Source organism: Juglans microcarpa x Juglans regia, chromosome 3D (genome assembly GCF_004785595.1).
Source record: "Juglans microcarpa x Juglans regia isolate MS1-56 chromosome 3D, Jm3101_v1.0, whole genome shotgun sequence".
Taxonomy (NCBI): domain Eukaryota; kingdom Viridiplantae; phylum Streptophyta; class Magnoliopsida; order Fagales; family Juglandaceae; genus Juglans; species Juglans microcarpa x Juglans regia.
This window is the reverse complement of record NC_054598.1, coordinates 19,898,573-19,970,661: the sequence shown is the minus strand read 5'-3', so window position 1 is coordinate 19,970,661 and position 72,089 is coordinate 19,898,573. Positions and strand designations below refer to the sequence as shown.

General features: G+C 37.0%; 2 protein-coding genes, 1 non-coding gene and 1 pseudogene across 5 annotated transcripts in view; 3 read left to right on the top strand and 1 right to left on the bottom strand.

The window, feature by feature from the left end:
- LOC121254783 (AP-5 complex subunit beta-1) overlaps window positions 1-2,198 on the bottom strand; it is a 15,671-nt gene extending 13,473 nt beyond the window's left edge. The window contains exon 1 of the mRNA XM_041154932.1: window positions 677-2,198. Within this exon, the coding sequence (XP_041010866.1) occupies window positions 677-2,101 (1,425 nt within the window). The 5' untranslated portion in view covers window positions 2,102-2,198. The remainder of the gene's footprint in view (window positions 1-676) is intronic.
- Window positions 2,199-31,837: 29,639 nt separating this feature from the next.
- Window positions 31,838-32,736, top strand: LOC121255114 (annotated as a pseudogene).
- Window positions 32,737-41,490: 8,754 nt separating this feature from the next.
- On the top strand, window positions 41,491-65,811 carry LOC121255816 (tRNA nucleotidyltransferase cca2). 3 transcript variants are annotated; one of them, XR_005938856.1, is made up of 17 exons: window positions 41,491-41,839; window positions 41,915-42,045; window positions 45,039-45,156; window positions 45,275-45,324; window positions 47,102-47,162; window positions 47,644-47,699; window positions 47,878-47,927; window positions 48,032-48,130; window positions 48,896-49,005; window positions 49,141-49,268; window positions 62,514-62,580; window positions 62,743-62,826; window positions 63,453-63,515; window positions 63,644-63,788; window positions 64,255-64,422; window positions 64,852-64,954; window positions 65,340-65,811. XR_005938856.1 is itself a non-coding variant. In XM_041156346.1 (17 exons), exons 1-17 carry the CDS (start codon window positions 41,540-41,542, stop codon window positions 65,442-65,444), a joined length of 1,833 nt encoding a protein of 610 aa, XP_041012280.1. In that variant the 5' UTR covers window positions 41,493-41,539; the 3' UTR covers window positions 65,445-65,811. The 3 variants fall into 3 exon arrangements, 2 of the variants coding, with proteins under 2 accessions (XP_041012280.1, XP_041012281.1); XM_041156346.1 differs by having other exon boundaries at window positions 41,493-41,839; window positions 64,857-64,954; XM_041156347.1 differs by lacking the exons at window positions 45,275-45,324; window positions 47,102-47,162 and having other exon boundaries at window positions 41,494-41,839; window positions 64,857-64,954.
- LOC121256777 lies at window positions 46,929-47,058 on the top strand. The gene has a single exon (XR_005939070.1). It is a non-coding gene; the product is annotated as a small nucleolar RNA snoR111 (small nucleolar RNA).
- Window positions 65,812-72,089: the final 6,278 nt, after the last annotated feature.

Genomic DNA, 72,089 nt, shown 5'->3' with positions numbered 1-72,089 from the left:
ATAAAAATATTTTATTTAACTTTCAACAAAACATTTCATCTCATCTCATCTGAACTGCGTAACCAAACAAGGCCTTAAACACTAACCCAACCGTTTCAAGGGCAACAATCATTTGAAGTTCCAACCCAGCCGTTGTAAATGCACTGCTCCTCTGACTGACGGCAACTCACCATTTCTCGGTGATCAAGTTGATGGGCATCAAGGTCAGTCAGTAAGCCTCAGGACAGTGGCTGAGGCTCAGCCATAGTTGGCTATATTCCTTCTTCACTTCATAATGACATTGTCCAAGGGTACTGTGCACAACTCCTAACCAGTCTCAAAAGTTTTTCTTCTCTGCTCTTTTACAAACCCAAGATTTAAGCCCTTCTCCTAATTCATCAAACCCTAAAATCCCACACATGCAAAAGGATGAGCCTCACATATCTTCATTAGTTTTGACAAAACAGTTCTGGAAGAGCAATGGAATGGAATGCCTATTTATTGTATATGATATATCTTCAATTAGCTTTACCAATATATTTTTCTTCAGTAGTTCAATTTGTCTCGAGACAGACACAGTCTAAATCCTTTTCAGATCTGTGCTACTGTCTTTTAACTCCGATAGAATAATTATTAATTTTGATATATCATGAGAAGAATAGGTGAACAAAGAAAGAGAAAGAAAACCCCAAAATACCTGTAAAGTATTGAAGATGGTGGATTCCAAGAGAGTTCTAATGGTGGAAGGATCAGTGGAAGAATGTGACGACCCACCTATCAAGAACTCACGGAAAGCGCGGAATGCCACTGCAGTTTCCGTGCTCCCTGGAGGCAACCACTTGAAAGCTGATACAGACACAAGACCATCTCCAAATAGCTTATCCACAGACTTCCCCGCGTCCAAGGCACTCTCCGATTTCAGGCTCTCTATACATATCGAGCAGAAAGCAAGCAAGTCAAGTTTCAAAGCCTTCAATGCAAGCGGATCAAACACTCTGGGATAGAAGCTCAACCTCATCTCAACGGCCATTGCCTTTTTTTTCTTCACTTCTCCACTCGAGATCAGTTCGTTGAAACCCATCAGCCAATGAAGAGCGAGCAACCGAAAGACCAAATAATGCTGCGCTTCTCTCGACATCAATATAAGCCGGCGGGCAATCTCGCTCTCTTGCCCATCGAACGCATCCACGAACCGCAAATACAACATCAAAACTACATGGCACAATATTGGATTATAGGAAGATACCATCCCGAAGAACTGCACCTTCAACATCGACGGCTGCAATTCCAAAGATATAGCTACCGGTGTTATCATCGCCATAAACTCCACCATCCCGCACGGCGTCAACACCTGCGGCGACTCCAGCAAGAACGCCATCGCCCTCCTCAGCTCCTTGTAGTTCAAGCCTATATTCGTCGAGTTGGAAGAACCACCGGCTAGCAGAGACTGCGGCACATTGAAGGGAACCAAAGGAACAGAAGTATTTAGCACGGAAACGTTGGACTTGAGAGCCACGATGTTGTGTATCACCAAAGTGAACAGAAGAATATAGCTCTGCGAGGCGTGGGTCCGCTCGTTTTGGCACAAGCTCCAGAGGTGGCCGGCGATGTCGGAGAGCAAACAAGGGTAAAAGCGTTCCAATTCTCTCAAGCACTCGCACGCCACGGCACGAGTCTGCCGATCGGGCCCGTGGTTGGGGCGGTTGACAATGATTAACAAAAGTTCGACCAAGCTCTCGGCGTAGCGGATGTGAAACTTGTTGAAGACGTCGAGGGAGATGAAAATGGAGGTGGTGGAGACGAGGAACTGATCTTTGAGAGGTAAGGTAATGTGAAAACCGTCGGCGGGGGATTGGATGACTAGACGGAGGGAGTCGAGGAGGCGGTCTAGGAAAATGGGTTCGAGGAAGAAGGAGTCGGAGAATTCTTCGAGGAAGAGAAGGAGGTGGAGCTTGAGAGGGAAGTCCCTTTTAAGGATTGAGGAGAGGGCGAGGTCGAGGAGGACTGGGGAGAGGGAGGTCCATTTGTGCCGGCGAAGACCGCCGTACTGGAAGTCGTCGATGAGGGTCTCCCAATCTTGCGGGGACACTGGCTTTAACGCCGGCGGCAGCATATCCGCCATGCCTGCCTTGCCTTGGCCTCACCGTTGGGTTTTGGGAAAGAGGCTTTCAAGTTACAATTCGGACAACCTATTATTTGTTCGGTGTAATTGGTGCGGGATAAGGCCAAACTAATTCAGAACGGATCCAAGAAAAGGAAAGTCGGATACACGTTACAAGCAACGGTAGCCTAATAAAATATGATTAATATAAAAATATTATTCTCGTCAATTATTATTTATCATCTCACATTTAACATATTATAAAAAACATTCTCACTCTCTATAAAAAAAATTATAAATACATATGTGAGAGTGAATGATAACTGATACATAACATTCTTTGATTCTAAAATGTTATTTAACTCCATGTCCTTTATCGTTAGATACATTAATTTAAAGAATAATATTAGTACGTCCTTTCATTTTGTCCATTCATTTTGACAGTTTATACATTTAATTTTTTTTAAAAAAAATTATTTATTTATTAAAGAAGTGACTATTAATGTATTGATATTTTTATTTTTAAAAAATATTTAAACATGTTTAACAAATATTTAAAAAAAAAATACAATTTACACTAGGACACACGAAGGAGGCAAATTGAGAGGGGTAGGAGCACTACTCTAATTTAGGGGTGATACCCGCCCCCTATGGGGCGGGGCCACCCCTCCCCCGCCCCCCGCCCCCGCATATGCGGGGGTGGGGAATTTCTCCCCGGACCCCGCCCTCGCATGGCGGGGGCGGGGTCCCCCGTCCGTTGGGCCGGGGTGCAGGGGTGGACCCCCACCCGTCCGCACCCCCGCCCCCATACTGGGCCTTCGACCCAGTACATTTTTCTGGGCCCTAATTGGCCCAGAATCGGTTTTTGGGCCACTTTGGGCACAGAATTCGTTTTTGGGCCATTTGAGCCCATTATTTAGATTAAAAAGTATATAGATTTAAAAACAGGAAAAAAAATATATATATAAGGGATATATAGAATCATACATTGAACTATTACGTTATTAACTAATTAAGTAGTAATCATCACTAAGGCAGTAAGGCACTATGCTAAAATATTTTGTTCACAATTATACAAATTAAGAGAACTAATAAACTATTACACTATTACAAACTCCTCTAAAAGAAATAAATATTACAAATTATACAATTAACTATTGTAGCAACATTACAATTAATTATAAATTAATAAAATCATAATTTTTCAATTTGATCAATTTGATTTTGGGGTGGAGCCGTAGCGGTGAGTTCACTGAGTGGTGAGTTATGTCGATTGCTGTGAGACTAAAAATTAAGATCATAAAAGTCAATAAGTTATAAAACCTGAAATATTAATAAGTTAAAAATAAAACAAATTAGAATTAAAAAGTTATAAAGATGAAACAAAATTTTAAACACAAAAAACAATTATGGAAGAAATTGTGCAAACCATGACAATGGTGGGTCCAATACAAAGTCATACTGCATCGGAGGTAGCCGTAGACGTCGTCTCATGTATCACTATAAGTATTAAATTTGAAATCAAATTAATGAATACCAATTAAATGAAAATAAATAAATTAAAATAAGAAATTATAAAATGAAATTAAAATAAATACCAGATCCAAACTGATCATCACTATCCTCCTCGACGTCGGCCTTCTCATACTCAAGAACATCCGGAACATGAATTGGAGTTCCCTTGATCCAATTCTGCGTGCAAATCAAAGCCTCCACAGTGGCAGGAGCTAATGAACTCCGAAATGAATCTAATACACGTCCTCCCGTGCTAAAGGCCGACTCTGAGGCTACTGTGCTAACAGGGATGGCCAAAAGTGTGCGGGCTATCTCTCCAAGGATGGGATACTTCACGGCATTCACCTTCCACCAACTTAATATATCAAAATCTCGTGAAAATGGTAGAATCTCTGCTGCTAAGTATCTGTCTATCTCTGGCTGAGCCTCTATAGAACTCCGAAGGAAGGGGGTATGCTCATACCTCTCACCTCACTCCAATCTACGTCTTTTCCCAACCTCGACTTCAGGAAACTGTGAGCTTGAGGCTGAGGGGGTAGGTGTAGGTGCCGCAATATTACCACCCCGCAGGGTGGAAAACTCATCAAATAATCTAGTAAGGGTTTCCCGAACCCTTGCTGCAATAAGCTCTGCCCATACTTGCCCGTACTCAAGGCCCAATCCAAATATCATGCCATCCAACTTATATCTCGGGTCAAAGACGACAGCTACATATAACAAAATATTAGCCTTCGTTAAATCTCCCCAATACTTGTCGTACTTTGTCCTCATAATCAATGACATCTCCCGCATCCTAATGTGACCACCCGCGACCATGTCATCTAATTCTTCTTTTACCCTACATATTTGCTGACATACAATATTGGATGTAGGGTACAAAGTTCCAGATAGCCTCATGGTGACATCATAAAAAAACCTCAAAAACTCTACAAAATTAGTTACAATTTCCCAATCATCCTCTACGGGTTTTCCCAATCCCCCATGATCATCAAAATATTTAACATATTGGATGTTTTCGTCACCCAATAATGTAAATGCCAGCTTATATTCTTGGGCCGCCTCCAACATCAGAAATGTTGAGTTTCATCGTGTAAGCATATCAGTACAAAGGCCCCTCTTAGATGTTAGGCCCGCAGATCTCGCAGCAACCTTGAATTTGTCCAACCTCGAAGGAGAAGATCTCACCCATCTCACAGCAGTCCTAACCCGAGCAATCGAGTCATGAAGATCTCTCAAACCATCAGTGACAATCAGATTCAGAATATGTGCCGCACATCTCACATGCAGACACTCACCACCCATGAGTGTCTTATTTGCCTCTCTAAGATAGGTCTTTAGATGTCCCAATGCAACATCGTTAGACGAGACATTATCGACTGTGACTGTAACCACTCGGGTCAACCCCCACTCCTTTATTGCGGCCTCCAAGGCCTTTCCAATTGTCTCACCCTTATGATCGGTGATTTTACAAAATTTTATAATTTTCTTTTGCAATGTCCAATGACAATCAATAAAATGCACAGTCAAAGACATATAATTAAAATTTTGGATCGATGTCCAAGTGTCAGTGGTGAGACAAACAAATTGATCTGCCAATTGACCCCTCAACTTCTCCTTTTCAATGTAATAATGTTTTTTTACATCCTTTGCCACCGTGTGGCGAGAAGGAATGTTAAACCTTGGTTCCAAGTAGCGAGAATACGCTTGGAACCCTTTCCCATCAACAATTTGAAAAGGTAGCTCGTCCATTATGACCATACGAGCTAGGTGTCTTCTACACTCATCGGGATCATACTTAGTATACCCCTTCAAAGTTGCACCCCCACTAGTCTCATCCGCCATTTTTTTAAGTCCAATTTCTAGCCTAGATTGGCTTTTGTCTTGTAATGATCTTAATATTGGACTTTTTTTGCATTGCTCTTCTAAGTGCACCTTTAATTGTGAGGTGCCATGTTTCCTATAGTGACATCCATAAATTTTTCCACAATAGTTACACTTGGCTTGGGGGTCACTTGAGTCACCACCCTCTAGTTTGGTGAAATGACTCCAAACTATTGAAGCAGGTTTCTTGTTGGGCTTGGGGGCGAGGCAAGGTGCCGTAGGGCTAGGGGTAGGGGTTTGACTAGGAGGGGTAGGTGTAGGTGTAGGGGTAGGGGTAGGGGTGCCCTCAGCCTGGAAAGGAGAGCTCGTACTAGAATCTGCTGGCATATCCATGAATTCAAGCAAACAACAAATCTGAAATTATAGAAAACATAGCAAATATATAATGAACATAAAAAAAAATAGAATAAAAACAACATGTTTATGCAAATTCTCTTTTGTGTTCAAATGAATTTGACATTCATAATATATATATATATATATATATATATATTTATAACTTGAAAGACTATAAGGCATAAGCATAGCAACTATATAAATTATAATGAACATAAAAAAAAAAAAAGTAGAATAAAAAAAAGTACCACTTGACATTCATAATTTCATATATATATATATATATATATATATTTCATCTTAATTCATTATATTGAATTTCGAAATACCCTAGTACATTCTTTTTTTTTTTTTTTTTTTTGTTCAATTTGGTAGGGAACATCAAATTCTGTTTTTAAACCCCTAAATTAATTTTTTAAACCCCTAGTGCATAACAATTTTAAAGATTAAACCCCTAAATTAATTTAGGGGTTTCAAATATTAAAACCCCTAAATTAATTTAGGGTTTCGGATTGGGCTCTTTAGGGTATTTTGAAACCCTAAATTAATTTAGGGGTTTCAAAGATTAAAACCCCTAAATTAATTTAGGGTTTCGGATTGGGCTCTTTAGGGTATTTCGAAACCCTAAATTAATTTAGAGGTTTCAAACCCTAAATTAATTTAGGGTATTTCGAAACCCTAAATTAATTTAGGGGTTTCAAAGATTAAAACCCCTAAATTAATTTAGGGGTTTCAAAGATTAAAACCCCTAAATTAATTTAGGGGTTTCAAATATTAAAACCCCTAAATTAATTTAGGGTTTCGGATTGGGCTCTTTAGGGTATTTCGAAACCCTAAATTAATTTATGGGTTTCAAAGATTAAAACCCCTAAATTAATTTAGGGTATTTCGAAACCCTAAATTAATTTAGGGGTTTCAAAGATTAAAACCCCTAAATATCCTCCATCTCCGATAAACCCCATCCTTCCTCCAATCTCCATTAAATATGTAAATAAAAAAAAAAATTGAAGTGTCGAATTTGGGTTTCTTACCTTCGGAGATGAAGAGAGAGGAACCGGGTGCGAGTCCGAGTCGTGCGACGGGGATGGCGATGCAGATAGATGGACCGGGCGGCGGCTCACGGCTGCGAGAAGTAACTCAGAGAGAGAGAGAGGCGAGAGCGAGGCTGCGAGAGTGAGAACTGAGAAGTAGGGGGGCTGCGTAAGGGTTTCGGACCTTTCGGTTTTAATTTTAAACCCAGGCATGAAACGACGTCGTTTCATGCCTGGGTTTTTTTTTTTTTTTTAAATATATGTAAATAACGTATAATATATAATATAATTATAATTATATATATAATAATATCCGGCGGGGCGGGGCGGGGGTCACCCCAGCCCGCCCCCACCCCCGGATGTTGCCCCAGATGCGGGCAGGTGGCCCCGCCGCCCGCATCTGACGGGCGGGGTGATCCGCCCCGCCTAACGGAGGCGGGGCGGAAGCGGGTCGGGGCAGCGGGGGCGGGGCCCCGCTGCCCACCCCTACTCTAATTTAAAATGGGGTTAAATTTTATTTAAGTCTATGTGTTTGCTTTTTAGATAGTTTAATTCCCAAATTTTAATTCTAAATTTATAGTTCCCAAGCTTTTAACTTTTAAATGGATCCCTCCTTACCAAAGAGGGCTGCCACTTATCATCTAAAAATTAAAAATTAATTTAATAATAAAATTATAAAAAGGAAAAAGAACTTAGGTCACGCGAACATGAGGCAGCACCACTCGAGTCAGACGATCCAAACACGATAGATTGGCTTGCTTGACCCAAGCGGTGCTGCTGGGTGCGACCCAAGCCGTCGTGCCTAGGTCGGGCGACCCATGAGGAACTGCCCAAGTCTTCCCTAGCACTGTGCACGCAATTTCGATTTTTTTTTTACCATTTCAGTATTAAAATATTTTTTATAATTTTTAGATCACATGTAACAATCCCTCGTTGGGGACTACAAGGTCCAAATTAATGTTTAATTATTAATCTATCTAAAGAGCAAAGCATATGGACTAAAATAGTATTTAACCCAATAAAATATTAAAAAAAATTCTATAAACTACACTTTTATCTCACTTTCATTCCACTATAATGAAGTGATATTTTCCATCAATTTTTAAATTTCTTCTTTAAAGAATATAAAAGATAATCTAAGGATGATAAAAACAATACATGTTATATAGTGAGATGAGAGTATAGTTTGTTGCATTACTCAAAAAGCAAATGAAAAATTAAAGGTCAGATATATGGTTTCAATTTGTATTGGTGATTAGGATTTAAAAAATTTCATTTAATAGTTAAGGTCATATTTCAAACTAGTCTTCCATTAATAGTTACAGTCTCGTTCGGTTATAGAAATGAGATGAGATGGAATGAGAATATGTGAATAGTAATGAGATAATTTATAAATAATAGTAAAATGGTATGAGTTAAGACTTTTATGGGATTTTGAGAAATGAGAGAGAAAAAATTGAATAAAAAATTATAAAGTTAAAAAAATGTTAGAATATTATTTTTTAATATTATTTTTGTTTTGTGATTTGAAAAAGTTGAATTGTTTTTTGAAGTTTGGATAAAGTTACAATGATTAAGTAATAATTAGATGAAAAAGTTAAAAAGTTGAAATTAAAAAATGTTTGTATTTGAATGGTATTTAGACGTTGAGATGAGATGAAATGAAATGAAATGGTTTCAAAGGTTTATGAAACAAAACCAAACTATTGTTAACTTGATTTTATGTTAGCCTGGAGTGCTACTCATGACTCGGGTAGCTCTACAAATCAAAAGAGAGAGAAACTGGTGATCCCCAAATAAAGATATTTCTAATGCTTAAATTAAAGAAAAGTTAAAAGAAAAATACTATATTAACACTCTATACTCTAGAGCTCGTTTGGCTTTACTTGGCTCTTTTTAGTTTCTGTTTGGATTCAAAAAGTGTTTCATTTCATCTCATCATTATAATTTCCTCAAACTCTCACACAAAATATAATAAACAATTCAACTTTTTCAAATCTCAATTCAATCTTTTCAAATTCCAAAATAATAATAATATTAAAAAATAATATTCTAACAATATTCTTTTAAATTTTTATCTTTTATATAAAATCATCTCACCTTATCTCTGAATCCAAACAAACCCTTGTCGTAGATATGCTTTCTATGTAGGACATTTTCCACCATTGTTGTCTTGGGCTTTGATATGATTTGAGAAAGAAGGAATAAAGTGTATTCTGAAAAAGTTCTATTCTCATTATTTATTATGAACTTTACAAAAGAGTATTTATAGACATGCAGAGCCATAATAGAATTGGCATGCACATAGTGTAAGGCAGTTGATGTGTGCTACTGTACAAATGGTATGGCAGAGCTGTTAGAATATTTCCTGAGCACTATAATACAACCAATAAAAAAACAATACAACACAACCACAAATGCGTCTTCAAGTCTGCTCTACGCGACTCAAGAATCTTCTGGACAGTTGGATAAAATGGTAGAGTCTTGCTTAGCCATCGTTGAGCTGGAGGAAGAAGTGATTTGTTCAATATGCCCCTGCGAGCCAAGCGGTGTATCCAAGACAATGAGGCTTGTTCTTAGTACATGAAACCGAGAGGACATGAAGGGCTTGGTCAGAATGTCTGCCAATTGATCCTTAGAGGGAAGAAATGCAACCTGAAGTGATTTTGCAGCGACTCGATCACGAACAAAATGGTAATCAATTTCCATATGCTTTGTATGGGAATGAAGGACAGGAATTACTGAGAGATAAGTAGCTCCTAAATTATCACACCAAAGTAAGGGAGCTTGAAGAAGAAAGATATGAAGTTCTTTGAGAAGGGATTGAATCCAAATTAATTCAGCCATGATGTTGGCTAGAGACTTATATTCAGCCTCGGTGCTTGAGCGAGCAACAGTACGTTGCTTGCGAGAGCTCCAAGAGACTAAATTTTGGCCAAGGAAGATGCAAAAGCCACCAGTGGAGCGGCGATCATCTGGGCAACCTGCCCAATCAGTATCAGAAAAAAGCTTGAAGTTGAAGATTAGAGGATTTTTGGAGAAAGAGACCAAAGTTTATGATTTGTTTGAGATATCGAAGGAGACGTTTAACAGCCTGCCAATGAGTGTATTTCAGACAGTGCATAAATTGATAAATTTTATTGACGGTGAAGGCAATATCAGGCGAGTCAAGGACAAGTATTGCAAGCTTCCTACAACACTCCTGTAGAGTGTAGGATCAGCAAAGGAGAGATTATCTGAGTTGGAGAGGCGAGTTGAGGCTGCTATTGGAGATGTAACCCCCTTTGGCAGTGAGCATATTGGTGCGAGACAGTATATCATGGATATACTTTCGCTGTGAGAGATGAATCTCATTGGAAAGATATGTGATTTCAAGTCCAAGGAAATAGGATAACTTTCCTAGATCTTTTATAGGAAAAGCTGAAGCAAGAAATTTAACAAGATTGTCAATTTGTGCTAGATCAGAACTGGTGATGACAATGTCGTCGACATAAACTAAAACATATATTAAAATAGATTGGAAACAATAGATGAACAAGGAGAGATCGGACTTGGAAGGGGTGAAACCATATTCAGACAATCTAGAGTTCAGTTGAGCAAACCAAGCTCTTGGAGCTTGTTTAAGGCCATAAATGGCCTTATTCAGGGTGAACAGATCCTATGGGTTGAGTCATGTGAACGGTTTCTGTGAGATCACCGTGTAAGAAGGAGTTTTGGATGTCGAGTTGGCAAAGTGGCCAACCTTGTGAAACTACTAAGGAAAGAACAACTCGAATTGTTGTGGGTTTTACAACAGGACTAAAGGTTTCGGAATAATCGATACATTCCTGTTGATGGAAGCCTTTGGCGACGAGTCTTGCTTTTCTCCGTTCAATGGTGCCATCGGATCTATATTTTGTGCGAAACACCCACCTGTAACCAACAATGTTAGAAGAAGGGAGAGGGGGTACAAGTTTCCAAGTGTGACTCTGAATGAGAGCCTTGAACTCAGTAGACATGGCCTCACGCCATTATGAGAAACGAGAAGTCACTATGTAGGAGTTAGGTTCATCTGGTATTTCAAGGGAGGCGGTGAGACAGTGTCGAGGTGGAGGGTAAGCAATGAGGCCATCGGTGAAAATTTTTGGACAGGAGGAATTTGTCTTGGAATGGATTATGATGAGGGATTGATTTGGAGGTGGATGGTTAGAAGATGGAGATGAAGTTTCGGGAATATCAGAGTCTGTCGAAGAAGAGAAGTCTAGAGAAGATTCAAATGAAGACAAGGAAGGAGAAGTATTTTGAGTTGGGCTATTAGTGGAAGGTTGGGTCGTTGGAGTGTTTGGGTTGTTTTGTGGAGTGGTGTGAGTTGGGCTGGAATTTGATGGAAAGAAATGGGGCAAAACAGCATGGGTCTGTTGAGGAGAAGGAGAGTTCATGGTGGTGTTAGCCAAATAGGGAAAAGATTTTTCATTAAAGAATATATCACGGGAAATGTACGTTCTGTTGGAGGGAAGATGAAGACATTTGTAACCCTTGTGCATAGGACTGTAACCAAGAAATGGGCAAGGGAGTGAATGGAGATTTGGGTAACATTCGGACCCAAAGACTTTGAGAAAAGAGTAATCGGACTCTTGTTGATAGAGTAAAAAATGAGGAGATTTATTTTTAAGAGATGGGGAGGGAAGAAGATTGATGAGATAGGCAGCAGTTTGGAAGGCATCCGCCCAAAATTGAAAAGGTAAGGATGCCCTAAAAGAGCAAGGCCCGTTTCTACAATGTGCCAATGCTTTCTTTCTACCACACCATTTTGTTGGTGAGTGTGAGGACAAGAGAGACGATACATAATGCCTTGAGGATTTAAAATGCGAGTGAGGGGACAAAATTCACCACCCCAATCACTTTGAAGAATTTTTATTTTGGCATTTAGAAATCTTTCAACTTATTTTTGAAAAAGAAGAAATGTTGATGTAGCATCACCCTTTGGGGCTAAGGGATAAAACCATGTATAATGACTATAGTCATCTACAAATGAGATATAATATCGAAAACCTGGCTTTGATACCATGATAGGATTTGAGAAAGGAGGAAGAAAAAGTATTCTGAAAAAGTTCTATTCTCATTATTTATTATGAACTTTACAAAAGAGTATTTATAGACATGCAGAGCCATAACAGAATTGGCATGCACATAGTGTCAGGCAGCTGATGTACGCAGCTATACAAATGGTATGGCAGAGTTTGTTAGAATATTTCCTGAGCATTATAATACAACCAATCAAAAAACAATACAACACAGCCACAAATGCGTCTTCAAGTCTGTTGTACGTGACTCCAGAATCTTCTAGACAGTTGGATAAAATGGTAGAGTCTTGCTTAGCCATCGTTGAGCTGGAGGAAGAAGTGATTTGTTCAATAGGCCTTAATGCGGGTCACGTTCCGGAGTGCATTAAATGCTTAATGTTGGTTAATGTCCTTCGCATCTTTGTCTGGGCCATCATTACTTTAGGCCACTATGCATTTAATGCTACTCCTTCTCGTCTCTTGGCATGTCTCACCTTTGTCACCTTTAATTCCTCGCATGGTGAGATGAACGACCTTCCTTCATCATTGCTAGCCTTGATACTCATTTTGCTCTTCGCCTTGTCTCCAGTTATTGTCATCACTCATTGCCTTTTCCCTAACAAATATCTTGTAAAATCTCACAACGTTAGCTTGCGCGGGAATTTCAAGATTCCTCCTTCTGTCGTTCCCTCCCACAAGTGACATGTTGTTTCCCGAGTTGTACTCAATTAAGCTTCCAGTCACTTCATTTTGCACTTCTAGTTGTGTAACGTCTATTTGGGAGCAGAATCAACATGCCAAACTTCACCTTTACACATGTCGCCATCTACATGGTGAGCAACTTGTCATGCACTTTATACCCCTTTTGACGTGGGAAGTCGGTTTGTTTGCTCTTAGCCTCACCACAACCTTTTTCCTTCTGCACTTTGCTTAATTTTCCTTTTCCCCACATCTTCGTCTTCGTTTTTCTCCTCTCTTTGTGGTTGTATCCTCGATTGCCCTTTCTCTCTCTTTTTTTTTTCTTTTGCCAACCCTTGTGTTAATGACATGTTTCATATCCTGTTGGTCTTCTCATCCGACCTGTATCAAGGAAGCTTGGTGGTCGGGAATGCCAGAAAACACTTCTAATGCTTAAGTTAGTTTTATCTTTTGAGAGAGAGTTTGTGATAACACATGAGTCTGAATTGTTCCTATGTTGAGCCTTTTATACCCCCATTTTCCAGTTGGGTCTTTATTCTTTCTGTGCTTGGGGCTACTGCATCTAGGGTGCTCGCATCGCATTTAATGCAGCAGCCCCAATTAGAGACAAGATTTCTAGCCAAAACCCCCTTCTTGTGGCCCATGTCAGGTCATTTAATGTTGCGTGCTTGTGTGAGCATTGTCTTGTCTCCTTGTGTTGGCTTGAGCTTTCCTCATCTTTGCCACTCAATGGGCTAGTAGAATCTGGGAGGAGGGCCTTGGCGAGGTGGGTCGGGCCCAGCTCGACCAGGGACAAATATGTCCCCCAATTACCTTTCAAATTTTTGCTACGTGGACATGGTGAGAATTTTTAACACTTACGACTATTTTGCCTTTACCCTCATAAATTTCTTTGACGATACATGCCCCCACATCTTAGGATATGGTACGACAATTCCATATCCACGTCCTTTCACGTCGTGAGGATCACAGGATTTGCTCGCGATGTTTCTGTTCCCTGTCCACCTGTCAGCTTCCCGTTGGAGCCATTCTACCGTCGCCTGTCTTCTTTTTAAACTCTCTCCCTGTTCTTCAAACTTTTTATACCTCATTATAGTTCTTCCTCTCCTTCCTGGGTGTGTTTTTCCCTAAGATCCTATTCTCCTTCTCATTTACCCAACTTTCTCATCTCACCTTCAATGGCCCCTAGAAATGCTTCTCAGTTTTCTTCACTAGGCTTTCCTTCTCCTCGCCAGGTTGGATCTTCGAAGGGGCCCTAGCCTTCTTCCCGACGTGACCATCCTTATTACAAAGGGTAAGGTTGGTATGCCACCACTAGTTTGGCAAACCTTAGGGTGTTGAGGGATGTGTATGGGATCCCTGACTCAGTCGTCTTGGAGACCCATGAGCCCCACCTTGGAGTTGTTGACTCAGAGGGATTCGCTAAGAGGGTCACTCTGCACACCAGTGCTTTCTCGCACGGGCTGAGACTCCCTTTTTGTTGCCTCGCCTGCGATGTTCTAGATTTTCTAGGAATGGCCCTGACCTAGTTGCATCCCAACACATGGAGGATTCTGATGTCATATTGTGTGGTATAGCGCATGGTCCTAGAACCAGCCAGCAAGAAGTATCCCAACTAGAATGCTGGAGAGTTCGTATTTACCCATGGAATTCGATCCCTGGAAGGGAATATCTGCAGCTTTTGCACCCAATCCAGGCATCGGGTTGGTCTATTTGAGGGTCTCTACTCCAATGCCAAAAACTGGCAACGCAAATTTCTATTTGTATCTAGCGAGGGATGGGAATTCCTTGGTAATGAAGCCGTTAACCAGAAATTTCCTGTCTGGGCTATGTGGGGGATTGTTCCCCAAAGTAATCTCTATGACCCTCTTTGAGCGAGAGCAAGTCTATTTGCAAATGTTTACTCCTGGGTCGAACAGCACCAGGAGAAAGTTTAGACCGACGCCCTCTTGACCAGGGTGAACATCGACCAGTTTTTGGTGATCCTGGATCGATCTCATGTGTTTGCTCGCCACTTTCTAAGGACCTTGTTCCTTCAAGAGGCAAGAAGAGACCCTCTGATGGTCTGCCAGAGGGAGGAGAAAAAAGACTTCGTCGTGAAGGAGAGGAGGTTAGGAGGTCGAAGGAAGTTTGTGGTGGCTAGGAGCCAGAATAGGGGACCTCTTGCCTGTTTGCTGAGCTGCTGAAACAAACCCAGCCACCATCGAGTGTCAAAGTACCTGTTAGGGAGAATTCTCTCGACTCTGACAGCTTTGATGAAGCAAGTTGTTGTTGACTTGGCGACGATGTTGAATTTTGAGTTCCCCGTGCCAGAAGCTCAATCTGTATCTTCGGACCCTTCTCCTACCCTGCTTGGCGACCAAGGGCCAGTTGGGACTCTCGACCAAAACGTAGTGGACACAAAGATGGCATTCTTCCAAGCCTTTCTTGATCTGCTTTCTGGTGTGTCCCACCCCGATTCTCGAGAGGCATTACGAGTAGGCTAGTGGTTCTTCTGTTGCATCAAGCGACATCACCCAGGTGGAGGTATCGGCTCCCGAGGCACCCTCACATCAGCTGGAGGAGGCTCCTCAAGACAACGCCGAGGTCCGCGCATGTTCTCTAGGTTTAACTCCTTCCATAGTTTCTAGTGGTGAGATACTCGTTCACCTTGCTAGTCCTAAGGGTCTTTTTCGCAAGGACCCTATTCACTTGAGCAAATATAGGGTTTCGATACCTTATTCCCCCTTCAATTGCTCGATTGGGCAGGGAGTCTCCTTGCTTGCTGCTTTCGAGAAGGTCTCTTCCCAGGTTCCTACACAGGGTGGGGAGGAGTAGTTAGACGAGCTAGGTTCAATCGACCCCGCGAGCTCTGAGCCCTTGTCGCAGTCGAGTGAGGGAGTGACCAATGATCCCAAGTGTGAGGGGCCTTCTTCGCCACTGCCTCCCCCATTTCGTTCCCACTTGGGGATCTGGTTCAGCTCCTCGAGGATAGGAGACTGCTCCCTCGAGGCGCTGGCCCTTCTAGATCGCAAGGTTCCTGACCTGGTGCTAGAGGAGCTAGGACCGAACCTGTTAGTGGGACGACAAACAAGCTCAAAGACTTTCTATCTCCAGTAAATTTTCTTGTTGTCTCTTACTATGTCCTTCTTTCCTCTGTGGTTTATTGATTGACTGGTTTTGTTTGGTAAGGGTTGATCAATTAGTAGCCTGGATCATGGATAATCGGGCAGAGCTAGAGGAGAAGGTCCACGTCTTGCAGATTTATGCCAACCAAGCTTATCGCGAGATCGTCTAGCTGAGGGTCGAGAGATCAAGTCGAGCAAGCTTTTGCTCAGGTTGACGATTACAACCATTATCTGGCGAAGGACATCGCCAACCTTCGTGAAGAAATGTTCGCCCTTTAGAAGGACTTGGGCCGGTCGAGGGAGGAGGCATCCTGTAATCACTCCGAGGCTAGAGCCTTGGAAGAAAAGCAGAATCTAGAGTGGGTTCGGGTGTCCCACCTAGAAAAAGAGCTAGAAGAGGCCCAACAGCGTTGCCTTGGATACATTGCCCAGTTGAAGAAGGTTGAGGATGCTAGACTGGACTTAGGCTTGGATCTTGACTGCATCAAGGCTGAGAAAGAGGAGATTGAGGAGCAGTATGTGGTGCTTGGGTGGGACAAAGTCGTAGTGGAGAACAAGTGCGCTAAGCTCAATGACTCCTGGTTGCGTGCTAAGATGAAGATAAGGTCTTGTAAGAAATGGAAGAAGAAATCTGAGTCTAAGCTTGCCTCATTCAATGAATAGCTTGTTAGGCTCTCTCCTCAGATGATGATGGCCAAAATAGTCTGTAACTGAGCTTGGGGTTATGGGTACGCTTTGGGTCTGGAGAAGATAAGGAAACACCTTTTCTCGTGTATGCTCCTTATCCTGTATGCCGAGGTTGATTAGGTAGTGTTGATTTTTCGAAAGTCGTATTCTTTGACTTAAGTGAAAGGGTCATGGCCGTTGTCTAAGTGTGTAAATACTTGGGCTTGGATAACCATGAGGGAGATGTGCTTGACAACTTTGGGTGGCAAGGAGAGATGAGACATTTAGGAGAGGAGTTCCCTCCTTTGTTCAACAGTTCGAACGTGGAGTTTCGGCTTAGAGTGCATAATTTTGTATAGTGATAAACATTGAAACTAAGCAATGAAACTTAAGGGAACTCAATAGAATTCAAAGCAACTTTATCAAGCTTGTGAGATATTCTTACAAGATAGATTTTTAAACAAAATATGTATTGAGGTGCTGCAGTTCCTTCCCTTCAACATCCTTTAGCCAATAAGCTCCGAGTAGTGGGCTTCCCTAATAAACCCCGCAGCCAGTAAGTGGCCAACCTCTTCTGCTATGGCCACATGCTTCCTCGCTTTCCTTTCAGGGTGAACTTTGTCTAATGTAATCAGTTCCAGAGGCTTGCCAGCCTCTCCTTGCTTTAGGTTTTGCTCGTCTCTGGTTTCCACTTGTTCCCACCCCTCGACTCTTGCACGTAGCATTCTCTTGCCACCACCTGCTCGCCACACACTTCACCTACACATGTTTTCGTTGGAAATTTCATTTTCAGGTAGTACATAGAGGTTTTAGCCTTAAGACTGTTCAATGTTGGACGTTCAATTATGGTGTTGTACTATGATTGGGTCTTGATCACAAGGAAATCCGTCATTATGGTGGTCATGTACATTCTAGATCTGATCATCACTTGTAGGGTTATGGAACCCATTGGTTGTGGTTGATTCCCATTTTGGTGAATGTCTTCCAAAAAAGAATGTCGGTCAAGCTCCCATTATTTATTAGTATCCTTTTAGTGATGAAGTTAGCGACCAACATCATTACCAATAGGGCATCATCAAGTGGGTAGATCACCCATTCATGGTTGCATTGATCGAATGAAAAAGTTGTCGTCTTTTAGGTTCCGGATTGTTTTGTTGGATTCCTAACGCAAAAAGTTTCCTCGTATCTAGCCTTTCGGGCTTATGCCTTTATGCTGGACGCAGATGTGCCTCCCCTGATGAATCCCCCAATGATAGTTTGGATTTCTTCTAAAGGCACGTTGTTTTGATTTTAGTGCGGGGAATTCTCCACACTCCTCCTCGTGGTCCTCCTTCCCCTCGGGCTTTGCTCATTCTCTCCTTCTTGCTCATTCCCTTCGTCATCTACTTGCTTAGGTGATGATGGATGCTGGGCAATCAGCTGCCCATGCTCCCCGTTTTCTTGTATCTCTTATATCCTTTGTTTCAAGTGGTGGCAATCATCGGTTCAATGGCCTTCTGCATTATGATAAGTGCAATATTTGCGAGTAGTTTGACTGTGATCGTTGTTTCCTTGAGGGCTCCCCTCGCTCCTCATTTGTACACTCATGCTCGAATGCGTCTTCCTGGGAGGAGCTCCACCTTCTTTTCTTTTCTTGTACTGCCTCTTCTTGGTCGTTGACTCCTTCTCATGGGTTCTCACACCAGTGCCTCCTTTATCCTCATTTTTCGCCCTTTCCAACTCGAGGCAGTAAAAACCTATAGGGTGTCCTTGACATTAACAAAGTCGTTTGATAGGTCCATGAATTCCCGCAGTGTTGTAGGGGTTTGTCTCACCAATTCAACCATGAATGGGCTCTTGGGCCAAACGCAGCCCAGGAGTGCTATTAGCGTAAACTTCTTGTCCTGGTACTCAATAGTCATGCTCTCCTTATTGAACTGGAGATGTAAGCTTTCAAACTTTCATCTTCTCGTTGTTTCAAACTTGAAACTCTTGAGATTCTTGACTGGATCTTTGGATTCATCATACATCTTAATCTGCCGAACTTTGAACTTAGGCGGAAGTGGAACCACCATAACTTCAACAGTGTAAGGGAGGTTCGTGCTGCTGAGCAATTGATCAACCGAGGAAGATGGTCCTATCTTTTTTGCCATCTTCTCGTACTTGCCCATGAGGCTATGTAGCTCAAGGTGCATCTTTTTCTTTTCTTCATCGTTAGAAACAATCCCGTCTGCCTCTTTACTTGAAGCTTTGAGAGGCATGTACAACATCTTAAAGTGAATGGAGCTTATCTCCCCAAGCCATCACATTGGGATAGTCAAATCTGACAAGGTTGCGAAATATGTCAACTTTTATACCAAGATGTTTCACGCAAGTTTGCAGTTTCCCATCCGACAATCAATTTGCGGCATCTTGAACAACCTCCACCTTGTTTTGGGACAACTTTTGGCTAACTTTTGGTAGATGTTTTTGTTTTGTTGCATGGTGTGACAGCAAACCCTTGAAGTCATGGTTGTTCCCAACCCGAACATAATTGTGCATGAGTTTCTCCATGTACACAACACCCACAAGAAAATGGGTAATCTATGTAATTTTTGCTCCCACATTGGCTATCATGCAGTTGGCTTGGCAACCCATTTCTCCAACGTTAAGAATTGGACTTGAATGTTTTTCTTTATTTTTCGTGAAAGTTGGAAAATTGTAAGTGAGGAAGTTTCGCGGGGTGAATTTCCCATGCGTTATACCTGGAGCCCATAGTTAAAACCAAGAGATTGTACCATAGGTTTGTATCCCCAAATCTGTCAAACATATATGCAATTGGCCCCCACTCGCACTTCGGGTGTCGGATGCTTCCCACTCAATCTCAAGATTTGTTGTTGAATTCTTTTATCCCTTTATCCCTTTTCTAGCAAGCCGCAAGCTTGTCAGTTCCTCTATATACTCTAGATGTGGTTAGAATAGTACCATCTAGATTCTTCCCACTCCAGCATAGGGTCATTTTTCTTTCTTATTATTAATTTTGTTGACAATGTCATAAGAAATTGAACTATACTTCAATATACAAGGGGGAATTTAATCAAATCATTTGGCAAGAAATAAGCATGGCATGCAATTGGAAACAAAATAATAAATTTCATTCGGTTATTAAAGATCATTCATACTTAAAATTGCATTCAATTGTTAGTTTAGATGTTGAGATGAAATGAAAAATTGTGAATAGTAGTAAAATAGTTTGTAAATAGTAGTTAAATAGTTTGAGTTAAGATATTTTATGGAGTTTTGAGAAATGAGAGAGAAAAAGTTGAATTAAAATATTATAAAGTTAAAATATTGTTATAATATAGTTTTTTAATATATATTTTTTTTTTAGATTTGAAAATGTTGTATTATTTTTTGTGTTTTGTTTGAAAGTTTGGAAAAATTATAATGATTAAGTAATGATTTAATGAAAAAATTAAAGATTTAAAAAACAAAATTATTATTGTTTTGGGATTTGAAAATGTTGAATTGAGATTTGAAAATGTTGAATTGTTTATTATATTTTGTATGCAAATTTGAAAAAATTGTAATAATGAGATGAGAACTTTGTGTCTCATTCCACTTGCCAAACCTATCCTAGGCTTCTGGTGTGTCTACAGGAGTTTGATGGGACTACACCTCCAAAAGATATCCGTTTCTCAAATGAAGTTTTCTGGGTCCAGATTCATAACATGCCTCTTGCTAGCATAACAAGAGAAGTAGGCATTCAAATCGAGAATGATCTAGGAAATGTATTGGACGTTGAAGTTGATGGAAATGGATTTGGTTAGGGATAATTCTTGCGTATAAAAGTGGAAATAGACATAACATAACCTTTGATTCGAGGTAGATTCTTGTCTAAATAAATATGGCTTCCTTTCAAATACGAGAGACTCCCTATTTTTTGTTTTCATTATGTTATAATCAAACATGCCAAGAGAGTCCATCCTTTGGCTGGTCAAAGTATGAGTTTGTTAGAGGAGAAGAAACTTCAGTATGGATCATGGTTTCGTGCAACCTTTGCAAAGTCTGCTGGTGATACATCCAGGAAGTATGGCAGAGATGGAGTTCAGCAGCCTCAACACAATCAGAATCAATGGAATTCTAACAACAAACCTAATAAGGAAAGTGGAACTGCTAGCACTGAATCACAGGAGCCATCTAAGGAACCAGTGGGGGAACACGCAAAATTTCAAGAAAATCACATTGTATTTGGCAAGGTTCCTAATTTTGTAAAAGTTTCTTTTCAAAAAAGAGAGGCAAATTTGAAGGCGATGCTGTTACCAGATGTTGAAGATCTTTCCTTAATTGACAGTGGTTTAGGAAATGCGAAATAGGCCTTGGAGGGGAAAGTTGACTCTATAGAGGAGGATCTTATGGAAGCTTACGTCTATTAGTATTATTAAGGAGCTATCTATCTCGGATAAGATTAGCTCACTGGATCACTTCATTACTAATCAGATTCAAGTGTTAGCTAAGTCCAAAAAAAGGCCAGTTGGAAAAGAAGAGCTCGTGATCATTTTCTCATTCTTGTGATTCTTCTAATGTCCATAATGTGCACTCTGATAAATATGGTTTAAACAAGAGGGGGTGCAGGTTGTCTGAAGAGGAGAGGAAGGTAGAAGGGTTACTAAGAAGTGAAAAACAGCGCTCTTACTTGGAGAGAGCTTAAACCAGGAAAAACTGGTGGATGCTACTAAGCAGCTCTATCAACAACAATGTATGTCTTAGTTGGAACTACTGAGGGCTTGGGAACCCTTGGACAGTTCGAGAACTTCACATTTTGGTGAAGAATAAGAGCCCAAGTTTCATTTTCATGATTGAAAACTAAGTGTAATAGAGAAAAGCTGAAACAGTGAGAACAAAGTTAGGATTTGATCATAGTTTTGTGATTGACAGCAAAGGCCTCAGTGGAGGTATTGTTTTTTGTGGAGAGGGGATAATGTAGTGGGTCTTGAATCTTACACCAAGAGTCACATCTCTTTAAGAGTAACACATTCTTTAGTAGGGAAGGAATGGATCTTAACTGGCTTCTATGGAAATCCTTTAACCTTTAGAAGAACTGATAGCAGGAAGCTTCTAAAAGCTCTAAAACCTCATGCTGGTATGGCATGGCTTCGCATGGGAGATTTTAATGAGATTTTACACCAGCATGAAAAGTATGGGGCAATCGGGAGCCCTTATTGTCAAACGGGAGATTTTAAACTAGCTCTGGAGGATTGTGGTATGAGTGATCTACGATTTATGGGAGATATGTTTACTTGGAGTAACAACAGAGAAGGTAGGCAGTTTACTAAAAAAATGCTAGAGCGAGCCTTTGGCAATGCAACTTGGCATGAAATGTTTGCTTTTTCTACTGTTAAGACTAAGGCAGCTCAAAGCTCAGACCATATGCCTATTACTTGATAAGTGTTATTTTTATATGATTTTTATCACTCTTTTATTTATGAAAAGTGTCATTTTCCCTACAATACTATTAATTTTATTTTATTTCTACATATTTTTATTTATTTTCTTAGATTTTAAGGAATGAGAAGATTTAGTGCAAAATGAGAACATTTTGGTACAAAAGAAGAGACTAAGGATCCAAACCGATGAGAGACAGCGAAATCTAAAGAGAGCCGATGAGATTTGGACTAGAAGCCTTGTCCCGTGGGTAGCAAAGAGATTTCTCTCGCCTAAAGGCGAGAAAACTTACCTCTCGGTAGGTAAGGAAACTCGCGACCAGAAGGCGCGAAGATTTGGTGACAAGGCTCTAGGCGGTTAGATTCAGCGACTAGTCTAAACAACCAACTTAAAAGACCAACCTAAATGACATCGTGAGCAACAACTAGAAAATGCGAGATGAGTCTTTTATCCCGGTCAGGAGTCTTTCCACTCGATAGGCGAGGAGAGGGTTGTGTGGTCTTTGTGACCTCCACGCCATCCAGTTATATTCAGCGCACACGGCATCTACCCAGTGGGACTCTCCCGAGTTCCGCAACCAATCTATTGACGACCAAATCCTCCCGAACTCTACAATTCAAGCCGCATATTACTGAATCTTCCATTTTAGATAATTATGATATTTTTGGGATAATTTCCTTTTATATTAACATCTATCATTAGAAAATATTTTTCAGATTTTTAGGCTAGATTGTAGCCGCATTTATTTTGCTTCCGAATTTGAGTTTTGATATTTATTTAATTCCGTTTTGTGGGATGAATAGGGAGTTGGAGTTCTGAATCGGAATCTTAGTTCTTAATCTTAGTTTTATGTTTTAGAGTTCTGAATCGGAGTCGGCGAAACTGAAGGGTAGAGACAAGAGCCGCATGCTTCATCAACCGACTTCAATGAAGAACAACAGTTTTATTCTTTTTCTTTTTAATTTCATTATGAACTAATTATATTTTCTAGAGTTTTGATGTAGCCTAGCATTGAACACATAGTTTATATTCCAAGTTATTTTATTTTCAATATTTCCATGATTGAATGTTTATTCCTTATTCTTAATGCTTACAATTTTCTAACTAATTATTGTTTGATCTTTTGGATTACAATGAGAGGTGATTTGTGATTAAAGTTCTAGGATTAAACACCATTAGTTGAGCAGAAGTAGAGATGCTTTACTGTGACTAGTGTGATTTTCAGGAAAAATTCAAAGAACTTAATGAGTCTCCAATTAGTTAAATTCACATAGAGATATAGAGTTATTAGCTGGAGATATTTTTGATATTGTTTGAGAAAAAATATTGAATAGTTAAGATATTTTTATCATAAACTTGTGATAATTGGGATCTATAAAAAGGAAGAATAAATTGTGTGGGATTTGTTAGGTAAAGTCAAATGCTCTAGATCTATTCTTATTATTTTTAAAATCTTAATTTTAATATTCTTTTCTTCATTTTAATTTAGATAAACCATTTTTCAAATTTTAGTTTTTCAAATAGTAATTAATTTAGTCAATTTCAATACTCAATAGCATAATTATTCCTTGTGGGTTCGATAACCATTTTCTTTAAAACACTTTACTACTTGTTACGATTCTGTGCACTTGTAGATATATTTTTATGCGAACATTACTCTCACTATGGCTTCTCAGTTGCAAGATACAAGCAAAATAGATAAACCATTTAGATATGAAGCTAATTGGGCATTAAGGGAGGAATGTATGTTATTAGTTAAGGAGGAATGGAAGAAACCTATGTTGGCTTCTCACAAGTTGGCAATTGCTACATAAGGCCTCCAAAGGAACAAAGCCAAGTTCATTAAAGCCTGGTTTGGATACAAAAAGTGTTTTATCTCATCTTATCTCATCATTACAACTTTTCTAATTTTTCACAAAAAATATAATAAATAATTCAACATTTTCAAATTTCAAAACAATAATAATATTAAAAAAATAATATTCTAACAATATTTTATTCAACTTTCAAGTTTTATCTCAACTCATCTCATCTCAACTTACTATCCAAACGGTACCATAGAGTAAGGTGAATTTTGGGAATTTCAAAAGGATTATCAACTCCAAACTTTCTCAGCTTTCGAGGCTTCAAGAGTCAAACAAGGGTGAGATGGGAAACAATATTAAAGATTTACAAAAGGAGGCTGATAAGCTTCTTGAAGAAGAGGATATTAAATGGAAGCAAAGGGCTAAGCAGAGATGGCTCAAAGAATGTGATAGAAATACCAAGTCTTTCCACCATTGTGCAAATCAGAGGAGGAAAACTAAATACCATTCACAAAATAATTGATGATTCAAGTTTCATGGTTACCAACCTAGAAGCTATAAGTGCTCAGTTCCACAAATTTCTTCATGATCTTTTTTCAACAGGCTACCCTGAAATGATTGAGATGTGCTTGAGGCCCATGCAGTCTGTTGTGACTGAAGATATGAACAGATTGTTGACTAAGAAGTTCACCACTATAGAAGTGAAGGAGGCTGTGTTCCAAATGAACCCTCTTAACTCTCCAGGTCCAAATGGTTTCCCTCCTACATTTATCAGACTTACTGGGATTCTGTTGGAAGAGAAGTTATTGAAGCTGCCTTATTTGTTCTCAACTTTGATGGTATGTTATTGATATTACTGACACTTTCATTGCCCTTATTCCCAAGATAAAATCCCCTACCAAGGTGTCTTATTTTAGGCTAATTAGTCTCTGTAATGTTCTTCATAAGATCATTTCAAAAACCATTGCAAAGAGGCTGAAAAGGATCTTACTAGAGATTATTTCTCCAATCCAATAAGCTTTTGTCACTGGGAGACTAATCTCGGATAATATCATTATAGTCTATGAAGCCATGCATACCATGAATAGTAGAATATTAGGTAAATCTGGTTTTATGGCCTTAAAGCTTGACATGAGTAAGGCCTATGATCATGTTAAATGGGATTTCTTAAGAGCTTTCATGAGCAAGATGGGATTTGCACAGAAGTGGATTAACTAAGTGATGAAGTGTGTTGATTCATTATCTTACTCTATTTTGATTAATGGTCTTCCTTAGCTTGTTTTCAAACGTTCTAGAGGGATCAGGCAAGGTGATCCATTATCACCTTAAATTTTTATCCTTTGTGCTGACGCCTCGAGTTCCCTTCTGAATAATGTAGATAAGACTAGTTCTATCACTAGAGTCCCTCTTGTGAGAGGCGAACTTCACATTAATCATCTCTTTTTTGCAGGTGATAGTTCACTTTTTTGCAGAGCTAATTCTCTTGAGTGAAGCAAGTTGATCTTTTTGCTAAACATTTATGAAAAGGCTTCTGGACAAAGACTTAATAAGGAGAAGACTTCTATCCAATTCAACAAGAATACTTCAAGAGAAACACAAGATATTATCTTGAGCATTGCAGGAATTAGATCAAGTATGGCCTATGAGAAATACCTGGGCTTGCTAGCCACGGTTGGAAGAGGTCGATCAAAAATCTTTTGGAAGTATCTTGGACAAAGTCAGAAACAAAATCAGCAACTTCAAATTCAAGTCTCTCTCACATGCATCCAAAGAAATTCTTCTCAAATCTGTTGTACTAGATCTACCTACTTATAGTATGAGAGTTTTTAAACTTCCTCATAACTTGCTTAGAGAGATCAATAAGGTGATACAGAATTTCTGGTAGGGGCAACAAGATAAGAAGAGGAAAGTTCAGTGGATCTCATGGAACACAATGGGGAAGTCTAAGGTAGTGGGAGTGCTGGGTTTTAGAGAGTTGGAAAGTTTTAACTTGGATATACTAGTAAAACAAGGATGGAGGCTACTCCAAGGCCCTCATTCATTAGCTTCCCTTAGTCGTAAAACTGAAATACTTCTCAAAGGTCCATTTCTTTCAAGCTAAAGTGGATGGAAAACCATCCTATATTTGGAGAAGCATCCTTGTTGCTCGATCATTACTTGAGAAGGGCACTTCGTGGAGAATTGGAAATAGAAGAGAGGTTCACATTTGGAAGGATAAGTGGATTCTTAAACCCACTACTTTCATAACTCAAAGTGTAGCAAAGGATCTTGATGAAAATGCTAAAGTTCATGATCTTATTGATCCAAACACTAATCACTGGAGAGCTACTCTAATTGAAGGGATTTTCACAAGGGAGGAAGCTAAGATTATTATGAAGATTCCTATTAGTTGTACCAACAAACCATACAAATTGATATGGAATGGTTCTTCTAATGGTCAGTTTACAGTGAGAAGTGCATACCATTTTCACAAAGAATTCATAGAACTATCAAAGTGTCAACCATCATGCTCCAACACTAGAAGTGTAGTGTGGTCAGTTATTTGGAATTTGAACATCCATCCAGCTGATAGGATCTTCCTATGTTGAGCTTGCTTAGATGGTCTTCCTACTAATCTGAACCGTTATAAAAGAAGGTTGTGGAAAGTCCAAACTGTCCTATTTGCTTTGAAGAGGAATGTGGTTCATGCTTTATGGTCATGTCCTGCAACACAAGATGTCTGGAGCCAATGTTCCAAACAAATTCAGAAGAGTGCCTGCTGGAAGAAGACATTTCTTGAACTCTTTAAGGACATCTGTACAGGCTTTGAGTCAGCAGTTGTGGAAGAGATAGAAGTGGTAGCAAGGAGAGTATGGCAGAGAAGGAACCATTATATTTCTCAATGTGATTTCAAGCATCCAAATGTGATAGCTCAACAATCTAAAGAGGTTCTAAAGGACTTGCAGGATGCTCACTCAAAGAAGGTCATCACTTCTACATGCTCTAGCAATTTGGTTCCAAAGTGGGAACCTCCCCCTTTGAATTCTTTTAAGGTTAATAAGGATATTGCAATAGAAAGGAGCAGAGGTATTATTGGGATTGGAGTTGTAATCAAAGACAGTGAAGGGTTAGTTTTAGCTAGTATGAGACTGAATAGATCATCAGTTTTTTATCCTTTATTGGCAGAAGCCATGGGAGCTCTACATACTCCTCTATTTAGTTTGGAGATGGGTATGCAGGATATAATTCTTGAAGGTGTTTCACTTCAAGTGATCAACGACATCTCCAAGGAGGATGGCAATCTGTCTAGCTATGGGATGGTGATTAGTGACATAAGTCAAAGTTGCTGAGTTTTTCAAGATGGTCTACTCATCATGTGCGAAGGGAGGCTAATCTTGTAGCTCATACTTTAGCTAAATCTGCATTACAAGTATCTAATGTAATAGTGGATATGGAGGAGTGTCCTTCATATATTGCTTCCTTACTCTAAGGGAAGTGTTGAAGAAAAGTATTCCTTTCAAAAAAAAAAATGCCGATTCTGCTCACATTTATTACTTCTTTACAGTTTTGACCATTTTGATCTCGTTTTCTTCCATTTTTCTTACCCTTCATTTTCTTCCTATTTATTTCCTCTTTTTATGCATATTTCTAATTAATGATAATTCTAAGCATCAAAATTCTCAAGTGGAAGAATGATATAAAACCTAAATTATTTATTTTCACTTAACCCTTGACGATTTTCTCTTAATACCTTAAGTCCAAATTTTATACATTGAACCAAATATTATTTAATAAAAATCTCTCCTAACACTTAGTGGTCGAGGCTCCTATATGCCCACATTTTCCATATTTCATTTCTTTAACACTTTTACACCATAACCCTAAAATCATGCTTTACTCATTTTTAATCCCATTCAAGTTTTCAACATCATACATAGAGTGGTGCCAAAGATATGACTTGTTGCCATGGCTGAATACTAAATGTTCTTTTTTCTTCCAAGATTTTCATTTTAAATTGACATAAACTCACAAACCCTAATTCATCATAGTATAGCTGAATACCTTATCTACAAAAGTCATGTTTTTCTTCAATTTTCTCTTTACTTGACTCTTTTTAGGTTAACATGCCCATGAAAATAGCTTAATTACACAACATGTTTCATCTGTTAAAAATACTTGTCTTGGCTGAAATACCTAAACACAAAATGTCCCAATTTTTCACCACTTCATCACTTATGGAACTGGAACATAGCTTAGAAGCTTTTTATCTCTATTTTTTTTTTTTTTTGAAACCCTAATTCTAATAACACATAACCATGTTTAAATATATATCACAAGCAACTCTAAAATTATAGCATAACTTCAACACCATTCATGGTCTAGAAAAATTAACACATAAACCCTAAGTACATGCTCAACCCAAAACCCTAATTGCACTTTTCACTTGATTTTTTGATCAACCTCTACTTATAAACTCTTTTATTTTTTTCAAAGATTAAACAATATAAACATCATTTCAGCAACATTTCGAGCTAAGTAAGAAAACTTACTTGATTTTGCAAAATTGAAGCTCATATGACCTCTTGGCTAGCCAAGGAAGAAGAAGTCGAAGGTGAAGTGAAAAAGAGCTAGGTGTCAAAACTGCATAAACTATAACCAAGGCTTTATATATGGTCATGGGCAGATGTCACCCATCCCTTTGTGGAATACGCAAATATATAGGTGACAGCCATCACATGATGGTTGTGGCAGCCATGCTACCATGCAGATTTCTTTAATAAATTATATATGTTCTAATTATATCATTTTCATCATTATCTTTATCTTAAAGAAATTATGTAAAGTAAGTATTTTTGTTAAAGTAATGCTACTTTAAAATCTTTACATTACACACCAATCACATAACATAATTTAATTTATAAGATTTAAATTAATTTAACACGTGAATAGTGTGTGGTATAAAGACATTCAAATAAAATTATTTTTTTTTCACAAAATTTATCTCTTGATTTTCCTTTATGTTTTTACACACGCTTGGTTTTTATTTAAGTTTTCTTTTATTATCACACTAATTTTATAATTTAAAATATATCTTTTATGATTGATTATGACTTGACGCGTATGTGTCATATTAACCATTAGCAGTGGTGTAGGCAAAGACAAAGGTAAAATTTGGTTAAAATCACATGTTTTACCTTTTGCCTATTCCATTCAAGAGAGATTCTCATATTGGATTATCTATCTGTTAGTCAAAATAATAATAAAATATTATTAATTTAATAATAATTTTTTTTCATAATTTTTTTTTCATTTTTTACAATTATATTAACTATATAATTGGAGCTGTTTTGAGGGATGATAAGGGTGATGTAATTTTGCCAGTAAGCAAAATTGAATATGAAGTAAATGAACCAGAAGACATTGAACTCTTGGCAATGTTTAGAGGACTTCAAATTTGTTCAAACATGGGAATCAGAGATTGATCTTGGAGAGTGATAGTCTGCTAATGGTAAATGAAGTTAACGCAAGTGAGGCTTCTTTCTCTTTATTAGGAAATCTGGTTAGGGAAGTGAAGATGCTCAAGGCTCTATTTGAGGTTTGCTTGGTTCAGCATGTGGATAGGGCAGGGAATGAAGTGGCACACAAGCTAGCTCGGAATGCTTGAAATGTTGAAAATTTAGATATGTGGTGGGAAAATTTACCTGAGTTTGTAACTCAAGCTATATGGCTTGATAAAAACTTGTAATGTTTCATTTTGATAAATGAAAGTGTTTTATGATAAAAATATATATATATATATATGTTAATTAATAATTTAATTAAAAATTAAATTATTATTTGTCAACTATCTTTTTCTACCAACCTAATTGTGAGGGGAATTTCCTTCCCTGCTCAAGGGTTGAGCCCATACAGGACAACGAGGGGCCCAACCCAGCCTAAGTCTTATCCTATAAGGGGGCCCAAATGCCACTTGAAGAACCTAGTCTGCGAGTTACACCAACCTAGGCGGGAGGCCTAGTGCGGGAAAGATAATTGATAAGGATAGTTGGGACTAACCACTTCTGACATCCCTTGCGACACCTAACACTCGAGGACCTGTACCAACAAACTGGCAGGAAACACTGACGACCCTTGATTTTCTATAAAGGGTATGGAGGATCACGATGACGATCATCTACCGGCAAGACGCCACGCCATATTAATGGCGCCAACCCCGGAGTCTATGCCTCATTGATAGCGCCACCCTAGGCTCCACGTCGCATTAAGAGATCTTGACTGAGCTACAATGGGAAGTGACGTGAACCCCCAGACACAGAGCTACAATGGCCCATTGTCCTTTCCCCCGAAACTTCGTATAAAAGCCGCCCTCCAGGTACAAATGTCTCTCTTAGAACTCTTGCACTCACACACAAATTACTAAGAAGATTGAAAACTTAAGAATTGGAGGCTCCCTAGACCCCACTAGGCCACCCTTATTTTCTCTTGTGTACAGATACGAAGTCCCCGGACTGGGTGGCTGGAACCAGTGTTTTAAATTTCGTATCGTACTGGCCGGTACGGCCGAAATTTTTCGTTTCGGCCATCCGGCCGACACAGGTACTATATCTGTTTCGTACCGGCCGGTATTGAATTTCGGCCTGTACCGGCCTATATTTCGGCTGGTACCGGCCGATATTTCGGCCTGTGTTTTTTTTTTTCATTTTTTTAAACTACAAGCTTATTTTTTAACCCCAAATTCAGATTAGACTATTTATAATTTTTATATATATGTATTTATATATAATTTATTTATATATAGACTATTATTTTAGAATATAATTTTTATTATATTTATATATATAATTTATTCATATATCGACTATCCCGAAACGCTATCCCGAAACGGTACCGGTACCGAAATATTTCGTTCCAGTGCCTTGACCAGTACGGCGTCCGGTACAGTATTCAAAACATTGGCTGGAACCATGCCCAAGTTTGCGGAACACGACGTTAACATTAATAATTTTTTGAATGAGAGAGAAATAACTCATAAAATACTCAATAGATAGGGAATTGTAACCCTCCAAATATGAAGATTTATTGTAGCTTGAAAGATAAAAAAAAAAATGCATTTGCCTCTTCTAATGTAGACAATTTAGTAGAATTGTTAGCTAATTCTTGATTTGTATTGTTTGCCTACACCAATACTAGTGTTCTTAGAAATTTTTGTTACTGACAAATAGGGCTATAAACGAGCCGAGTTCAAGCGAACATGGGATGTGCGAGCTAGGCTCGTTCACAAGACGAGCGAGCTTGGGCTCAACTCTTTTATAAGCTAGGCCTAAGTTGTAGATCAATCTCGGCTTATTTACTTGTAAAGCAAACTCGAGCTTGGCTTGAAGCTCGTTGTTAACAAGCGAGTTGAACTCAAGCTCGACTTGAGATTGAAACTTTTTCTATAAATGCAAGGGTAAGTAGCTCCCTCCTAGAAAGGAAACAGTTCCGCTGGAGAAGGATCAGGAAAAGGAAAGCTAACCAGTAGCTCTGCCTCCAAGTGATCATGTTGCACCTTGAAGATCAAACCGGGGCAAGCAGATCTCCAGAGTATATTGGAGAAGGTGGATGATAACATCCTCGCACATATAAAAAAAATCCCTTGTGTGTATGATGCGCTACTTTTGTCCTCAGAACACTTTCCAAAGAAGAAAAACTCGATATCAATATGGTATTGATCCGATCGTACCTACCTACTTACGAAAAGGAGGGACGAAATAGGATTGAGTAGTGGAGCTAGAGTGCGGTAGCGAAGGTACTCTCTCTCATCTATAAAGGAGAGGCTTTGTTGAGAGAATAGGGCCGATAGCGGTCACAACTGGATGATTGACAAGCAGGAGTTCCCTATTGATACAAAAGGGGATGGATGAAATAAAGGTGCCGGTAAGAAGGTAATCATAGCTATTTCTTTTCCTTCATATGAATTTCACCGTCTTGGCTTACACAAACTCTGGCTCATTGATTGATATCTCCAATCTATATAGACTAACATTATCCTGTATAAAAAAGGCAGAAACTTGAATTGTTTTTGGATATGGAATATTTATACATGGGGGATTATAACCAGATCAAACTCACCCTTAACTAGATAGGACTAAAAGGATGGTCAAAGATCTGTTGATCATCTGCTGACTTGGAATTTCTGCGAGGAGCTCTGTTCCAGAATAAGCATGACGCAAGCCTCCGTCTCTGTATATCCTACCTTTCTTGTGGATCATCCTGTGGTTACCGGATGATGGGAATAACAAAGCAAAAATTTGGAAATGAGTAGGAAATGTCAATATATGAATTGTTTCATTATTTGTTATTTCCAGGTCTTTCATTGCATTCACTTACAACAAGAAACAACCATTAGCATTTGGTGCAACACCTGCATTTTGGTGCATTCTTCTTTCTTTCCTTAGTTTTTCGTTCCGTCAAATTCCTAATAACTTATCCAATTACAACGTATTAACCGCTAATGCACCTTTCTTTTATCAAATCTCAGGAACATGGTCTAATCATGAGGGTAGTATTTTATCATGGTGTCGGATCCCAAGTTTTTATGGATTCCTTCTTTGTTACCGGGGTCAACCCTAAAGCCATAATGCCTCAAAAATTTTGAAGAGGCCATAGAGAAACTCTTTTTTATTCCTTTATCTCGAACTTCGTGAAGAACTCCATTCTATCTCTCCCTCGTTACGAACAAAAAAGTGGAGTTGCACCCCAGTTATACACTCCATTCGTTCTTCGAACCCTTGTTGATTCTAAACTTCGTTCGCGAAGGAACCGAACTTTTGATGAGCTAGCCCTTTTTTATGCATTGCTTTACCCTGAAAGGAAAATGAGCTTTGCTCCTCTGGGCGCTAGGCGCTCCCATGGTTAGCGAGAAGGAAAAAAGACTCATCCTTTGTTGCATCTAGCAATCGATGATCAACGGATTGACAGAGCTCTCGGCATGGCTTTGTTTTTCTCTCCTTTCCTATTAGCGAGTTCTGATCCTTTTGTTCGAAATATCTTTGTTCGTACTGAACCGCTTGCAGAATCAAATCCTATTCCACAAGATCCTATATCAGCTATACATCCTCCTTGCATTTATGCCAGAGACTCGCCAGTGTTATGGGCTTTGGCTTATATTGATCAAAAGTGATGAATGGGATTGTGGAATCCTTTAAATAAATGCCCGGCTCAGCTTGATAGGGCTAGAAGATCATTACAATAAGATCATTAAATAAACAAATGCCTTTTTTATGATAATAAAAAATCCAAACAATAATAAATAATAATCCCTGGGAACAATAAAAAAAAGGATATCTCGGTACTGAAAACTATAGGGGCTATATTGGCAAGATCCAACGGTGAACAGCTACCCAAAATAAAAACCGCCTGGAAGTCCGAGGACCTTTAGTACCATACCCTACCCCCGAACCAATAGCTTTCGCGCCAAGCAAGACCACCCTTGTCCCTTTCCTTTCTCCATTCCGCCTCCTTCTTTGCTTTGTTCCAATAGAGTCTAAGGCAAAGCAAAAGTGGTTTGTATGCCTACTTTACCTACTTGAAAAAAGGGAACAAACTTTGTTTCGTATCCGGGTTTATGGATTGGATTCAGTCAGCGTCACTCCTTCCTTTTGATTATGTCGTGACGCTTTGGTTACTGGTGAACGCTTCAAAAGGTGACCCTCTCGAGTTTCCGGTTGTTTCCTAGATTGAAGTAGCCTTTCGTCGCCCTACCAAACGAAAGAAGTCACTATCAAACAGCTCGCCCTACTGAAGTACCAAAGGTGCGCTCCGCCTGGTGAATAAATAAAAAATTAAATAATAATAAAAAATTTAAATAAATAATAAATAATAAAGCTCATACTGTAAATGCAAAATAAATAATAAAAATTTATATAAATGCAAACGTGAAATAAAAAATTAAATACAAATTTACATCACTAAGCCTTTAATACTCTACTATGGCTAAGGTACATTAAATGACATTGACGTCCTAATAGAACAAGTGAATCAAAAAATATTTTACAACAAAAAATTATGGAACTTATTACATTGAACTTTGAAACAAAAAATGTGGAGTAAACTCAGTAAAGTCCTCAGTCTTCGTGAATGGAGCCAAAAATCTTGACACCAACTTATTGCCCTGCATACATTAGTACACTAAAAAAAGTTAAAATTTATTTTTAATCCCTTGCATAATTACTCGAGTACTTTTAACTTAGTAATACTGTCAAGGGATATTTGACACGAATGTAAAACTTAATTTGCCTCAACCATCAAAGTCATATCTCTAACACATTTATACAATACAATTACACAAGCAATCTAAGAAATAAAATAAACCATCAGGGATTCAGGTATAGCAGTAGGCACTCTGCAAGTTACAAACCAAATAAGATAAACATAACAACTTAGCATGACACAAGAAGATAAACCAGTAGGCAGCAGTTGGCATATACTAATACACTAAAAACATTAAGCTTATTTTTAATCTCTTACATGATTACTCAAGTGCTTTTAACTTAGTAAAATAAAATAAACCATTAGGTATAGCAGCAGGCAAGTTACAAATCAGATAAGATAAAATAGCAACTTCGCATTGAGATAAGATAATAAACATAGATAAGTTACCAAACTAGATTCCCTCACAGAAATTAGCATGCACAAGTTACCAATTTTGGCCAAAATCAAAACAAAATCAGCAAGTTACCAAACCAAAACAAAATTAACATGACACAAGAAGTTATCAATCTTGGCCAAAATCACCATGACAGCAACTCATCAAGTTATCAAACCAAAACAAAATTAGCATTACACAAGTTCACAACAAGTTACCAAACTACAACAAAATCAGCTAGACAACTGAGTTTCCAAATTTCAACAAAATCACAATTACAGGAAGTTACCAAACTTCTACAAATCTGAAACCACCATGACAAAAGTCAGCAAGTTCCCAAACTTGAACAAAATCACCATGACAGCAACCTGCATACACTGATACACTAAAAAAATATTAATCTCATTTTTAATCCCTTACATCATTACTCAAGTACTTTTAACATTGTAATATTGTCAATGGATGTTTGGTAGCAATACAAAATTTAATTTGCCAAATAGAAAATTTAGGAAATTTAGATGGTGAGGAGTTAGAATTTAGAAATTATTTGAACTGTCATGACTCATATCATTCCAAACAAAATAAAATAGAACAATCAAACTATCCAAATATTTAAAAGTAAACTGTGAAAATAATACAAACTGTGGAAATATTAGTTTATTTTACTTGAATCAGAGTCAATCTGAGTCTTTATGGTTATGGCAAGAGAATCTGAGTTTCTGATGGAACATCTTTCTATTGACAAGAAAAAACATTAGTTAATATTTCTATAAATAATTGGTGTATAAAATAGTAAAATAACAACTTAAAATTCAAATTAACACTTACAGAATTAGTTGATATTTTTTAAGCCCATATAATGTTCTAACCCAATTAGACTCGCATAATAATATCTACACAGTTTCAGTTGACAATGAAGCTCGATAAAGATCAATGACTTTGCCTCCCGCGATGAATGTTGATTCTGAGCTAACTATGGTAATGGGTGTAGCCAATATATCTCGGGCCAATTTGGATAAAGTTCGAAACTTGAGACTATTTACTTTCCACCATTCCAAGACATCGAAAGTTACATCTGAACCCTCTTCACAAATATATATATACTCTCCTCTAAATAATTGTCCAGTTCTGATTTAATAGGCTACATTGTATCAACACTTCTAACAAAAATGTAAATAATGATTGACCAGTCTGCATGCTTTTCTCAGCACTTGAGGAACAACTGGAAGCAAGAATTCGAGCATTTTCCTGCTCTCTTTGTGCCTCAAGAGTCTAATTGTATTTGTGAACATACTCATCATATAACTCACGCAACACTTGAGAGACATGCTCAATATTCTTATAAGCTTGTGTCTCTTGATAAATTAAAAGAAAACAAAATTGGATCAGGACCATCTTGAATCTAGGGTCTAACATCGCAGTAATTGCCATCAATAGATTACACTCCCCCCCAATATTTCTCAAACTTAGAACTCATTTTTCTTACCATTGATTTCATGTACTCATTCTCATCTCTACTCTTCTTACTTAACATGTCCTTCATTCTCCATACTTCATAAATAAATAAGTTTGTTGTTGGGTAATCATTTCCAAATATAATATTGGTTAGCTCATTGAAAATAACAAGTAGTTGACAAATATTTTCAACTTGCCCCCACTCTTCAACAGTTGGAACCCATTAAAAACTGTTATCTCTATCACCATATCTAAAAAAAAATTCTTTGAACTAAACTGCAGCATCCAACATTAAATATATGCTATTCCATCTTGTAGGTACATCTAATATTAGTTTCTTTGAGGGCAATTGCAACTGTTTTACAATTTCACTAAATTATTTTAGCCTATTCTCTGATACTACTAGATATTTTATACCATTTCTCACACAATCAACAATCTCCCTAATCTCCCCATGTCCATACTTCACAAGTAAATTAGTTATATTCGCACAACAACGTACATGAAACAATTTCCCAACAACAGACAATGTTTTCTTCAATTTGAAATCATCTTTCAAGATCCTAATGCAACATCATTAGAACTTGCATTGTCAACAATAATTGAACTCATTTTATTTTCAATTCCCCAATCTTGAAAATACTTTTCTAAAACATCAGCAATAAGAAGGCCAGTATGTGGAGGTGACACATTACAAAAGTTCACCACACGTATCTGAAGATGCCAATCAGTATCTATAAAATGACATGTCACTACCATATATGAAAGTTTTTTTACAAGAAGTCTACATGTCAGTTGTGATATGAATTTTGTTAATAGGTTTAAGCAAAACCTTTAACTTTTTCTTTTCAGTCTTATAAGGTCTCATGCATTTCTTCTTCGCAGCAGCTTGAGACATTTTTTTTTCCAATGTGGAGTGTTTGCACTCATAAACTTATTAAAAATCACATGCTCCATTAAAGAAAATGGATACTCATGGTAAAAGTATCATATGAGAGGCAAACTCTTGGACCCTACTATGATCATAGATAAAGTTTGGGACAATGAAGCCATCATTTGCCTCCTTAGACTCAACTGTCAAGACTTTCTATTTTTTCTTAGACCCCATGTATGGCAAACAAGTTAGCAAGTGCCTATGTAGTATAGTCGTAGAACTTGAACGAGATGCTTTAAGCAAAGTTTTACACCACTTACATTGAGGCTATTTAGCCCCACCTCGTTCAATTTCGACAAAATCATTTCATACAATAGAAGTCCTATTTCTATTATTTCTCTCATGGGCTACCATTTGAATTTCTGTTGGGCCCTCAGTAGAGACAGTATTAGGGGCCTCAGTATTTGCAATGTCTCCATCATCATCAGCTATAGGTTCTACTAAGCTAATTCCAATAGAATTTTCATTTTCATACTCCTCTACCAGATCAAGTTCATTCATACGATCATCCATTTGCTAGAGTCTAATATTTTTTAACACAAAATCAGAAACATAAAATAAGCATATAAACATTGACCATACATGTTATATTAATCAACTAAAATCAAAATAATCTTGTCTTGATGGCTCAAGGTGCCTCCAAAGGCAAGGATACTAAAAGGTGTTAAAGTCAAAAAAAATTTGACTCCAACAGTTTGTTATACATCATTGCCTTGATGGCTCAATGTGCCTCCAGAAGGCAAGGTTGATACAGTTGATACTAATCAACTAAAATATGTTAAAGTCGAACAATTTTGACTCGAACAGTTTCAGTATACAGTCTTGCCTTGGTGGCTCGATGTGCCTCTAGAAGTAAGGCACCTCAACAACATAAACATAAAACAGATTGGATAAAATTTATCAACCAAAACATGTTAAACACATCACCATTTCATACTTGAAGCACATACATAAGCATAAAATAGATTGGATAAGTTTATGAACCAATACATATTAAACATAGCACCATTTCATACTTGAAGCAATAACATAAATATGGAACACAATGGATAAGATTTATCAACCAAAACATGCTAAAGAAAGCACCATATTTATCAACCAAAGCATGTTAAAGAAATCATTATTTCATACTTTCAACAATAACATAATGATTTAAAAGAAATGATAATTTATAATCAATCAAGACATGTTAAATAGAGCATTTTTAAATACTTAAAGCAATAACATAAAGCAAGAACCAAATAGTATCAGATTAATCAACCAAAACATGTTAAAAAAAGCATAATTAAATAGTTGAAGCAAGAACATGAAGCAAGAACCAAATAGGATAATTTATAATCAACCAAAACAAGTTCAAGAAAGCATATTTAAATACTTGAAGCAAGAACATAAACATATAACAGATTCGATAAGATTAATTAACCAAGACATGTTAAATAAAGCATATTTCAATACTTAAGGCAATAACCAAATATGATCAGATTAATCAACTAAAACATGAACAATAAAGCATCATTAAATAGTTCAAGTAAGAACATAAAGCATTAAGCAAGAACCATATATGATCAGATTAATCAACCAAAACATTTAAAAGAAAGCATATTTAAAGACTAGGAGCAAGAACATAAAGCCAGAACCAAATCTCCACACTCTGACTTCAATCAACAATATACACAAATAACTCGAGAGAACTCAGAGAAGCAAATGAAAAATTGAAAATCTATAGTAAATAAATATAACATAGCACCATAGAGGAGGGGGAATAAGTTAAACTCACAATGGACTGTAAATTTTGCTTCAAGCACAGATCTGTAGGCAAGCTCTTCAGAAGGTTTTTTCCACAATTTTCAGGTATTAAATATAAAGCTCGAAACATATATTTGTAAACAATAGCAAAATCAATATAGGATCAAGTTAACAACCTAAGGCCCTAACATGGCATATTTTGTCATTACAAAATAAAAAATAAATAAAGTATAAACTTATCAATCAAAGTAATAGACAGTCACAAAAGCATGCATAGACAACTGGTGATGTATGTCAAAACAGTCAATAGTGTCACACCACTTAGGAGTTTGGCGTATAGTGTACTTAGATGATTAGATCTAGATCTACAATATAACAATACTACAATGTATAAAGAGTTAGGAGAGAATTAGATTGAATCCTCAAAAATACTCAGATAAGTTAATAACTAGATAAGTGGCTCCAAATCTGTCAAGTTCCCAACCAAATGCTTAAAAATAGGAAAAGAATCTGGGTAATCGACTCATAGATGGACGAATCAATGAACCAGAGAACCACAAACCACGAAAGTAGGGATTCTGTTGGTTAGGACTCATAAGTAAATGCATTTAATGACTCGTTTGTTGAGGCCCGACTGCGATCTCAGATACTAAGATTATGGCCACAGCTCCCCTAAAATACGGTCGTTGGCTACATCCACAGTTGCAGCTGATAATCACTCTCGGTCCCTCGAGAATCCTTGGCTACAAGCCTTCAAGAATCATTCAACCCTTGATTCCATGCAAATCGAATAGGAGGTAACTGGCGTAAGCATAAGAGGAGGCTAGGGTTTCTCAATGGGTCTGAGAGAAGGTTTGAAGGATTGTCGAAGTGTGAAAGTGAAACGGTTGGGAGAAATAAGATGACTCGATGATCATCGCGTAACCCTTGCTTTAGGGTATGGGAAATTAAAGTAACTACTAAATTAAATACTAAGTCTATTAAAAAAAAATACTATAGTCTATAAATTATAATACATGTTAATTGCTATATACTATAAAACTAGCAAGTAGTGTTGTAAAAAAAACTACATTAATATTTAATACATGTTATAGTATATATACATGTTATATATACTATAATACATGTTAAATATTATAAGACAATATATTTATTGTATTTAATCATATAAAATTTTCTAACGTTATATTTTATCAAACATTATAATTTAGTATTCATATATCATATTATAATATTATAGTTATATTAATTAATATAATACTATTATACTAATACCGTATATTAACTACAAAATTAGTATATTGAGTATTGATACTTAAATATTAATACAAGGTCTTATATTTGCATAAAATAATATTATTATTTATGCTTGTAGTTATAATGCATATTTAAGAATTAATACTAGACGACTGCTACTACTAGTTACTACACAATAGACACTAGTCTAGTAGTCTACTAGTATGAGCTTATTAATTATTAATAATAGATATTAACACTAAATATGTATATTACTTTGTAGTTAATATAATCTTATGAATACAATATTATTTTTGATTAATCTTATATAAAGTAATAAGATTAATAATGAGTAATGCACTAAAGTTTTTATTTATTTATTTATAAATAGTAATATTGTAAAGCTAGTACTTCATAGAATGATAGAATCATAAGTAGTGAGTTATAAGTTAATAAGTTATGACTTTAGTCTATAGCCTATATCTTGTAAACATAAATTTTTATATGAAAATTTAATATTTGATAAGAATAAGATAACTATATCAATATGATATATGAATATTATACATTTATATACATATATATATATATATAGTATATGTAGTGGACTATAAGTCACTACAAGTCTGTATACATAATTAATAAGAGAACAACTTTGGAGTTGTACCATCTGCTGTTTAGGTGAAACCAGCATCCAATAAAAAACTGTCACATCAATAATGTAGTAAAATATTCTGTGGGGACACCCCATCAGATTTTTCTCCAAAATTTCTTAAACCAATTTTCACTTCATCATTTCACACTCAGTCACCAGACGTTCCCACCCCATCCAGACGCTGCCGGTTGCCCTTTTATAGTCTCCACCGGTCGCCGCCACCAGATGCTGCCACCCAATTTGAAGCCAACCAGTTTCACATAGTGCAGTCAACCACCACGCAGTCCATCGCCACCCACAAAAGAAAATCCTGGAACCCAAAAAAACATGAAGAAAATCCTTTGGGAAAAAGTAGGAACTGATGGCAACGGATCGATGCAAAATACTGAAAAGTATCAATCTTTCAATTTCAACTACTCCTATCGGATTCAGACCTGCAGGAACCCAATACCCTTCAAATAAATGCATGCCCACAAGATTCTGAAGCACAAGTTGTTCATTTTATTGGTGGCTTTTCAACCATTTTTGGCTATGGTTCACAATTCACACCTTCATCTGATTATGAAATGAAAGTTCATTAGAGCTAATCATCGAGCTACCGTACAAAAATGAATGAAAAGTACTCGAGAGGTACTTCTACACTATCCACAAAAAGAGCACTAAATTAAAAGATCATAAAATTAATAAAAGAAAATTTTTCATAGTTATATGACCAAAGGTACTTCTCTATCTCCACATATATGATCTTATTCTAGTTTTAGGAACAGTTGATCGCCATTTTCACGCATGAGAATCATGCATGCATTGAGTATTTGATGAGAGAGACAAGCAACAGGGAGAGACAAACTTCGGTGTGATTGGGTTTCAAAGAGGGAGAGACGAGCTTCGATGCGGTGGCATTCCATTCATTCAGTAATGGATGGGCTACGTGGCCTTATTCTATTGGAGGCTGTTCTCAACCCTACCTCAGTTGTACTGACCAAAAGATATTCTCAATTAATAATACAAATCACAAATCACATGTAACTTTTGGTTATTATATATATTATATTATATATATATATAAATATAAATATATACGAGTTGAGTTTCATACAAGTTTGTTCACAAATATTATTTAAATTCATCAAATTTTATATGAATTTGTATTCGTTTAATAATTAAGCAAACAAACAGGAGTGATATGTCGGGGGGATTTGGAGAAACTTCTTTTTAAACTCTATTTATTTTCAATTAATTTTTTTTTTGAAATGATTTCCAATTAATTTTAAATCTTATTATTAATGCATTGCTAGAATGTATTCTTGGGGTCGAGTCCGTTCCAAGACTCGAATAAAGAAGCATGAGAAGTGCATTGGGAGCGGGAGTGGGAGGAGTACAGCATTTTCTTCTCCCTTTTCCAAGTTTCCGAATCGCCAACTATTCTTTCAACTTTTGCACTCCCCACAAGCGAATCCCTACCATAGGGTTTCTCCGTTGCACAGCCATGCCGACTGTCATACCTGCGCCAGTCGTTCAAGTCAAGGAGAGGATTGAACTGACCGTCACCGAGAGGAACATCTTTGACAGGCTTCTCGGCACTCTTCGCCACTTCGGTCTCAGCAATCAGCTCCGAGTTGCCGGCGGCTGGGTCCGCGACAAGGTCAGTGGTTAAGTTCTTTGGCTCTGTTTGTTTTGAAGATTGGTTTCGTAGTTGATGGGTTGAATTGTCTTGCAGCTTTTAGGAAAAGAGTGTTACGATATTGATATCGCGCTGGACAATATGTTGGGGAGTGAATTTGTTGAGAAGGTGAGGGAGTACCTGTTGTCTAATGGGGAACAAGTACAAGGGGTTGCTGTTATTCCAAGGTACGTGGATTCGAATTACTTTTCGATTTTTTCACTTTGTTACGGGATAAATAGTTTTGAAGGGCTTCTTCGTTACCAAACTCCTTTATCTCGAGGGAGAAAATTTATCGGAAAATGCTCTCAGGCCATGGTCCCCCAAAATTTATTTTAGAATAATTGAAACTCGAGGAAGCATTGGGCTGGAAGAAGTAAAAGATACTAAAATACGAGGTTTTTTTCCTCTCTATGTACTCTATAGAAACGAACAATCAAAAATTATTTAGTTATCCATTATTTTATCTTCTTCACTTTGTTCTCTCTTCTAAACAGTTAACCATTAAGTTATAATATTGAAGCAAGGGAGTGTACACTAGATGAACTTCGAAATCTTTTTGTGCACACCTTATGTAACAACCCTTCCGGTAGGTCAAGAATGTTATGTACATTCGTAACCTTACACCCGGAAAAGAGATTCAACATCATAATAGTACCTTATTTATCAAATCATAAGCTAGCTTGACATAGCAAGTTTCATAAAATGAAGACAAAAACATAAGAACGTAAGCATAAACTAGTCCTATGCGTTAATAACACACTTATTCGAAGGTCTAAGAGTTCGAAAAAAAATAAGTCTACTCCTGGTCATGAGTTCAAATTTCAATTGGTGAAATGGGCCAAAATTTGCTCTCCTATTCAAGAAGGACGTTTGGGTATTCGGAACTTGCAGTTTTCAATAAAGCTTTGCATGGTAAGTGGCTATGGAGATATCACAATGAGAGGGGGGCTTTGTGGAGAAGCGTCATTGAATTGAAGCATGGGGAAGCAATATGGTGCACCAAGGAGGTGAGTGGGCCTCATGTTGTGGGGCTATGGAAGCATATAAGAAGAGGTTGGGACACATATTTATACAAGCTTTAAAGTGGGTGATGGATCCAAATTAAATTTTGGCATGATGTATGGTGCGGTGATATGGTGCTCAAGGAAACTTTTCCACTAGTTTATGGCATAACAAGCATGAAAGAAGCCTTGATTGCAGACCTCTTCATACTCTCTAACGGCACTCCACAATGGAATGTCACATTCCTTAGAGATGCACAATATTGGAAAATTAAGGCTTTTTTAGAGTTCTATAACCTAGTGTACTCTACCCGGTTGTTGGCGGGAGTTGAAGATACGATCTTTTGGTGCCCTTCTAAGATGGGGAAGTTCTCAGTCTGCTTCTTCTACAAAGCCATGACAATGCATGGTACAAATTCATTCCCATGGAAGAGTATTTAGGCGCCCTAAAAGGCAAAGTTTTTTGTATGGATGGCTTCCTTGGGGAAGATCCTCACTTTAGACAATCTAAAGAAATGTCGAATCATAGTCTTGGATTGATGTTGTATGTGTAAAGTGGGTGGAGAGTCAGTTGACCATCTACTACTTCATTGTGAGATTGCCAGGACATTGTGGAATAAAGTTTTTGCTTGGGTGTGATTGGCTTGGGCGATGCCGAGACGAGTAGTGGACCTCCTAGCTTCTTGGAAAGCCATTCAGGGTAACTCTCAGATTACCTATATTTGGAAGATGGTTCCAATATGTTTATGGTGGTGTATTTGGAGGGAGAGGAACGAAAGAAGTTTTGAAGATCAAGCATGGTCAACGGAAGAGTTTAGAATTCTATTTTTCAATACTTTACTCCATTGGTCGATTGTAATTGATTTTCATGACTTGTCATTTCTTTTTTTTTTTTTTGATAAGTAACTTGTCATTTCATAAATTCCTTGTATCTCTAAACTAAGCACGCATAGGTGTTGCTCTTGTATATGTCCCGTATACTTGGGCTTTTCCCTATTCTTTTTATCAATAAGATCTTGTTTACCTATCAAAAGATCAAGATGAAATTTGGATTCATTATCCAGCCCATCCCGCAAAAATCTCTTTACAGCTTCTCCAACCGATTAGCCCATTTTGGGGTTGGTATTTTTAAAAATATAAGAAGGGGTTGAATGGTACACGAATATGATTTTGGCATGCTATGTGGTATGAAGATCACTCTCTCAAGGAAGTTGTTCAAGAATTATTTAGTATTGCTGGTTTTAAGGATGCTTCTATGGTAGAGCTTATACAATTGTTTGATAATTCTTGTTAGTGATGTCTGTTTTTCATCAGGCAGCGTATGATCAGGAGGTCGATCTCTTCACTACATTCTTTCATTTGTTATGCTGCAACAAGTTGAGACTAGGTGGTGTTAACAACCTTTGGTGGGGTTCTTTAAAGTGAGGGGTCTTTGAAGTAATATTGTACTACAATGCCTTATATCCCCCCATGTCACCCCTCCTTTCCCTTAGAATAGTATTTGGCGAACTAGGGCCCGAGAGTGGATTGTTTGTTTTGTTTGGATGATCATTTTAGGGAAGCTCTTGATGGATAAGAAGCAGCATATAATAGTAATTGATTGAAGCTGTATGTGTTGGAAAGGTGAGGAGTCGGTTGACCATCTCTTGCTTCATTTTGAGATTGCTAGTGAGACTTGTGGAAATTTATTTGTAGTCTTTTCGTGGTAGCTTAGGTCGTGCATCGATGATGGTGGACCTCCTAGCATGCTGGATAGGGTAGTTTCACAATCATCGTAGGGAAGGTTGTGGAAATTGACTATGTCTTGCTTATTGTAGGGAATATGGAGGGAGAGAGAAATTATCGGAGTTTCGAAGATTGTGAGATATCATTGGTGGAGCATAAGGCCACTTTCTTCAAAATCCTTTACAGCTTTACCTCTGGGTAGCTGCTCATAATTGCTTCTTTGTTTACTAGTTTTGAATATTTTCTCTTCTTTTAGCCTTTTCTGCTTAGGCGTTGCTCTTGTATACTTTATGTGTACTGGTGTAATGCCCTATTCTTTTTCTATTTCTGGCCAAGTGACTTTCTTGTACACATCTTGTTGAATGGCAGCTTTGTGCTTATAATGAAATTCTTATTACTTATAGAAAAAAGGAATTAGTGTAGCCTTTATTTGTTTTAACTTTCATTTTCAGCAATCCTGAGCAGTCCAAGCATTTAGAAACAGCAAGAATGCGGCTGTTTGATATGTGGATTGACTTTGTAAACTTACGGTGTGAAGAGTACAGTGATAATAGCCGCATTCCTACAAAGGTATACACTTATCTTAGCAATTGGTCTGTAGTTTGGTGTTGTATGCATTCATCTATTTTTTGCCTAAAGGTCTAAGTTTATGATTAGCAGTATAGATCATGACCAATGAAATCAATAGGAAAAAAAAAAGGATTTCATGACTGCAGAAAACTCTTGGGTTCAATACAGGTTATGATCTTTCTTTTGTTCCTCCTAGATTAAAAATGTATTGTTCCCTTCCTTTCTCATAATTGTTTTTGTAGTTACCTTATCAAAAGAAAATTGATTTTGTAGTTACATACTCTATGGATATTACTAAACAAGTTATCTTCTAGAGGATAAGAGAATGTGTATGAAATAAATTGGTTTTTGTTTGATATAGTATTTCCTTGTTGTGTTTTGTCAATTTCAATAAAAAGTTCTAATGGGCACATCATGTTTATAAATCATATGATGGGTTAATTTGGTTAGAACATAAATTATATGATTAAATTCACCTCTTCCTATCAATTTAAACTTTTGGGAGAAATGATGATTTAACATTGTATTAAAGCAGAAGTTTTGAATTCTAATCCTAACTCCACACTTCACCCAATTTAATTTAAGTATTCCATGTTTTAGGGCCACTTATTGAGAGGGAGTTTGACTCACATGCAAGGGGGAGTGTTAAAATAGTATGATTAAATTCACATCTTCTAATCCACTAAAGCTTTTGGGACCAATGGTGATTTAACACATTATTTGTGTAATGTAGAGGTCGATTTGTTTTGCTAATTTCTTGGTCTCAGCTTAGGGATTATGTGGGAACTTTACTAGTCATGTTGTTATGCTTGATTTTGTATTTTCATAAGTCAGTCATGCTATGCTTGATTGATGTTCTATCATCTTGCTTTTCACAAGACAGGGTTGGCATAGGTTTTTATTCCTCTCTTTTTCTAAGCTTTTGTTGCTTTAATTCTTAGTGCTTGTGTTGATCTTGAGCTAGTTCCATTCAAACTTTTTGTTTCAGAAAAATTTCAGAAAAGAAGCTGCATCATATTGATAAATCATTTAGGCTTTCCTTGAGGGTTGACTTGGTTGATGAATTTGTCATTACAAAAGGTGGTGGGGCTTAGTGGTTCATATGTAAAGCATTTCTTGAGTAAGCAAGCTTCTTTTACTTTGTCAAGTAGTCAAATTCCATTAGGTGGTGTCTTTCTGAGAAAGAATATGGTTTCTGCTGTTCATAAGGCATTTTCAAACACTAGTTGAATGTTCATAACAGTTCGCTAGATTATAGCTTTGACAAAAACAACACAGACTATCCGTGGTCACTTACATTTAGAACACTATAACCCCTAGGGGTTGGCTCAAGTGATAAAGGCCTTGGTCTTGGTGGTATGCTCCCTCCAAGGTCAAAGGTTCGAATCCTTTTGGGTGCAAAAAATCTCTAGGGGCCATCAGACTTTCCCCTTGAATTAACCGAGGTGCAGTTGCGTGAAACTCCTTTCTGAGGGCTGTGTACCCTCGGGATTAGTCGAGACGCTGTCCTCAGACACCCGGTGCCAATAAAAAAAATAACAATTAGAACACTATTATTGTAAATAATTATTTCTAAGGGCAGTTCAAATCCTTGCACATAGGTGTCAATTATTTACAGGAACTGGGGCTTCCGTTCTTCTCTACAGACGATTGAAATGTAAGGGTTAGGTTTTCCGATGGGGTTTAGGGATCTCTTAACCTTGTCTGATAATCACTCATATTTGGGATTTTCTTTCGTTTTTCTTTTCAAATCAAAGCCTCTGTTTGGCTTAACAGAAAATGGGAGACAACTCTGTCTCCTGCGTTCAGAAGAACATTGAGATATAGCAAAAATCAATGGCCGAGATATCATTTCGGTCGTCATCTTTTTTTATTGGCGATTCGATTGTTACTTGTCCACATTTGTTACTTTCATTGTTTATTTATCAAAAAGAATTATTTACAGGAAATGGTTAATGAGCTTTGTCAATTTCTTTGTGACATGGATGCTTAGGACTCGTGCGTGTGTAAGATATCCATTTCCTCTAGGCGTTTCATGTGGAGTCTCTCTCTCTCTCTCTCTCTCTCTCTCTCTCTGCTGTGTACATGCATGCATATGCCCCGACATATTTATGGAGCTCTTTCTGCTGAATCTGTTGGAAGAAGTGTTAGCCTCGTTTGTTTTTATAACTCAACTCATCTCATCTCATCTAATCATTACAATTTTCCCAAATTCCCACACAAAATAAAAATAAACAATTCAACTTTTTCAAATCCCAAAACAAAAATAATTTTAAAAAAATATATTCTAACAATATTTTATTCAACTTTCATCTCATCTCATGTGCGAAAACAAATGAGGCCGTTTGCAAAAACCAGTACATGAATATAAGGATAATTTTCTCATTATATGTATTGTCCAATGATGTGGTATGTGTGCGCTAACTTGGCAATATCTTCTTCTTTCGCTTCCAATTTTCCTTATTTTTCTTATTATATGGCCTACAGCAAAAATTTGGCACAGCAGAAGAGGATGCTTACAGAAGGGATCTAACCATCAACAGGTAACTCTCTAGGCCATGTGCACTTTACTGTAACAGGCATGCCATCATGATGGTAACTATCCTGCTTCAGGATGATCTGTTATTCTATTCTCTCTTTGCATGCATAATTCTTAAGTTAACTTTATATTGTTAATCAAGAAATTGTGTTCTTATTCGGCTATATCACTTCATTATGCAGCTTGTTCTACAATATTAACACTAATACAGTAGAAGATTTTACTAAGAGAGGTAGTGTACAGTTTATTTGTGTCTACGCCTTTCTTCTTTTGAACTACTCTGCCCACAGTATTATATGTGACTTTTGTGTTATGACCTTTGGGTTTTCATTGCAGGCATTGCAGACCTAAAATCTGGAAAGATAGTGACGCCATTACCTCCGAAGGCTACTTTTTTGGACGATCCATTACGAGTTCTTCGAGCTATCCGTTTTGGTACTTGTTTATATTTTCTTATGCAATTATTGTAGGTAAATCGACATAGCTTGATATCAACACTTTCCTGCAATCTTATTCTTAAACTATTCAGCTCTCTTTATAGGAACAAATTTCTGGTTAATTATGGTCATTTATCTTTCCTTGTAGGCTTAATTTACCTTCTTTTTTTTTTTTCTTTTGTATGTATATATATATATTCCTCATAGCACCTATGTTTCATTTTGTTTTCCTCCTACCTTGTAGCACATTTGTCTTTATTCGAATAATTTTTTGGTTGAAAACCTTAAGTTGACCTTTTTTTCCTTTCATTTTTGTACTGGGTAACTTTGTTTCTTCCAAATATTTAAGATGTACAACCTTTTTTATTAATTTCATAATTGACATGTACATGCAAATTTGACTACATAGAAAGTTGAGCTAGGTGCATACCAAGTAAGCAAGATAACTCTGCTCAAAGTAACAAATGCTTATAATGTTGAATTGTTCACAGCATTGATGATTTTTAACGGTGAAACAATAATAGCAAGGCATTTTTTTTTTTTTTGGGGGGGGGAGGGAAGGAAGAAGCATTAGGCATACCTACATTCATGAGAAGCCAAGGGGACTTGAAGACAACGAATTTTTTCTATCATTATCCCTTGTTCCCTTAGTCAATTGTCCAGGTGCAGATTTGGCACTATTGCTACCCAAATTTATGTTGTTATACCTATATATCTGCACTTTCATTTTTGCAACACTATTGTCTCATTTGTGATCATTTAGGAGCAAGATTTGGATTCATATTAGATGAAGATCTAAAGGAAGCTGCTTCCTGTGATGAAGTGAAAGATGCTCTTGCAGCTAAAATCAGCAGAGAGAGGATTGGAGTTGAAGTATGTGTATTATTTTGCATGATTTAGTATCCTTGAATATTTATGATCTCATGGAATACAAATCCGGCTTTTTTGTGAGAGAAGAACTCTTATCCTCATAACACAAATTATATCACATTTTGCTCCTTGATGCAGATTGATCTCATGATCTCTGGAAATCAGCCAGTTAAAGCAATGACCTACATTTGTGATTTGATGTTATTTCCAATTGTCTTCAGCTTTCCTCCCAAGTTTGAGCCTTCCAAATCAGAAAGCTGTGATAGGTATTTTCTAATTATATTTTTCAAGGCCATTTTCTGTAATTGTCTTGACAACAACTAAATTTTGGCTAGTAAAAAAGAAAGGCTTATAAACAGAAAAATAGTAATTTTTTACAATAAATTTCCACTTAGATCTTTTTTTTAGTATTCCATCCTCATACCTAGAGACTTCCTAGATTAATAATAATGAAATATTATTTTTGAAAACCAGTTAAAAATACCTGTGAACTCTAGGTATGTCAATGAGATCAAAATGACTATCTTTTGACACCTTATTCTTACAGTAATTGTTTAATTATATTTTCTTACAAGTAGATCAAAACATTTTCTTCCTAATGCTTTGTTGATGAACATTTTTAAAGTCAGTTTAACATTCGGCCTTGCATTTTTTTAGGGGATGTTTGGTAATAATTATCATCTCATTTCAACTCATCTCATCCCATCCCATCCCATCCCATACCATTTCCTTTCCAAACATCATTCAAACACAAATACTTTCAAACTAATCATTACAACTTTTTCAAACTAAGCATTACAAATTTTCCAAACTTTCAAACAAAAAATAATTCATCTTTTTCATGAAACAAAACAAAAATAATATTAAAAAATTATATTCTAATAATATCTTAACTTTATAATATTTTTTATTCAACCTTTTCTCTCTCCTTTCCCAAAATTCCAAAAAAGACTTAACTCAAACTATCTCAAGACTATTCACAAACCATATTACTATTCAAAAAATTTTCATCTCATCTCATTTCTCAAGCATCCTCTTAATCTCTTTTTCAAGAGAAAGGTAGAACCCTGCAGAAGGTATCCAATTGTTGTGAGTTCAATTGCTTATCTGAGAGACAACAAAGTAATACTTTTCATTCTCTCTCGAGACAATAGAAACTTGCTACCGGTGTACACTTCTGAATTTGTTAAATTATCTTTTTTGAGAAACTAATGATGCTAATTTGTTTCTAAATTCAATATAATTGAACTTTCTTTCCCCTTTTTTTTTCTTTCTCGCAATACATTTAGAAAATTGCTAATGGTGTCCAATATGTGGTTTCATTTTTTTTATATGAGCAAATATTTCATTAATTTAAAAAAGAGAAATACAAAAGGAGGTGTACACCTTTACAAATATAATGCATAGAAATAAGAATAAAAAAGGGAAATGGTACAAAAAATATGTATGGGCCCATATTCCTTGACGAAGCGAAGGAAATGACCATCATAAAAGGCGATTTTTATGCAATCCCACTAGATTGAGATATTGCGGCTTTCACCCACATTAGGTGATGATGCACTCGACTCAACATTTTTGGAAAATCCGGTAGAGCTTCCCATGACCTCGTCCCCTCATCCTTCATATTGCCGGGAAAAAAAGTTAGGGTGAGCACCAACATTGTTGAAGTCAAAATCCAAAATTCCAACTCCAATTCTGATTTAATCAGAGGCCAAATCTGGCCTTCGATACTTTTGGAATCAACTCTGCCACCCACTTTGTAAAATGGAGTGGATGTCGGAGTTGGATTTCAACATGCAAACATATTTTTCTCATTTGTTTTTATAGGTACATATTTTTCTCTCATTTTAGACCCACCGAACACTATCACAAGATCGTAATATTCATGACGAAAAATGAGTGCATAATCGATGGTCAAGATGATTGAAAATTGTAATAGTGTCCTATTGTATAAGTTACAAAATCATAGTAACTTATATATATATATATATATATCATAGTATCAATATGAGTAAAATATTAAGTTAATAGTTAAATCATGGTTATAAAATGAATTATTAAGCTTATAAGCCATAATGATATAGTCCAAGGTGCTTGAAATTAATAGTTTATGAGTATATGCTATAATTGGACATGGTTGTGGAACTATTAATTAATTATAGTATAAGCAATTAAATATCATGATATAACTTTTCATAATTACTCTTAAGATATAAACTAGTACATATATTGGTATAAGTTATATTTAAGTATGTCACGATAGAACCATTAACAATTACTCTATGATATACACTAGTGCATATTGTAGTATTAAGTATATATAAAAATTTATTAATAATTTATCATGATATGATCATTAACACTTACTCTAAGATCTATATAGGGCTGTAAATGAACTAGTCTGTTCAATGACCTGCTTAGTACTCGCCCGGTTAAACTTGAATCGAACTCGACTCGTAAAAAAAAAGCTCGACTATGAAAGCAAATACTCGCTTGATTAGTAAATGACACATACCCAACTAGACTTGGCTCGACTAAGGCTCGTTAAGGCCTGCTCGTTTATGCCCAAGTTGACTCATTAGCTCGACTCGATTAAAGCTTGTTCATATATTAATAAATTTATATATACACCTATGTATATATACATATATATGTATTAGCTAATAATATAAGCATAGAACTTTTATAATTAAATATATAATATGCAACCTAATTATTTATTTCTATATATTGAATATGCATCATAGTTATAGTTTATAATTTGTACAATAATTAGTTGATAAGATTTAATAATTTCATGTACTAGTATGTGGGAACCATATATAAAATAGATATATGTTATCATATTATGTGTATATTAATAATTTATGTAGGCATATAATATATTGTTATTATGGATAAATATCAACTAGTTACGTATTAATTATTTATAAATTTTTAAAAACTTATAATTCAATAGAGGTTCTACTTGTTAATTGTACAAATTCAATATTAAATTTTTTATTTATCTAATTTTTTATTTATTAAATCTTATTCAAAAAATAAAAAAAATAAACAACTCGAGCCGAGCTCGAGCTCGTCCCAAAGCTCGGCTCGACTAACGAGCTTGAGCTCGTTTTTGGGACAAGCTTGAGCTTGAGTTGGGAGTTTAGCTTATTGAGTGGAGTTCGAACAAAGGTTAAATAAAAATTTCAAACTGGAACTCGAGCTCGAATTTTTTGAGTAGAACTGAGCTCGGCAAGCCAAAGACCAGCTCGGCTCGGCTAGATTACAGTCCTTTATACATGTAGATATGCTACCATGTTTCTTAGAACATCCTCATTGGCTTGACCAAATCCATCTTCAAAATTTAGCTAATATCACACTTTTTTGCATTTGCCTATTCCATTTAAATTCAATCCTCACATTAGATTATCCATTCACTCTCTATATAATAAAAAAATATTATTAATTTAATAATTTTTTTATTTAATTTTTTTTAATCGCATTTTGTAGCTCTACCAATTAAATGTTAATAATAATTATATTCTAATTAAATTAATATTAAAAAATCATATTTTCCAAAGTCATTTAATGCTAATAACAAAAAATATTTGATTAAACTCATCTAAATTTCTATCTAAATTTCTTAATTACAAACCAAATAGTATTTTTGCTTGGAGTGAGAAACTAATATTTTAATGTTTGCTTGGAGTGAGAAATTAGTATTTTAATGTTTGGTGAATCAAATGTAGTTCTTAATCTTTGGCCAATCACTGTAGCAAAAATTTAAATTATTTTAGATTTGTCCAATTCAATGTGGGATGTTTTTGACATCAATTATGTAAATTTTAGCCAACCTTCTCATTCGGCCAAGCCAATGAGGATGCTCTTAGAATGTATCTAGGTGTTTTCTTTTGTGTACTTCCTGTATACATGGGCTTTGCTTATACATTCGTTTTTAATCAAATTACTTGTTACTTATATAAAAAAAAAAAAAAATGCTACCATTGAATACATGTATAAGCTAAGATTTTTTATATAAAGTATACCATGTATAAATTATTATAATTTCGAGCCTATAGTTATAGTATATGATCATTAGAACATCACTCCTAGGTGTTGCTCTTGTATAAAATAATAGTTTACTCATAATATAAATTATATAGCATAAATCTAATATTAATCTAGTAGTACACATAGTAGATTACTATATACATAGTATAAATTAGTAATAGTACATGACTCATAATCTTTTTTTCAAGTAAAAATTTATTAATATCAATAGGCGAACCAAGTACACTGGGTGTATACAAGAGAGAATGCCTAGCCCATAATAGAGAACCCCTAATGAATAATAAGTCCATCCAATATACACCAAGCCCAATTGGGACAAAACACTCATCCCCACAGCAAAGCAAATCATTGTAACTACCCTAACTCCGTGGTTCTACAAAACTAAGACACCACATGAAACTCCCTTAGAAGCTAATTAGGACCATTCTACATACTACACCCGAAACTAATACTACACCCCTTCTTACAAGGACGGAGGAAGGCTTCATAATACAACTGGTCCTACCCTCCCTCTAGCCCTTCCTCGACTTGAACTACCTCCCTTAGTGTTGTAGTTGATTGTCCAAGTAAGACGCTTTAACTCTCTACTCTTCTTTAATCTTGATTTTGTTTCAAGTAAGTGACCTGCCTTAATAGCAGTGAGCAGTGCTGTGAATTGGTTGTCAAATCGTCCACATGTAATCCCCACACATTGCTTTATTTTGTTAACCTTTTGTAGAACCCAATCCGGTGATGAACCAGCTAACAGAGGAAGAGATATCAAGGGGACAACATCTTCCCGAGACTCTGCTCCCAACTGTACACCAGGCCCTAAACATTCCTCCTCGCAAGGCACCAACGACAAGCCCAAAATTTTCTCCACACCATCCCCTGCATTCAAATGCCATACCTCCTCAATACCACCCTTACTGTCACTAGATGTCTAAAGAGATACTGACAAATTGGTTCTCTCTATCATGAGTAGTGAGGCCATGGTCACCATTGGGGATTCTGGGTTGGCAGCAAACCCACAAATTTCCTTCACCTACAACGTGGGCGCCATCATTTCGTCGACGAGAATTAGAGATGTGCCACCTCCTAGCGATCCATTCTGTGCCACCTCAGCAGACCCTACATCTCCCTCAAGCCTTGGCGATACAACATTTACCTTTAGCTCTAGTGAGGGTGCCATCATTCTTCGAGGAGAATGCTGACCTGTGGCAGAGGGCATTCTATTTCGGCTATCTCTACGCTGATACCTGACGTAGAACTCACTTTGAATGACCCTATTTTCCTTTTTACCCTCCACACTTTTTTGGATCTGGTTATAGGGACTGGGCTGAACCTGACTTTCTGTTTTTCTTTATATGGTTTTAATGGATTCGAGCCTATCTTGGACTCCCTCTCATTGGGCCTTACAACCCTGTTACCACCAGCTGAAAGCAAGTCTATTTTCTTAGATAAAAAGGCAACCGTTGCCTCCAACTCGACAAGTTGGTTTTTCGTAGGGGTGCTACCCGCATGGTGCGGGGCTGGGGCACCCCCTCCCCGCTCCCTGCCCCGCACCATGCGGGGGTGAGGTTTTCAACCCCGCCCCCAACCCAGTGATTCATTGGGAAAAAAAAAAATTGGGTCTAAATTTTTTTTAGACCCAAATTATAATATAATATAATTATAAATTTTATTTAAAAAAATATAAACTCATTAGAGTTGTATTATGGATTGCCTTGACCTAGGAGGCCAAGGCAATCCATTAATTTGAATTCAAGTTGTTAACAAATTGTATATATTTATATACAATATATATTTATATAAATTATTTATATAAATATAAAAAATAATATTTTTTATTAGAAATTGGGGAGGGTGCGGGGCGGGGCCCCATTGGGGTCAGCTTGCCCCCACTAAGGGTCTTTCATGCCCCGCATGGGTGGTGCGGGGTAGCCCACCAGCCCATGTGGAGGCGGGGAGGGCCCCCGCTGCTCACCCTTAGTTTTTCTTTTTCGTCTCCTTTAATGCACTGAGCATCTCTCTTTCAGCCATATTGCCATAGTCAGAATCCTTCTGCTGGTTCTGACTTTGCGTGGTCTGCATAGTATCTAGGCCAGTTTCACAGTTCCTCTTCTTGCCCCCTGGAATCAAATTGAGTAACCAAAGCATGATCTGTCTTTAGAGCTGCCGCATACAATCGTCTCGCCACCATGGTTGTGCTTGGGCCTGTTTGTTTCACCTCCAAATTAATGTTCTGATGACTAGATATCTTCTCCTGGCTTTCCCGCCGTAACCCATCATCAGGAATGGATAAAAACGTAGCAATGGCTCTACGTAAATTGACAGAAAATTTCTCCCAACCGATCCCTTCTTACCCTTCCAAAATGACTAGATCACTCCGCTTGCCTCCTTCACCATTTTGGTAACTGTCAAGTATCTACCATGTATGTTGGAGCCTCGTTGAGCCACAAAGGCTCTGTTACCTTCACAAAAGTGTTTTGTGAATTCCAAGTTTCTCTCCGCCTGTAACACTGCTTCCACCGTAGCCACCAGCCACCCTATACCACTACAACCCATAACTACAGACTTCCAAACCCTTTTGCTCTTCTCCACAATTTTTATTGAGGACCTCCATGTTTCTGGTGAAAGCTCAAAATCCTTTGATTCCACCCAAAAGTGCACAATCTGACCCATTTCAATCAGACCTTCGATTTCAAATGCAGAGGCTTCCTAAGCTCCATTCCTCTTCGTTGCCTCGACGAGGAGAGAGAGAGAGCACTGCAAATCTAAACTCCCAGTAATGTAGAAGCTTTGTCGGTGTAGATCTTCACTATGTTCTCTGTCCGAGTGTGGAGAGCTTCAACGACGAGAGAGATAGTTGTGAATCTGAACTCCTAGCGACATAGTAAGCTTTGTCGGCGCAAATTTGTGATTTACCTCCACGAAAGGCCCGATGAGAGATAGATCCTGTCATTGGAGAAGATCTCGACGCCGGAGTACTCCCAGAAGAATCGCCTGGCGCCGTCGGTTGTTTGGGCTGCGACACCACGCATTTAGGGCTCATGGGACAGATAGATATCGATGTCGGAGTACTCCCAACAGAGTCGCTGGACGCCGTCGACTCTTTCTGTGTTGACGACAAGGCCAACAGAGCCCTCAGGTTGTATGCGCCACCACGCACTTAGGGCTCACGGGGCTTGTACATGACTCATATTTAACAGTTACTACCCCTAGATATGTATTAGTACATATACTTTATTTTTTGATAAATAAGAAAATTTATCCTCATAATTAGGCATAGCCCAAGTACATAGGTAGTATACAAGAGAGACACCTAATTACACTCTATGAGCTAGAAAAGTTAGCATAATAATCATTAAAGTTAACCCCCTCCAATACAATAGCCTTAGCCCAAAGTAATAAAGAACGGAAAAATAAATCTCTAATCCCGCCAACGAATACTCTCTATTTTCTAAACAACGTTCATTCCTCTCATTCCATATGCACCTCATAAGACATAATGGCATCATCTTCCAAACAGCAGCTATATGATGATTGCCATGAATTCCACTCTAAGAAGCCAAAAGATCAACCACCCTCCCGGGCATTGCCCATGCAATATCCAGCCTAACAAAGATCTCATCCCATAAAGCCTTCACCACATCACAATGGAGAAGAAGACGATCTGCCGATTCACCATTCCATTTACACATAAAGCACCAATCCATAACAAAAATACCACACTTCCAAAACTCATCGATAGTCAGAATTTTCCCATGAAAGGCCAACCAACAGAAAAAAGCAACCTTTAGAGGCATTTAACTTTTCCAAATGCGCTTTCAAGGGACAACAGTAGATGAATGGGTCAACATAATTCTGTACAGGGATCTGACTGAGAATTTCTTATTCCCAGGGTGAATCCACAGCAATTTATTCTCCCCCATCACACTCCAAGTTCAATGCATACAAGGTGCTGTAAAAATCAGAAATGTCCCCCCCACTTTCCAATCCTGAACAGCTCTAATGCACCTCACATTCCACTGCACCAAGCCATTCGAATTGCCCTATGTAATCTGCTACAGAAGCTTCCTTATTCAATGCATGCCTGAAAAAAGAAGGATAGGCATCCTTGAAAGCAACATCTCCTCACCAAACATCATGCCAAAATCTGACCCAGGTTCCTTGACCCACCACAAATCTGAAATTGCTAATGAAGTCCTCCCATCCATTCCTTATAAATTTTCACACTCCCACACCATACATTCCTCTCACTTCATTTGGGCTCCAACCTCCCCAAATGCTCCCAAATTTAGCATCAATGACAATCCTCCATAAAGCTTCCCTTTCTTGATGATGCCACCACAACGATTTCCCAAGTAATGCCTTTTTGAAAATACTCAGCTTTCTTACCCCCAAACCTCCACAAGATAAAGGTGTACAAATCTTCTCCCATTTAATCAAAGGAAAGTTTTTCTCTCCCCCAAGCCTCCCCACAAGAAAGCACAAAAGATCTTTTCCATTCTCTTAGCCACACCTGCAGGCACCAGGAATAAATTTAGAAAATACGTAGGGTGATTAGATAACGTACTCTAAATTAAAGTGATTTTTCCCCCTTTAGACAAATACATCCTTTTCCAACTAGCCAACCGTTTCTCTATCTTTTTAATAACACCATCTCATATTGCCTTGGATTTACGAGGGGTCCCCATTGGAAGACCAAGATACTTCATTAGCAAAGACGACAGCTTACAACCCAAGATTTCGGCCAAGTCTCCAATATTATTTACCAAACCAACCGAAACCATTTCAGATTTAGACAAATTCACCTTAAGGCCTGACACAGCTTCAAAACAAAGCAGAAGAGCTCTCAACAAACGAATCTGATTAGGATCTGGCTCACAAAGAATTAAGATACCATTAGCGAAGAGAAAATGAGATACATTTACGCTCCCAAGTGAAGAACCACCCACTGAAAAAACAGACAAAAAAAACACATCCACCGTTATTGGGGGGGTGTTGGTGTTCCAAGGAAGGTAGGGGGACTTTTGGTGTGAGCCTTTGGAAATTTATTAGAAAGGGGTGGAACTTGTTTGAAAAACACATCAAATTTGAGGTTGGAGAGGGTACAAGAATTCATTTTTGGTTTGATGAATGGTGTGGTGAGAGAGCTCTACATACTGTTTTTCCGGTTGTCTTCAAATTGGTTGGAAATCAACAGGCTTTTGTCTCAGAAGTGTTGTGTCGTGTCAATGGTAATGTGCATTGGAATATGATTTTTTCTAGAAATGCACGGGATTGGGAAATTGATGAGATTGCAGGTTTCTTCAGCTTTCTTTATTCCATGAAGATAGGAGGAAATGGGAGAGATAAAATGCGGTGGAAACAATCAAATCATTTTATAAGGTGTTGACAGATCAACAACATATTTTGTTCCCATGGAAGTGTATTTGGAGGGTTCCGGTGCCGTCTAAAGATTTTTTTTTTACTTGGACTGTTGGTTTAGGAAAGATTTTGACAATAGATAATTTAAGGAAACGTGGGATGATTGTAATGGAGTGGTGTTTCATGTGAAAGAAAAATGGTGAATCGATTGACCATCTACTTCTACATTGTGAGGTGGCTAGGGAGTTATGGGTTGGCATTTTTAGTAGAGCTGGGTTGACTTGGGTTATGCCTAAGAGTGTGGTGGAGTTTCTAGCATGTTGGAATAGGCATCATAATAGCTCTCAACTGGCAGCGGCGTGGAGGACGATTCCTTTGTTCTTAATGTGGTATTTATGGAAGGAAGGAATGAGAGGCGCTTCAACAAGGAGAGAGCTGTGGAGGAAATCTGGAATTTTATTATGTTTTCTTTGGTTCAGTGGTTTTCTGCTCTTGTACTAAAGGGAGGGAATGTTCATGAATTATTGTTTTCTTTTCAGCTTTCTAGAATGTAAATTAGGTGTCTCTTTTGTATACGTTTTGTGTACATGGGCTTCGCCTAGTTTCAGTTGATCAATAAAGTTTCTTACTTATAAAAAAAAAAGGACACATCCACCATTGCCTCCAACATTCTACTCAGCACATCCATGACTAAAACAAAGAGAAAGGGAGATAAATGATCTCCTTGTCTCAAACCACGGGAACTGTTAAAGAAACCCATAGGAGTGCCATTAACCAACACCAAGAATCTAGCAGTAGTAAGACAATGGTTCATCCAGTTACACCACCTCTCCTCAAAACCATACCTACCAAGGATATACACCAAAAAGTCTCAATTTACATTATCAAAGGCCTTCTCTATATCCAGTTTACAGAGAATACCATGAACCCTAGATTTGATTCTACCATCCAAACATTCATTTGCAATGAGAACTGAATTGAAAATTTGGCTCCCCTTAACAAAAGCATTTTTTGGCTTCAAAATAATCTTCTACATAACCATGCTCATACCATTGGCAAGAACCTTGGAGATGATCTTGTACACTCCACTCACAAGACTAATGGAACAAAAATCTTTCACCTCCACAGACTCGGCCTTCTTCGGGATAAGAGCTATGAAAGTTGCTTTACTAGTATGACATAAATAATGAATATGTACATACATGAGTGATACTTGAATATATTATGACATAATTATTGACACTTGTTTTTGATCGGTAATTATTAACATTTGTACTAGTATAGTATTGAACATAAGTATAGACTTCAATATAATTATATGCTATATATATGATTACTATATAAAATAATTGTATAGAGTTAATATATATTTTATTACATATGGTTAATGATGTTGGAGTCGGAGTTGGAGTCGGTTAGAAAAATCCTCCGCCTCCACCTCCAACTTCGATCGGATTTAACATGAAAAATCTGACTCCGACTCTGTTTTGTTGGAGCTTTGACCATAATTGTGCTGAGTTGGACTCAGAGTTGATGGGTTGAATTTTTGTACACCCCTTAAAAAAAAAGTAAGGATGAGTGTTTGCTTTTGGAAAAAGAGGGAGCAAAGATTTGTCCCTTGGCAGCACCACATAGGTGTAGGGGGAGAGGCACGTGGCCCCACATGCAGTCACAGAGGCACTGTGTGGGTCTCACTTGCGTCGGACTTTGAGTTGGCAGTGTCAAATGCCTGATGGGCATGCGACCAGATCGCAGCAGATCAAGGTTTTTAACTTTTGGGCAAATGGAGGAAAAGGGAGGGAAAAAGATCGGAAAATGAACCGAAAGCTACCCAGCAGAGGCTGGAAACAAAAAAGCCGGTGAAAGGAGGTCCAGAAACTACAGCTTTGTGGTAGCACATGGTGGCCATGCGCCGATGGTTTGGGGGCGCTAATGGCTGGAGGTGGTGGAGAGAAGGATGGCGGCTCTAATGGTAGTGGGTGTGGTATTTTGGTAGTGTTTTTGATGGATGGCATTTTTGTAGGGGATGATGGTTCTAATATGTAGTCTCATTTGAAGTTTTGGTAAACACATATGCTCTTTAACTCCATCCTCCCCAACTGGTGTAGATCTAGCAACATGATGGGTTCATATTGTTTTCCCCAATGCAATGCACTAGAGCTTAAGGTTAGATTTATTGGGATATATTTATAAGATGGACAGTTTCAAAATATAGCAAAAAATCCTGAATTGGACCACTTCAATTCTGTCTAATATATAACACATAAAAGAGAGGCTGAATTGATCGTCCTTCGTGTTAAAAAATTATTTAGTTTTAAATTTGTTGAATAATCACCGTAAGTCTTCAAGAAGTATTGCTTGTAGTTGTAGAAATATCAATAACATGTTATTTTCAATTATAGCACGTATACCGTTTACACAAGTAATTACAACATGAATTCTCTCTATCTCTCCATGACCATGGAAACAGGAAAGAAAATATAAAATCAGTGAATAAAAAAATCACCGAAACTAGGACCCTTTGTCCAATAAAACGTTCAAGGTCTGAAAGAAGCTTTTAATGATCATTGGAAAATAGTCATGATATATTTCCAAGTATATGAATCAGAAGTTACTCCTATTTTATGATTTTATTAGGTGCAAAACATTTTATTGATGGTTTTTGTTTTGTACGTTTCACACTGCACTCCATTTAGATTGGTTGCCTTGAGAAGGAAATTGAAGAGCCAGACTATTTAAGAATAATGATACTTGGTGCATAAATTTCGTTGGTCCTTGCCCTTCTATTGTTCAACCTCTGCCTCTTCCTCTTGAACTTGCAACAATAATAGTTACACAATTTCTTATCAATATATGGAGTATCATCCTCCTGTTGTGTTGTTATAATGTTTCAAACAGTATACACAAAGGTATTTCTTATCTTGGTTTCTTACAAACGTTGAAAATATTTTGACTATTTTTGCTCCCCTAGAATATATCAGAGTTACATACAATATACACCATTTCTTAGCTGACGGGGGTCAGAAGAGAAATTACGAAATTACTATTCGAAATCACTCCAGTCCCCACAACATTTCTAGCCAAGCTAACTTCTGATCCTTCAGATAGGAAGTCAGTTGGAAGGCGGTTAATGGAGGAAGCTTAGATGGTGAGATGCAAGTCGAAGAGGGTGATACCTCTTTCTCTATTACTGAGTCTAGTTGAAGAAGAAACAAGCAAGCCCTAAGTAATGCGTTCATCTAATCCATAGGACCCAATCAAATTCACGAGCAGGTAAAAAATCATCAGTGAACTATCATTGGCAACTGAGCAGAACTTAATGCAATCCTTGTCATTGGGAAATGCACAGCCACTGAAATGATGAATGTAAAGAGAATTCCATGGCCTTCTCCTCCAACTTTTCCAAGTAGGTATCTGCACAGAGAACCCTTTTACTGCGGGAAGCGGCAGAGTGTAGACCATGCTAGAGAATTCCCTTGTGGTTTCTGGCATATCACGTTAATTATGAGGTTAATATTGATTGGATCGCAAGTTTGATTCCGCTGACCTTATTCGGACTTCTCACTTGACACAGATTTCAGTTGGGTCTTCCGTTACCTGAGATCAGAAGCCCTGGAAATTTGAACACCTTAGCCATACATGTCAGGCATGCCCCACATTCTGCTACAGCTTGCACCTTCACCTTGGCAGTCAGAGTCCACACCAGCTTTAATGTACCCTTTAGCTTCAAATGGTTATGGCCATTCCGTATGAAATGCATGGACACAATTTTCTAGCACATAATCAACCGTTTTCTTTTTGTCTTCTTTCAGCTTTTGCTGTGTTGTTTTACTTTCTTTTTTGTGGTAATCAAATATTTTTTAATGGTTACGGCCATTCCTTATGAAAAGCAAAGACATTTTTTTCTGTCATACTTGCAACGAAAAAACAAAAGTTATTGTCTGTGTATGCTCGGTTTCTTTTTTTCTGTGCCATACTGTTCTTTAGTAATCGAATATTTTTATTTTAAAAAACGGCACAGGCATGTGTTTCCGTGCCATAATTGAATTAAAAAAAAAATTTGTCTATTTCTGCTCATTGTTTTTTCATATTTCTTTATTTAGGCTTTGCAATGCCTACTTGGATGCTACATGGAACCTTATTCAATTAATTGGAGGATCTATTTTCAGTGTAAGTGTCTAGCATATAAGCCTTACGTTTATCTTCCCAATTTGCTTCTGTTACCCTCATTTCGTTGGAAGTTGTGTGGTAATGTTGGTTCATCCCCTACTCTTTTAAGTTTATTTTCTAATGCAATGTTTGATTATCATCTTCTGTAACATTTAATCTTAGGATGAACAACGAAGACTTTCATTGTATGCTACTTTGTTTCTCCCATTTAGAAAGACCATATATAAAGACCACAAGGCGAAAAAGGTACCTTCTATATCCCTTTTGTTATTTATCACATCTACGGCTTCCATATTGTGTTAAATCATACAATCATGCTAGCATTGTCCCCTGTGCATGTTATTGCACATGTGGCAGTGTGCATTTTTCTGCTGGTATTGTCAATTATTTTGTTTTGACTACCGAGATCATTTGCCTCTTCTTTTTTTTTTTTTTTTTTTTTTTTTTTTGTTTGGTGTCATGTTCTTGTTTTCCATTACTCCCCTATCTTATTTGAGTGTAGGAAGACTCTGTGTGTAACTCTCTTGGGTGATATCGCATAGCAGAAATGATTCACTTTGTCTCCCTTATAGGAGGCTGAATGTTGTTTGTCCACAAAGTGAGTGGCCATATTTTGTGCTGTCACTGCAGCAACTCTCAATCTGCTTGAATTGTTAATAGAAATGCTTTATTGGTTGCATATATATTCTTATGTGTCCTGATTGGTGCACTTTGTTATGATTCTGAAGGAGTGAGAGTTTGTTCCTTCATAACGTCAGGACCCAAGCAGTTGCTTATGCTTTTAAGTAATTGATATTGATTGTTGTACATGATCTCTGTGCTTATATCTTCTTATGCGTGTCTTCGAAGCTATTTACATTCCTGAACTGCAGATACCTGTTGTCAACTACATTTTCCGGGAGTCTCTTAAACGAAAAGCCAGTGATTCTGAAACAGTGAGTCTAAACCGCTTCTAACAGTACATATGTTATTTTAACATACTATGTTTGAATGTCAATTCTTTCTGGACTTTCATAGTCTGCAGAGATATAAGAGTTCGGTCACAATTTCTTCTTCATTGTAGGTTATAAATATACATGGTGCAGTGGACAAATTCTTATCTCTGATTCCTTTCCTTGTGTCTGATGGGGACATTGAACTCATTGAAGTTGACTGGGGAAGGGGATTGGATGATGTCCCTCCTACTTCAAAACTTCGGGTACTGACAGGTGTGGTGTTCAATTTGCTGCATTGTACATTCTCTGTAATTATCTGCATAATGAAGATACAGTTTGTACCATTTTTATGGTACAATGCTTCATGCATTCGCTGTTGTTAGTTCATTACCTAAGATTACATCTTTCCTCAGCTCAGCTTGCAGAATGGCAGTTTAGAAAATTTATTTTGAATGAATGATCTCTGGCTAACAACAATGACAAGAAGGTCTGTGACTTCTCAAAATTGTGAAAACGTCAAGGTCCTCTACACCTCATTCCATCCATGACATCCCACCCTTATGAACAACCAACATTGTTTTCCTGTTCTTCATCAAAGGATATTTTAATAATTTGTTTAAACAGCGCTCATATAATGGTTTTTTTATCATTCCTGTCACTTAATCAGGTGATCTAACTTTGTATTAAATTTTTGAACTTATGTAACTTTATCAGGCCTAAAACTTTCATCTCTATTCAGGTTTACTTCTACGAGAAATCAAAGATTTTTGGCGTGTGGCCTTGTTGTTGTCTACACTGTTATATCCCACCGATGTTGATTATACTGAAGATTTTTTAAAGCAGCACTTTCAATTGGCCGAGAGAAAAGATCTATTCAAGGCAGTTGAAAATGCCATTACTGAATTAGGTACGGACGGTACTTATTTACTCTGTCAAGATGGTGAATTTCCATCCTTCTTAGTGTGAATTGACTTGTGTGCCTTTTATACCTTGGGCTATATCGAAGAAACTGTTTGGTTTCAGTACCATTGAAGTATCCACCTGTGCTCTCAAGTCTTTCAGTCTTGCCTTCAATTTGCCGATATGAAAATCTGTTGTAGCTGGCAGTGCTGACGAGGGGAGTTTTTGTTTTCCCAATTGCCGGTCACTGCCTTTTAATCAGATATCATACCTAACCTTGCAAAGGGCTGGTACCATGTATTGATAGTGAAGTTCAGAGGGAGCATAGAAATCACCCTTCAAGTGAACCTTGTTAGGAAGCATGAACCAACCCATAGTCTGGTCAAGTCTTGGGAAAGATTATTGGCAATCCTTTTTATTTATTTATTTATTTTAGTGCAGGTCTTGAGAAAGTGTGGGATGTAAAACCATTGCTGAATGGTAAGGGTATTATGAGTGTTTTGGAGCTTAAAGCTGGAGGACCACTTGTTAGGGAGTGGGTAAGTCATTCTTAATCATTGTTATTCTTACTACTACCATCAATTCCCTTTCCTCATGATGAATGAGTTTAGCCATAAGGAAGGGGAGAGGGGGAAGGGGTTTTATTACGGAACTTAACAAATCTGAGGCCTCGTTTGTTTTTACAGATGAGATGAGATGAGTTGAGTTGAGATAAAAATTAAAAATTGAATAAAATATTTTTAAAATATATTTTTTAATATATTTTTTTATTTGAGATTTAAAAAAATTGAATCGTTTATTTTATTTTGTGGGAATTTGAGAAAGTTATAATAATTAGATGAGATGGGATGAGTTGAGAAGTTTTGTGAAAGTGAACGAGGCCTGAGTGGGTCAAAACTCTAATTGATTCATTAAAAATGGCAGCAAGAAAAACAGCTTGCATGGCAACTTGCCCATCCCTCTGGAGCTGTGGAGGAATGCCTTGATTGGATGAAGCAGACCCATTCTAAGCGTTTAAAGACGGAGTAACCATTGAATCTCTGTGATCCACATCCACTCATGGCGAATCTCTCGACTGCCCCAAATTGGTTACACACTTCTGGTTTGCACTGAGAGATCAGCTGTGCTAGTTGCCCCAAGTTGCTGAGACATTGTGTGGTTGGTGACGGGCTTCCCGAAAATGTTCGTGTGTTTGTTGGAACGTCATTTCCATGCTTTTTGGTAGGGAAATGCATTTATTTTTCACCTTCTTTTTTATCACATGGCTGGGATCCAACTTTGACGGGGGTTTATTCTATCTCTCCGCTCTGCCTTGTCGGTGTTTGAAGTATAATAGTGAAGCAATGCATATGGTGAGAATAGCTATTGGAATGTCTCAAAATTCCAAATCAAGTGAGCATTTTATGCATTACATACCTGGGGTCTTTTCCATCACGGGTTTTGTTGCTTTGCCGTCCAAAAACATTTTTGTATCCTCCCTAAACAATAGACAACCAGCGTGCCAGTTCCGTTATTTTATTTATTTATTTATTTATTTTTTATGGACTCGTTTGTACATTTAGAGTATTTCATAATTTTGTGAATAATAGTGAAATAATTTGAGTTAAGATGTTTTATTATATTTTGAAAAGTGAGAGAAAATGTTGAATAAAAATATTATAAAATTGAAAAAAAAATTATTTGAATATAATTTTTGTTTTCAAATTTGAAAAAGTTATATTAATTTTTGTGCTGTTTTTAAGTTTGTAAAAGTTGTAATGATTAAATGAAAATTTTGAAGATTTGAAATTGAAAAGTATTTTGTATTTGAGTGATGAGAAGGAAATTGTGAGAAGTTTTGACAAATCTTATATCATAAAATTTAATGTGCCAAACGTACCCTAAATACGTGGTAGCTATAGTATATTTAAGGAGAAATATATTGTCTATAAAGAAATTTTATAAAAATAAATTTACAAATTGATGTTGTTAAATGTGTTATTTAGATCGTAAAATTCATTTTATTATAAAGTAGATTTGATATCTCAAATTGAGCTAAATCAGACTATGGTTTTTTTTTTTTTTTTTTAAGATTTTTTGTTGACACAACACTTATCTTTAAAATTTACTAAGTAGTCAAGTAAAACAAATATCAACAGAATAATGATCGTAGTGCGAACCTCTACTATGAAGAGGAGTATTTCTATTTAGCATCTCACAAATCACACACTACACATCCATCTTTTAATTTGTTTTTCCTTTTTTCTCGTAACAAGTATGTAGTATATAGATGATAAGTAGAACAATTCAATTAATTTAGCAAGAATAAAAAAAATTAAATATATATAATGTGTATAGTGTGTGATGTGGAGTAGCATAACCCTATAAAGAAACCATACAGTTAGCAATTGGTTCCATTCTCTGCAGTAGTGGCATTACAAAATGTCAGTACCTCTTAACACATTTTCCTGATTTCGCACAGAGACCAAAGTCTTGATCCACAAACTTGCTTGCTACCTTAGAAATCGCAATACCAAAAATCAAGTGGTTAAATATCATTGATCAGATTGCATGAGTTACAAAATTGTCATTTGGTCCGAGTAAAAATATGGCTTTTGCTAATTTTGTTTTGCATGCCCTTAATCTTCGTAATTGCATCCTTTGTTATCTTCTGTTGTGCAAAACAATGAAATATATTCATATAGATTTAGGTCTCGTTTGGAAAATGAGATAAAATGATGAATATGTAAATAATAGTAAAATAGTTTGTGAGTAGTAATAAAATAGTTTGAATTAATATGTTTTTATAAGATTTTAAGAAATGAGTGTAAGACTTGTCTCGTTTGCAAAACACCTTAAGACTGCACATATCATTTCTCAATTTTGTATGGTGGTACAATTTGGGTTAATAACAACAATGATGCTGCTACTATGCCACCCAACTTTGATAGATGGGTGTGCCCTTAGTAAAAATTGTAATTTTCTTCTTTTTTCTTTTAAACATATTTAAAAAGAATTTAAAAATACTAATTCACTAATAATAACTTCTTTAACCATTAAGCTAAAAATAAATTAAAAAAATAAAATACATGAACAGTCAAATTGAAATGACAAACTCAAGCAATATAGTATATTTTCCTAACAACAAATGAACCAAGAGCACAATTTACCAAATCTACAGCACAACTGCCTCAAACCCATTTAAACTGACAAAAAAAAAAGGAACTTTAGTGAGTGGGGGCCATTTAAGCTGTCCAAATTTCCAAAAGATTGGGGAAAAGCACAGGGAGGTGATCCTCAATCATGTCATCGCGACTATGGACATGGTATTTATAATGTCAATATTGTCTCGAAACGATATGGTCTAAATTGTTAGAGACAGACAATGGGATTAAGATATAACAAACAAAAAACCAAAGGTCTTATTAGTTGTTTTAATTATTAATGCAAACATAGGGTTGTTGAGTGACAGTGAAAAGATAATGTTATCCTTATTCCACAATGGTAAACTGCTCGCTCGTGTCATTGTCATGCCACTTTTGATTTGCACTTGCCTTGCAGCATGCACCTCAATTGCAATACTAATAACAACTACGAAAATGTTAGTATGATTTTTAAATGTGTTCACTCATATATTTTTATTTATTTTTAATAGTTAAGGAAGTGACTATTAATGAATTGCACCTAACATCATCCTAACAATTAGCAGCAAATAGATATACGAGAAAAATAATTTAAAAATTGTTCCAAGAAGAATGATTTTCAAATTGAGAAGTATTATCTATACAAAAATATTTTATAAAATAAATTTATAAACTAATGTAATTTGACCTGATTATAGTAAAAATATATTTACAACATGATATATCATATTAAATTACTTAAATTTTATTTATATGCAATTTTTCGTGGCTGTTTTTAAGATTGGGTCAACAATGTTTATAGACATTGGATGCAGAATCAATGCGTTGATGGAGACAGGACAAAGGAACAAACCCCAACATATGATGTTGCACACTCGCCAGTCGCCAACACCTCAATCATAGTTTGGCCACCGATCGTCCATTGGTTAAGGGTAGTCATAAAAGTCTATATTCACAGCTGCGGTTGAGGTTGCGGTGATCTAATTTATAAATAATAATAATAAGATAATAAATAATAAAATAATAAAAAAAATAATAAATAATTTATAAATAATAATGAATAATAACAGCTCACTAAGTTCTTGATATGTCACTTCCAAATATGATTGTATGCACTTTCACTCCCTTAATACAGAAACAATTATTCTTAATTCAGAATTGACACAAGTTCAAGCATACATTGATTTATTATAAATTGAAAAATGATATTTGCGTACAATTTTATTAATTTGATAAATTTGATCATACACCACTTCTGCTAGAGCCAACATAAAATTATTTCTTTTTGTAACGACTTTCTTTTTTAAAATAACACCATATAGTATGAACTATTTATTTATTTTGTTAATTTTAAAAGATTTTTTATTTTTTAAAAAATGAAGGTTCATATGTGTCAACTTGTTATTGGGCCACGTGCTTTCAAATAAAGTTGATGGACAGAAAAAATTAATAGATGGTCTTATTTCGATTTCTTATTTTAGAAATATTTTTTTTTAATCATAAAAACTTATTTTTATATATATTTTAACGTTGATGGACAGAAAATTTTGTTTGAGTAGGTGTTATTCTAAATTTTATGCGTCAGCTACTGTTTATTTTTATATTTTATATTTATAATTTTTTTTTATAAAGTGTAAGAATATTTTTTATAAAATATAGATATATTTTTTTATAAAATGTAAGGTGTGAGATATGAAGTAATAAACAGTAATTTATGAAAAGAATTTTTCTATTCCTGAAACAAAATTATACAAGGACCTAATTCTAAGTCGGGCATAGCAGTAGGGCCGTTTGACCAAATTTACCTATAAACTTTTACCACTACACTGCACTGCAAGTTGGTTTCCAACAAGCATTTTCGTACTCACTATCTAATTATTTTGGGATTTATTAAGTATTAACTACTATTTATTCTCACATCTTAATAATATTTTTATAGGGTGTGAGGATATTTTTCATAATATATATGAGTATTTTTCATAAGGTGTGGTGGTGAATAGTGATTGATGAGAAGAATTTTTCAATTTCTTTTGTGCTTCGTTGAAATTTCAAAATTTGATCCCATTATGATAATGCCCTAACCCACAAGAGTTTGGATCCTTTTTGTGGCGGATTTTCAATGAGACTTTTTGCAATTAGAGGAAGTGTCATGTAGAAAGTCCACTCGATGTTCACTCGATAGGTAGCTCAAGCGAAACTCAGGCAGATAGTTCACTCGAGTCTCCCTTGAGAAGTCGCTCGAGCAAATGTAGTACAGATAGTTCGCTCGAGGCGCGCGCTCGACACTTCATTCGAGTGAATAATGTAAAAAATTGAAAATTAGGGTTTCCGCCATGTGACACTTTAAATGTGTACTTAATGAATAGTATAGTAGTTATGAGGGTTCTGAACAGTGAAATTTCACCCCAAAGTGTATTTTGTGATTCCTCAATACAATAAAATCTTTTGCAACATTGACATGTTGTCGAACTACATTAATTTTGTGTCGTGTGATTGATTTGCTTGTATTTTATTTTTGCTTTGTCCGTCATCGTTTTCACAATAAATTTTAGGTTGGTTAAGTTGTTTTGGCCTGGTTGCTGTATTTTTTGGTTGGTTCCTATGATGATTAATGTCGTCGGACCAACATTTTTCTTCCTCCGAGTAAGTTTGTGGGGTGATTCCATTTGGACAGTTCACTCACAATTGTTTGGACTAATTTTGTGCATTCTTCGTGCTTCTTTCTTCTTCTTACTTTATGTGAGGTATTTCGTGCTTTTTGAGCATTTCTTTACTGAATAGGAACGCCCATATTGCTTCATTTTCATACTTCTTCTTACTTGGGCTGGTTTGGGGGGCTGGAACGAAACCCAGAATTTTCAAACTTGTCTAAAGTTGAGATGAGATCAAATATCCAAACGCACATTTGGGCAAAAACAAAAGCTAGATATCTGTGTTTTGGTTTTTATTTTACTGTTCATAGACATGACAATACTCAAACAGGTAGTAACTGTTGTCCCTCCTCTGGTTTGTACTTTTTCCTAGGCATTACTTCTTTCTTCCCTCTTTCAAACTACCCCATTCCGTCTATAATGAAGCTCCCGTTCATTGATGCGTCGACCCATCCTAGAGAAATGAATCAATAGGCAATTCCTATATCACGCTGTACTACGATCTGGTTTGAAATGAGTTGCGGCCCAAACCCTCAAACCGATTTCTCCTTCATGCCCTAACTGGGAAAATCGGCTCCTCTTACATTTGAATCGCATCTCTGCAACCTCTGTATTGACGCCGTTAGTGTTCCCGTTCCCTCGAACTGCACTATGCTCCAACCCTTTCCAACCTCAAATCATCCTACCAGGAGAATCTCTAGCCCTAACCGGTGCATTGGCAGTAAACATGACCCCCACACAATCGAATCTCTGGCCCTAAACCATAGCCTCTGTTCTACATCCTTACCACGAAGAGAAGTGACCTCAACAGCAGACCCCTAGGCTCGCGTGGTTTGAAATTGTACCAACGCACTGTCGTCCTTGTTGACTTCGACTGTCTCATTGCCCACTTAAAATGGTCTATAAAGGCACAGGAAGCACTCGAATGAAGGCACCCCAATGAATCGGTGCAAGTCTCGCAACGCCATCCCCAAATATCGCAATAGATGGCTGTCCGTCCATAACTCCACCACCACGGGTCCTAAGACACGCTCCTACCATGTATATTTGCATCATATTTCATTTTCCTCAAGCTGGATGACAACGTGTTGCAAGCTAAGAAAAATATGGATCAATATTGTCAATTCGTGCTGTGTCTGGAAAAATCTTCAGACGTTGGAGTAGGTAGTTTACATATGTTGGTGTATTTGTCTGGGGTTCACATGATTCCACTTCATTTGTACAAGTTATATTCATGAAATTTGGATTGGTAGTTTTTGTATTGTTAAGGTCTGTATTGTCAATGATCAGGATGTTTTGAGGCCTTCAAATGGTTTGGTATTTTTTACTTGAAATGTTATATGAATAAACCTTGGGGCATGCATAACCACACCATCCCTAAAGAATCTGTAATGCAAAGTAAAAGGCAATCTCGGTCTTGCCAAGCTGGACCTTCAAGGCCGGCCATATATCACACTGATCCACCCATTATTATTGTCACAAATAATGTAGCAGTTCTCACATGATTCACGCACCAACTCATAACCCAGAATGTTTATCTCCCACCTCAACTCACTTCTAGTTCCCAACTTACACTTCAAACCACCAATCTGCTCCCTTGCCTTAAGCCCTTCGAAAACCCCACCAATATTGGTACAAACTACATCCACTTGATTTCTACATTTTCCTTCTTATCATTCTTCTATTCAACTCTCTTCCCCATTTTCCTGTTAATACTCTTTACACTCAAATATTTGCATGCCTACCAACTACATTATGGCCATGTCTCTAAAATCAAAGATGGTTTTCGATTGAAAATATATTTTTATTCCCATACAAACATCTACAATCTACAAACCCCGAAGATGAACAAAAGAAACTAAATATATAATAATAAAACTACCTTTGTCATCCTTTATATC

Bases quoted from the DNA above. Each gene is read 5' to 3' on its own strand.
- LOC121255816 (XM_041156346.1), top strand. From the start codon at position 41,540: ATGAGAAGTGCATTGGGAGCGGGAGTGGGAGGAGTACAGCATTTTCTT. The intron at 49,269-62,513 runs GTATTTTCTAAT...TTCTTTATTTAG, and splicing joins AAATCAGAAAGCTGTGATAG to GCTTTGCAATGCCTACTTGG. The intron at 62,581-62,742 runs GTAAGTGTCTAG...ATTTAATCTTAG, and splicing joins TTGGAGGATCTATTTTCAGT to GATGAACAACGAAGACTTTC.